The 72,089-nt window shown below is 35.1% G+C and overlaps 1 pseudogene; it reads left to right on the top strand.

The window, feature by feature from the left end:
* Nucleotides 1-23,431: 23,431 nt before the first annotated feature.
* LOC117066026 lies at nt 23,432-50,797 on the top strand (annotated as a pseudogene).
* Nucleotides 50,798-72,089: the final 21,292 nt, after the last annotated feature.

A 72,089-nucleotide genomic window follows, 5' to 3' on the forward strand; every position in this document is an offset into this window, starting at 1 on the left:
AAGAGTTTTAGTTTTAACTTAGGTTATGATTCATTCCAAATTAATGTTTGAATATGTTGTGACAAAGATTGAAGTTTGTTTTTTGTATACATGAATAGGGACTTGTTCCAGCATCATTTGTTGAAAAGAAAGTCCTTTGGAGAGAGGAGATAGGAAAAAATCCAGGTAGGCAGGCAGGCAGGCAGACACTCTCTCTCTCTCTCCTCTCTCTCTCTCTCTCTCTCTCTCTCTCTCTCCTTCTTTCATTTTGTAAAGGATTTATTATCATGTTCATGAGAGATATGTTTTCTTACAGTATCTTTAGTTCATTTAATTATTAGAGTTATGCTAGCTTCATTTTACAAAAATGAGTTGGGAATTATTATTGCTTCTTCTATTTTTGGAAAATGTTTGTGCATGATTGAAATTACTATTTTTGGTTTGTTCTAAATGTCTGAGAAAATTCTTCAGTGAGGCTGTCTGAATCTTGGGTTTTCTCTGGGAAAAGGCTTTTAATTATGAATTTTACATAAAAAATAGATGTTGATCTAAGTATTCTATTTATTGAAAAGTTTTTGAAGAGTGAGATTTTGTTTTCTCCTTTTTGACTTTCAAAATATTTGTTCCTTCAACCTATTTTTTCAGATATCTGAAATATAATTTATCATAATATTCTTGCATATAATTTATCATAATATTTTTAAAGTTTTCATAATCTATAGTAACATACTCTTTTATTCATGAAATTGTTATAATCTGTCTTCTCATTCTTGGTCATCCTATCTAAAAGATTATATATTTTACTGATTTTTTTAATAAAAATGAGCTTTTGGTTTGATTATTCTCTTATTTTCCACTGTTTATTCTTTTATTTTGTACTCCCACCTTTATTATTTCCTTCTGATACTTATTTGGATTTAATTTTCTTTTTGTAGCTACGGAAGGTAGAAACTTAGACCACTAATTTAAATCTTTCTTCTATATATTGGAAAACATCTAAAGCTGCAAGTTCTCACTATGTCTTGCTTTAACTATACTCACACAGTTTGATCTATTGTGCTGTCACTATTTTTTAGTTCAAAATATTTTCTGAGTCAGTGATTTCCTGTTTTAGAAGTGTGTGTGTGTGTGTGTGTGTGTGTGTGAGAGAGAGAGAGAGAGAGAGAGAGACAGAGAGGACAGACAGAAAGTGTGTGTGTGTGTCTTTAAGTTTCAAATATTTGGAGCATTTCCAGATATTTTTGTTGTTTATTTCTAAATCAGATCTCCTGTGACCTGTAAATTTTCTACCTAATTCCAATCATTTTAATTTTTTTCAGACCTGTTCAATTTATTATTTGGATTTTCTATGAGTTTTCCTGATGGGTGTTTAAGAGCTCTTTATTTTGGATGTAGTTTCTCTTCTTTTACTGAATAGATGCAGAGTGTTGCTAAATAATGCTATTAGATTTCTGCACCTGGACATCTTTCTTTTCAATCAAACTGCTCATCTTTAGGGACATGGAACTGTTCAGTGTGCCAATAGCAAAATTCATTTTTAAAAATTTGATCCTGTGTTACTGTGAAAAAAAATTATTGCTTTCTGATTTTATCACAGAGAGCATTTGTATTTTTATAAACTAATAAAATGAACTGAAATTGAACCACCTAAGTCACTTTGCATTAATACAAGTTATCCATTTTTGATCATGTGTAATTCACAGTGGGAGCAAGGTCAAAACTGTCATTTAGCTGTAGTCTTGAACCCCTGTAAGCACCTCATAAATTGTTAGCTAGCACTAGCTTTGGATCATGCTCAGAACATTGAAAGTATTTACACCTGGGCTAGTAAATTTCCTCTGATGCTATTTCCATTTGCTCAATAAGTAATTTTAAATTCTTTTTTTGAAACTTTGAGAAACAATTGTTTATACTGAACAACAGTTGAAAGTCTTTTTTCTTATTTTTTCTTCAATGACTTCAACATTTCTCTTAATCTCTAAACTATTAAAGTTATGAGATTTTCATAACATATTCCTAATGTGGAGATTATCTTAGATAAATATTATCAAGGTCTATCTCTCACTTTTGATACTTTCCATTCAGATTTCCATATTGTTCTCTGCCTCTTAAATTGTATATCTATATACATTGATTTTCAATGAATTTGCTCATTATTTTAGTCAAAGACATCTTCACAAATAACTGTATATACATTCAAGCATGAGAATTTTGTGACAGTACTTTCTTGTGTATCTCTCCAGCAGCTCTTTCTTTAAAAGACATTTTTCCCTCACTGTTAAGAATTTTTTTGGTAACATTTTCACACTTGATTCTAATGTAATCTTTATCCCCTCAAGTTATTCCATGTATCAAAATTTAGTTGATACTATAAACTTAATTTCAACATTAGACATTAAGATACCCATGGTACATAGTAGGTAAATTAACCTGAATGTGACAATAGCTAAATTTAGAACACAGATGTGGCACATATCAAACAGAATTCTCTCTAAAATAGAAATGAAGCTGAACTTTTAATCACTTGGATAAAGGGAAAGACATTTTGATCATGATTCTCATAGGATCAAATAGAATCTATTTGCCACTATTCTGATCCATACTTAAGAGAATATTTTAGGGTAACAACTTCTATGAGTAATACATATTGAATGAATGCAAGCATGAGACAATGACGACCTTCATTCTAAAAGAATATTTTTGGTTATTCTTAGGAAGTAAATTCTCCATTACTTTTCAGACAGCTGCTTGCTGACTGGAATTATGTTAACTCTATAAGACATTTTAAGTTAATATATTTCTCTGGTTAGAAAAATTTTCAGTTTTCAAACAAGAACACAAAAGTTTTCTGCAAAATAACCTTGAAGTCCAAAGAGAACTTAGTACATAAGTGATGATGGTACAAGTGTGGAGATGGACAACCCTATTCATCACTATGACATATAGGTAAGAGCAGAGGTCATGCTATCCTTTTGAAAGGTTTTATTTACATATATTTAATGAGGTTCTCTCTTTTCAAGTAAAGATTGAATGGGTTTTAAGTAGAATAAAGGGAAAAACAAGTTTTTTAAAACTAAGTTTTTCTTATGCACAGTGCAACATATATACAAATTTTAGGATTCTGTAGGTAGTTCCATACTTATTTGCAAATTAAATTATTTATAATTTTTTTTAAATTAATAAATTTTTATTTGTACTAGAACATTTTTAGATATTATACAAATAACTTACTTTCTTTTAAAGCAATATTTTCCTAATGGTGTCTTCTTGTTTCTTTTCTTTCTTTTTTTTTCCCCCCACAAGACAAAGTCTCTCTCTTTTGCTCAGGCTGGAGTGCAATGGCATAATCTCAGCTTGCTAAAACCTCTGCCTCACAGGTTCAGGGATTCTCCTGCCTCAGCCTCCTGCGCAGCTAGAATTACAGGTACACGCTACCACACTTGGCTACTTTTTGTATTTTTACTAGAGATGGGGTTTCACCATGTTGGCCAGGCTGGTCTTGAACTCCTGGCCTCAAGCAATTTGCCTGCCTTGGCATCCTAAAGTGCTGGGATTACAGGAGTGAGCCACCGTGCCTGGTCTTGTTTCTTGAGATAGATACTTTTCTGTAAGATTATTTTTAGTCTTAGATACTCCCATCAGTTATGAGTTCTATTCACTGCAGAGGCCAATGAAACATCAACAGTATAACATCCATTTAAATGACTGAACTGAAAACTTGTTTTATTCTCACCACAATACCTATCTAGCAAAATATCTATATTTTTTTTGCTCCAAATATGTAATATATACTCAATCTAGACTTACATTATTTCTCCAGTGTTCGGAACTTGAAACAATAATAGCACTGTATTTGAAATAGTAATCTCCATTCTCCTCTAAGTAGTGATATATTTAAATCTGATGTTTCATAGTGGTGGCAATGTTATAGGAAAGGGGTCCCAATCCAGATTCCCAAGAGAGGGTTCTTGTCTCCATGAGAGGGCTCTTGAATTTTGTGTGAGAAAGAATTCAGGGTGAGTTCACAGTGCAAAGTGAAAGCAACTTTATTAAGAAAGTAAAGGAATAAAAGAAATGGCTACTCCATAGACAGAGAGGGCCCAGGGGCTGGTGGTTGCACATTTTTATGGTTATTTCTTGATGATATGCTAAACAAGGGGTAGATTATTCATGCCTCCCCTTTTTAGACCACGTAGAGTAGCTTCTTGACATTGCCATGGCATTTGTAAACTGTCACGGCACTGGTGTGATTGTAGCAGTGAGGACAACCAGAGGTCACTCTCATTGCCATCTTGGTTTTCATGGGTTTTGGCTGGTTTCTTTACAGCAACCTGTTTTATCAGCAAGGTCTTTATGACCTTATTTTGTGTTAACATCCTATCTCATCCTGTGACTTAGAATGCTCTAACTGTCTGGGAATGCAGTCTAGTAGGTTTCAGCCTCATTTTACCCAGCTCCTATTTAAGATAGAGTTGCTCTGGTTCACACGCCTCTGACAGCAACAGTACACTTAACTATAGATGACTATTTTGTTCTGTCCAGTGTGTGTTTGTTGTTGTTAAGTTATCATTACCTGTCAATAGTTTAAAATCCAGATATTTAACAGATAATCCACATTTTCTAATTCTCATAATCTTGTGATATCTATTACCTTTGTGTCCACTTTCCTTCTGAATCCACTCAAGCTGAGTATTTGTTTCTCGGTTAGGACATGTGCAGTGTCCTTCACATACTCAGGATATTGCTTCCACTTGTTGATTGACTCCCATGAACATATAAGTTTATGATCTTTGACCTGAAACCTGTCTTTTCTTCATTAAATTCTAGTCCAGCTTCTAGTTGCTCTCGTAAGACTTCCTGACCACATCTATAGCTTGGCAATCATTTCTATTTCTGTCTGCCCACTTCTCTTTTTATTTAAAAGGCTAATTTGGAACCTAGCATTAAACATGATATAGTTTAGCAAAATCTCCCATATCCCCAGTGGATTATACAGGCATTAGGGAAAGGGACCATATTTTGCAACAATCCATATGATTGGCCCTTTAGTATAATGCCCTTAAATACATAATGACTTTTATAAGTGAGTCTTTTATTCTACCCATGCCTTAGTATCTAAGGAGGCACTTAGGAGTTTTCAAACAGAAATTCATATAAAATTTAATTTGTATTACACAGGTCTGGGCGCTTCAGGTATACATTTTTCTCTCCAGCATATTATGGCACTGTTTCAGAAAACTGACAAGAAAACACTTGGTTTAATTTCAGGCAATCATGTTCACGTAATTAGTTTTGGTTCCAATCACTTGAGCTAAATATTTTCAAGTAATTTGCAGGCTGGAGATCCAGGGAAAAAAATGTAGAAAATTGCCACAAGTATCGTTTTTGGTAACAAGAATTTGCCTCTGAGTCAGTCAAGATTCATATATACTATGGAAATGCAGCTCAAAATTCAGAGGGCATGTTATACTCTATGAAAATTTTAGTTTCATTAAGTAGTAAGAGATATAAATCAGGAATGGAAATATGAAACCACACAGAATGTAGGAGTTCAAAGCCCTTAATTAGAATTTAAATTGTGACTCCAAATTCTTCAAATGGAGTTTAGGTGCTTTCTAAACAATAAGAGATTATATGTATGCAAATCAGAGTATATGTGATTGACAGAGTAAAGCATACTTTAGGACAACATTTTAGTTATTCCAAACTACTCAAGAATTACCATAGAATTGTTAGTTAACAATTTGCCTTTTACATTTTCACACAAATACATAGATTTATATTTGTCTACTGTTCTTTCATTATACAGGAGTTAAAATCCTTATGACACTAACAGAAATGACTAAAGATTCTGCTGTATTAGAGCAACAGAGATTAACTCATTTGGCTATCTCCAGTCAATCATGCCAGTATCATATTTCAACTCCCATTTGTGTTGTTCATCTACAACACTATTATTGGAAATAAGATAGAATTTTAATAAAAATGTCTTGACTATAAATCACATTGTCCAGACATTAATTATGCAACTTATTGTTAAATATTAGAGTTGGAAAAGGCTTCATTGCTTATTTAGAAAACTCTTAATAACCTTTTCATCATTCCTCTGGCAATATAATACTATTTTACTCATTTTTAAATTTCGCTGAATTTTACAGAATTAGAGTATCCTTTTCAATCTTTTAGATAAATTCAACTTTAAGACAGCATATATTTTTAAGCATTCATTGGACAATTTTAAAAGAAAAGAAAACTGCAAACAAAGAACCAGAAAGGAATAGAAAAGTCCAAGCTAGAAGAATAAATTTGACCTAACTGTACAGTCACTGGAGATGGTGCTGCCAAATTTGACTAAGTAGATAACTGCTGGGAGTTTAATTCCTACATTGGGAAGAGGAATGTGGCTTTGCTGTGCAAAGCAGAATTGCAAAATCTCTCGGATAGTTGACAAAAATTCTGTCCCTGACCAAACTGCCGTCAAGCTCCCATAAGCCCTCTTCTTGATTAAGCCTCAGCCTTGGCCTGTTAAAAACTGCAGAATATCATTGCAAATAATTTCGTCAACAACCCAATCCCCCCCATGCACACATGCGCTCCCATACACACATACACACACGCACACACACGCACACACAGACACACCGGAGACAAATACACACGTAGTTTCTAACAGCTCTAGGCCACATCCCAGGATGACCTCAGCCCTTCTTAAAATATCTTCTGAAGAAAGCTCAAATCTGCCAAAAGAATTAGCGGTTCTAGTCAGCACTTGCAGATAGGGCCCACATCCATCTCGGTGGGAGGGTAGGAGCTGAATTTGATAAGTACCAATTAGCAAACCCTGGTGGCCTAGTCACACACACAAGCCTCCTTTCTACTTTTTGAAAATGTCCATTTCTCTTTCTCTGCTCTAAGCCTCTGCTATGCCTCCTTCCTATTCCCTCATTCTCTCCTTAAAATCCCCAGTCATCTCTGTACAAATTGAAGTTTTCAGTTCATGATGAACCCAATTCCCTATTGCAATAGGTTATCACTGAATAAAATCTGCTCTCACCACTTTAAGTGTACAGTTTTGTTGTTTGTCTTTGACAAACATGGTTCATACAAGAAACCAAGACGGAGGCACACTGCTCATCCCTTAAAAAAGATGAGATGCCTATTCTTGACTGAGAGGAAAACAAAGGATAATAAACTAGTAATGCAAACTTTTAATGTGACTTACCTAAAATGAATTACTAATCTAAATTTTATGACACACCTGTTGCATCATTTTTATTACCTAGAATTTACTGAACTAGAGAGAAATTAACCATGCACTAGATGAATTAAATTTTTAAAATTGGAAAAAAAATCATGAAAAATAAGACATGAAACAAATATGAAGTAAAAGCAAAAAAAAAAAAAGCAAAAAAGTATATTTAAAAATTAAAGTGAATAAATGAAATATAAAGAAATGTAGGACTCTGTGTAAAAGAAAACTGGAAAAATGTTTCCAAAATTGAAAACAGAACGGAAAAATTAAACCGTTCAGAATGTAGGATTTCAAAGACCTTAGTTAGCCCTTAATAACACAACAATTTTGTATTGTTTTTGTAAGCACTATTTTCCCCTTTTTCTTTCAAAAAGGAATTCTACTTTAAATTTTCAAGTATTCATTATGCCACTACTTAAATACTTCAGATAAATACCCCAACTTCCAAGCATCGGCCTCATTAGTAAAAGGAAAATCCCAGTACATGGCTAATGATGTCGTTCATGGATGGGAATACAGGATAATTTGGTGCAAGGAGATATGATAAAAAAAATTCCATTATTCTAACAGGAAAACAAGTTTATTTTCTTCTACTGAATTCTGTTGTACATGGTTATTCTGCCTATGTATTAGATATATCATATTATATTGTATACTAGCATACATTATATATTAAATATTGGGCTATCATTGAAATTATAAAGTAGGAGATGACAAAGCAAAGAAATGGAAAGAAAGTGGATATTGAAGACATGAACTGAAATTCGTAAAACACCAGTCCCAGAGGCTATACTACCTCTAGTCTTTTTTTACTACAAGCTATGTGATTCAAGTTTTCTATTACCCACAGCCTACATAATCCTAACCTGATCAAACTGAATTATAAAATTCAGCGGATAGCTTAACTACGTTGGGCAAACCTAAAGAGAGCACAGAGATTCTAAGGAATAAAAAAACTACAAGGATGATCAGCACAAGTTAAAATATAGGAACTGGAGAGTAAAAATTTTATCTGCAAGTTTGTAATGAGACAAAACATTGTTACGTATATTTTATACATACATATATGTTATATTACATATACTATACCTTTCTTATACTTATATAATCTCTTATATACACACATGTACACACAAATATGCTATACATTAGCAATGCCAAACAGATTCCTGACAAAATTAGGGGACTAAATGCTTAAGACACAAAATGAAGTAGCACATTTTCACTGGTGGATGCTACAATTTGCATATCCTTTGTAAATTCTCAAAATTCAAATTAAGAATTACACCTTACTTTTCTCAATTCATTTATGCTTCTCTAACCAATGTCCCACAACCCCTCAATAGTATATGCAAAATATTTTATCATTTTCAATAAAATAATTTTTTTCTGAAAGTAGGATTAAATTCCAAATGATTAGAAATTGACTTCATTTATTTAAAATGCTATATAATATTCAATTTTATAAATTTATCTCCATAATTACTGAATTAAAACTGCATTCTCTAACATGGATCCATATGGAAAAAATTAATGTTAAGTGAGGAGAGTTGCATAGGGACAGTACAAAACATTTATACAAATATATATATATATATTTTATGTAATGTCCTTAACTATAGGTGTATATCTGCTATTAAAACAGGTATAATAATTTATACACCAAGTTCAAAAACACCATTGTTCTAGGAGGTGACAAAGTGAAGGAAAGTTGGGGAGGAAAGCACAAAGGTTATCTGTAATGTGTAATTTATTTTACATGTAAATGCATGACTGATTTCAATCTTAACATGGAAAAATTTGGGTAATGGGTACATGGGTATTCAGAACATCATTTTCTGTTATTTTCTCCATCATATAAGTTATCAAAACAAAAATAAATACATAAACACAAGTTATACTTCTATAATTTTGGTAAAGTAAATCCTGAGGACTCATGGCATCCTTGAGTAGTACTAGATAGCAGGATTGCCTGATTGATGTATGCAAATAATTAGATGTGGGGAGAAGTTAGATTGGGAACCTCTGACAAGGTACTTAATAATTCAGGATCTCCAGTTTCTTAATAAAAGCAAGCACTAGTGGTACTTTTTGTTTTGAAAATTCAATGAGACAACACATATAAAGTTCCTGAAATATAGAAGACAATATGCAAAGGCTAATTCTTCTCCAATCAACAAATACTCAGTTTCTTTTACAAATTATTCCAGAGGTCAGGAAGCGTTTCAGTTGCCTTCATGATTAATCGTCTACCTAATCAATTATTTTAAAGATATTCTATGATATCTTGATATTCTGGGCAACCATTTTTAGATATTAAAATTTTCAAAAAGAAAGATTAGCCAGAGTTTGAGAGTAACAGTTTTCAAAATACTTGTTATGCTGTATGGGGCTACATATGGGTTTGAGCAATATTAAATTTTTAAAAATTTTCTTATTTGATTCCTATACCTCTATATCTGCTCATGTTCATTCTAAAAATTTTACCTTCATTCAAATTAGATATGAATTTCTCATATTTCTGTTAGTACTATAAGTTGCACATAACACCCTTAAAAATAGTAAGTAGAAAAAATAAACCAGGCTTCTGAGAACAGGCAGGTTTGTTACAACAGCTTTACCTTTCACAAAATGTTGGAGTTACAAAATTACTCCATGCCAATTATTTTCAATAGCATAAACTGGCTTTGAAAATATTTCACCTTTGAGAGTTTTTCCTTTTTCAGTCTGATATTCTTTGAATGATATTTAATAATATGTTGCCATGGTGGGAGATAAGAGGTAAAGAGTATGGAGAAGTGGGATCCAATATTACATATTAAGGTACTTTCATTCTTATAGGTCAATTTTTATTTACGGTTTGATATGTAACTGTCACACCATACATACTTCAAAAGAGGTAATATTTTGACAAGGCAGGAAATTGCACACCAAAATTTATTTTACCAATACACACACACATAAATACACTCTATCTCCTCCTTTTCTGAATTTAAAAACTGATTACCTAGAGAAGAATGCTTATATTTTAAATATCTCTATTAGATGCCACCTAATGAATGCAAACTTAAATACAGATTGTACACTGTATTGGGGAAATTTAGAACTGTAAATCCACCTCCTAATGTAACACTCATGGTATCTGTATCCCATGGCTTTCTAGTAATTGTAATCTGCTTTGCCCCCTGTGTTAGAGATATAATTATGTTAACAGCTTTCCTACACAGGCACCATACATTGCCATTATGAAGCCAGCTTCATTTAATTAGCATCATGTAGTAAATTAGCAGTTATAAGGACTGCTGGGTACAAGGGGATCTCCATTTTCTCACCATTTACTTAATCCTCAGTCAATGTTAAGATTACTGCTCTCCGAATTTCCATGGCAAAATCACCATCACCCTTCTCAGATGTTATGATTCAGCATTTGTATGGATTTGGAACAAACACTTTTTTCCGGATGCCCAGAAGTTAGGATTACTGAAGCCCTATCCTGCTCTTGATTGGAAAGAAACAGGAATGCAGAGAGATAATGCCCATGTGAATGAATTCTTTATTTCCAGCTGGCAATTTAAAAAAAAAGTGATAAAAAGAGTAGTATTAACTAGGGAGTAAATGAAAAGGCAGAGTGATTCTTTTAGAAGGAAGTTCACAGATTTTATTAGCATTTTAGAGAGAAGAGTTTTTATGCCTAGTGCTGGGTGGCAACCCGTAAAATTACATTATTATTTATCCCATTATTAGGCTTATAGTATGCTGTAAAGATGACAAATAACTTCTGTGTTTGTTTCAAGTATATGCTTAGTAATTCATTATGGCTCAACTTTGTCAGGAATTTTTTTCAGAGTAGCAAAAACCACTAGTTTGAAGCAGAAATTATCGTAATTCTAAAACATCAGACAAAAACTTAAATTTATTTGCCTAGTAATATATTTAAAATCTCATCTCATTGTGGTATTACGATGTAAGTTAATTATGTAACGATATATGAAAAAACTCTATAAATAACTTCCCATTCTTATCTTTGTATTGGAGGTTTGAACTAATAATTCTGGCTCCAGAAATGAACAATGAGCAAAATATTGCTAGATTGTCAAAAACAGCCTAAGAAATTCTGTCGATTTTCCTTTTGGTTCTACAAGTGCCCTGGCAAATAATCTAAGAACACTAAATATTGCACATGCTTAGAAAGCATTTCATTTACGTTGAAGGTAAAAACTACACTCAAGATTTTTACTGCTCATCAAATAAGTGGAAGCAATGAGAACATAGTTTAGACTATTTGTTTGAGTGTTCACTCACTTACTAAACTTAACATATTTGGATCCAGATTATGAGCCACAGGGATTCCTCAGCTCTGAACATCGATCGGCTGCTGTGTTGATCCTAGAGAAAGGATCAACTAGTAGCAGGAGCTGGGCCCAAGAGTGGCTTTCTACTATCATTGGAAGCAGGCCACTCATGTGCAGTGTCTACCTCTCAGAGCGTCCATTTCTCTGTGACCCCTGGCCTACTTGGCTGGCCTGGCCTTCTGTAGTAGTTGGTCCCAGACCCTCATATCTCTCAGGGACACAACCCAATGGTAAGCTGCCACATGTCTTGTTCAAGGAACTCAGGCCTCCTGCTTTGGAGAGTCTCTGTTCCCATGGAGTCAAGAAAGGAGCAGAGGGCCGCTGTGAGCTCACACAAGTATATTAGCTTGCCAGACCTGGTCCTGGAGGCTGCAAGCTGCTGGCAGAGAGGAATGCCAGTTTGCACCCACTTGCTGACATTCCCTGCACCCTGTGGCTTATACTTTGGGTGCTACCATGGCTGTCTTGGAACCAGATGCCCCTGATAACTTATCTGAGAGGACAGATGGCACGATGGATAAGTATGAAGGAATTGACACTGTGTGAAGGACTTGACACTGTGTGAAGCAAATGTTCATCAATAGAAGACAGAAGCCAATGAGAAAATTATTTGACCATGCTTTCTCTGAACAGATCCTTTGGAGACAGAGTTATTCATGGGAAACCATCCTTTCCTAGCCACCCTTCCTCTTCTCAATCTTCCTTCCCTTGGAATTTACTCCTCATCACATATTAGTATGTAAGATGGTAGGCTCAGTTTTCCAGGGAACTAAATGAGCTAACTACCCAACTGAAGAGAATGCATAGGTCTCTTGCCAGCCATCTAGATATCAGAGTTAATACATTAAGCTAATGCCCTTATCTCATTAGAAAATCCTGCAGCACTTTAATCAGATCTATATACTATTATATTACATACAATTTAAAAATGCATCATTCCTTGGTTTTAATGCACATGATATTGGAAAGTAGCAAACTTGAAAGAGGATGAGGGATTTTTACATTGTTATTTGTATCAGAGGACTGTTAAGAGACAACAAGGAAAATAATCATTAAAAAAAGAATAAACGGCCAGGCGCGGTGGTTCATGCCTGTAATCCCAGCACTTTGGGAGGCCAGGGTGAGCAAATCGCTTGAGTTTGAGACCAGTCTGGCAAACATGATGAAACCCCATCTCTACTAAAAATACAAAAATTAGCCAGTCATGGTGGTACATGCCTGTAATCCCAGCTACATGGGAGGTTGAGGCAGTAGAACCACTTGAACCTGGGAGGTGGAGGTTGCAGTGAGCTGAGATTGAGACAGTGCCATTGTACTCCAGCCTGGGCAACAAGAGCAAAACTCCATCTCAAGAAATGAAACAAACAAAAATAATAAACAATTAATGCAGTATCAAGAGCTCTAAACAATTTAATATGTTTTACAGCCCTTACTGCTGTAAAATTCAATACAAAACCTGATGTTATAATAATAATCTGGATTATAAGGAAAAAGCATAAAATTTTTGTTACCATATTCCATTTATAGAGGACAGGAAAGTTCCTTGGAAAATTCTCAATTAAATAATTAAAATAAAAATGCATTTGTGCTTAGATTGAATATTGATGCTTGATTTGTCAGAGCTAGACATTCCAACAAATATGTTCATGTACAACTTTTATTCTCTAAGTTTCCAGGTAACATTTAATTTTATGTTTCTCAAGGAGCCAAATAGTTCCATTTGGCAACCTAAAAATATGTAGAAGAATACTCATTGTAACCAGGAAATACTACGAAGTGAGATGTCACAACTGATTTTTTTTTTCTCTTCTGGCTGTGTGAGAGAGATTAACATTACTTCTTATTTTCCACAAGCCTAGGCTATTTATTAAAAATACATGAGTTGTATATGAGGCAAGAATCATGATAAGCACCTAACAATGAATTTCACTGAGAAGCACACAAAATAGGTCCTAGGATTATCAACTTTAGAGAAAGTGGCAGAACCTGCCTAAAGGCTGTGAGCTGGTAATTGGGGAGCCTGACTGGAGCCCAGACAATGTGGCCACACAGTCTGTGCCCCTGATCATCACATTTACATCTATTCTTGCTAGTGTAAGTTAAAACAAAATGCTTTTGTGTGAAACTGTTATTTTTGGTTTTATTTTTGTTTATGGGAGAAGAACAGTGGTGCATAAATGTAATATCAAGACGTCTCTTTGTGTCGCAGAAGAGATTTGAACCTTAGTTCTCAAAGTTGAAAAAAAAAAAAAAAAAATTGAGGAAAGTGAATATTTTAGAGAAAGAAGAGAATGCTAAGACATGGGTGAGCAGCACTAAGTGGCCAGAATTTTGGTTTTGGAATGAGCTGGTCCCGTGCTTCTAAATGGAGTTCGGGGAGCATTGTGTGCTGAATCCCTTTCTGAGGACTTGATGTTTACTTTTCATACATGTGCCTTACCTTCATTTTTCACAGTGTGCATCTGCATTACGAAAACCATTATATACTTATTCCTATAATTTTTCCATTATCAAGAATGTTCCAATCTTAACATTTTCTTTAAAACATTTATACTTTGTTATATTGCTAGATAATGATAAAGCACTGTCAATTTTGAGATTTTTTTTTGCTTTTATTTGGTTTTTATTATTTTTCTTGAAAACTTTTTTGGTTTAACTCAATTCATAAGAGAGAGTATAATTTTTTAAATTAATTAATTTCCGGCCGGGCGCGGTGGCTCAAGCCTGTAATCCCAGCACTTTGGGAGGCCGAGATGGGTGGATCACGAGGTCAGGAGATCGAGACCATCCTGGCTAACATGGTGAAACCCCGTCTCTACTAAAAAATACAAAAAACTAGCCGGCCGAGATGGCGGGCGCCTGTAGTCCCAGCTACTCGGGAGGCTGAGGCAGGAGAATGGCGTAAACCCGGGAGGCGGAGTTTGCAGTGAGCCGAGATCGCGCCACTGCACTCCAGCCTGGGCGACAGAGCGAGACTCCGTCTCAAAAAAAAAAAAAATAATAAATAAAATAAAATAAAATTAATTAATTAATTTCCTTAATTTCCATCACAGGAAATTTTATTTATTTATTTTTTTATTATTATACTTTAAGTTCTAGGGTACATGTGCATAACGTGCAGGTTTGTTACATATGTATACTTGTGCCATGTTGGTGTGCTGCACCCATCAACTCGTCAGCACCCATCAATTCATCATTTATATCATGTATAACTCCCCAATGCAATCCCTCCCTCCTCCCCCCTCCCCATGATAGGCCCCAGTGTGTGATGATCCCCTTCCCGAGTCCAAGTGATCTCATTGTTCAGTTCCCACCTATGAGTGAGAACATGCGGTGTTTGTTTTTCTCTTCTTGTGATAGTTTGCTAAGAATGATGGTTTCCAGCTGCATCCATGTCCCTACAAAGGACGCAAACTCATCCTTTTTTATGGCTCCATAGTATTCCATGGTGTATATGTGCCACATTTTCTTAATCCAGTCTGTCACAGATGGACATTTGGGTTGATTCCAAGTCTTTTAGATGGAGTATTGCCCTGTCATCCAGGCTGGAGTGCGGTGGCACAATCTCGGCTCACCGCAACCTCCACCTCCCTTGTTCAAGTGATTCTCCTGCCTCAGCCACCCGAGTATCTGGGATTACAGATATAAGCCACCGCGCCTGGCTAATTTTTGTATTTTTAGAAGAGACAGGGTTTCACCATGTTGGCCTAGCTGGTCTCAAACTCCTGACCTCAGGTGATCCACCTGCCTTGGCCTCCCAAAGTGCTGGGATTACAGGTGTGAGTTACCATTCCCGGCCCAGGAAATTTCCTTAATGAGTTTACTTTATATCTTGTAATTTGAACTTGTTCTTACAGTGTGCACTGTTGTTTTCTGTGCATTTTCTCCTCCTGAAACTATCTGCTCTCTCTTCTATTATGGGAAACAAAAATATTATCTTTACATTAGTAAGAGACTGGGAAGGCTTGAGGGCAGTACTCATAGTTATGTCTTGGAGTCCCCAGTCCACTGCCTTGTTTTCACAGAAAAGAAAGGTCTTTTCCATTGCTGAGCTCCCTGATTCTCCTTACCTTGGTCAATCTGACACATTTATCTTAACGTTTCTGCTTGATGCCTGGTTTCTATGAAGCTTATTTTTCCTCTGTAAATACCATTAACGTGCTTGTTCTTATTCAACAAGTCCAAATAACGGAAACAATAAGTATTGATACATTTAAATTTGAATTCTCAATCAATCTGTGTAAATGTTTGCCTGCCATTTGTCATGATCAGTATGCACAGGAACACCAGGGAAAATGAATTCAATCATTACAATTAATATGATACTATTAATCCACTGTCATGTTTGAGCCTGTAGTCTGCTGACTTTAAGAAAGATAATTATCTATAAAACTTATGGCAGAAAAAGAATAGCATATTACTGTTGGATGCATGCTGACCTTCTATCTCAGAGTAAAATAGACTTGTGACTTATTTCTATATCAATTAGCTAGAACTTAGGGGAAACCGCTAGCCAATTAAGATAAAGCAGAAAAATGACCTTAAAGGCTAATCTTTGCTTCAGAGTATAACTCGAAATATTTTTGGTAATGTATAAAACCCTATTTTATGATGTACTTAATTTAGCTTTCAAGGTGAAGTGCGAATGGAAATAACCAACCGGACCATTTAGACATAATGACTTGCTTCTAAACTACCTTTATAAATTGAATCTTTCTGATTAAATAGGACTTTAATGTAAACATGCATTATTATGCTTAATTTTTATTAATTTTAAAGATTCAGTAATATCTCTTAAAGTAAATTACTTGCAAATGGCACAACTGTGTTAACTTCATAGATAAAAGCATATTAACACTTTCTTAACAATCAAGTGTTGAGTTGAATGTTAGACTTAAACTTTTAAGTTCAAACACTATACAATATTAACTAATTAAATACCTATATAAAACTGAATAAATCTCATATCTTTCCCCTTACAAATAATTTTAGAAGTATAAAGTTACTATAGTACAATTTTTCCTTCCATACTTCTAGCTCAATCTAGCAAATGTGGTTGATAATATAGTTTATGAGATTATCTGTATCAGTGTAGGTTTACCTAAATCACAGAAATAAAATTTCAAAAGGTAGATTATTACCAGCTAGAAAAATGATAAAAATTATTAGAAGAGTTTCAGATGTTTCACTTACATAAGTAATCCGTGATATTGTTTATAACATATCGTTTCCATTTTTATTGGAATAATAATAGTATTTGGGATAGAATTTCTAAAATTTCACATATTAATCTTGGAAAGTAACTACTATTTTATTTTCTTGTAGGTAAGAACTGAGTGTTTCAAAATATATCTGAATGACAGAAATATTGAGTTCTGTATTTAAGGCCTAGTTATTTCTACCAATAATCTGTTAACTCTAGAATCTCATCAATATCAGTACTGGTAGGATGCTATTTGGGCAATTTGTCTATTTGTCCCTTCTCTTCTCCTCTCCTTCCCTCCTCTTCTCTCCTGCAATTGTCTCCTCTTTTTCTCTTTAGTTGAGATTGCCTACCTGCTCTTCATCCTAACTCAACTTTTCTGATGACTCAAATATTACCAGTTTGAGGAAGCCTTAAATAGATATGAGTTGTGTTCCCTTGCTTTCAATAGGGTTTCTCTAACTCTGGCATAATAAGCACTACATTTTGCTTAATTATTTACATATGTGCCTGTCCCCATCTCCTCACTAAGAGATCCCCTGGAAAGCAGGGCCAATGTCTCCTTAGCTCTAGTACAATGTGTGAAGAACAGATTTGTAATGAACGCTTATTTTGTAGATAGATAATTGTAATTTTAGGCCCACTTTCCCAACTGTTCAAATAAGTTAATCTTGTTCTCTATGAATACCTTCAAGATGGATTAAATGGGATTTTATAGACTAGAAAATGTATTTTCCCCTTTAGAGGTACCCAGTACAGGTAGGAGGATAATATATTTAGGATATATTTTGGGATTTCTAAAATGCTATAGGAGGAAAGGAAGTTAAATAGAACCAGCACATTATCTTGCTAATCTGAATCAAGGACCCAGAATCCCTACACTTGTCTTACCAACCAGAAAACTGGAAAGTGTCCTCACATATTGCAATCGAGACCAGGAAGTATCCCCAAATTATGTCTACCATCTTGTATAGTCCTTTGGAGTTGCATGAAATGCCACTGAAGTATGCAGGGATGACACCAGAAATTAGATTTAATCTAGGAGTCAAGATATGAAATGATAGACCATTCAGTGATAACCACATCAACAAGAGCAGCAAAACGATGGCAAAATTTATTGATGGCCTTCATCATGACTAAAATTGCTGACAGATATTAGTTATCTCTCAGGATTATAATTCATCTTTCTTAGTAGTTATATAAATCCTGTGTTCAGGTGAAACCCTTGGCAGCTTTACAAAAATATCAAGCTTTACATGGGTAATTTATAAGAAACACTACAGGGCATCTAAATGGTCTTATTTGAAAATGTTGATCAATAAATACTAAAATTCACACTCTAAAGGTAAAATAGTTTTGACCTCCACCATCAATTAAGACTAATGGAACATGAAAGTAGATTTTAAATGGAGTACTAGAAGAAATAACAATGAGCTTCCATTTATCAGTAATTTACTGCCTGCCAATGTACTAAGCACTGAAATTTTAAACATTTATCATTTATACCACTGTATACTCAAAGAAATACTATTATGCAGATTTGATAGAAGACATAATAAGCAAGGTTCAGTAACTTTCACATTGTGACTAAGCAAGGGTTAATTCCAAACCCAACTGTGTCTCCCTGCTTGAAAATGCTTTTCTATTAATTACTAGACTTCTCAACTATTCCTAGTAAAATGCCTTCTCTGCTACTATGCCAGAAGTATTAGCTCTGCACTATAAAAGAAAAAAAACTTTGGGAAAATTAAATTTAATAGACTTTAACTGAGCAAAGAACAATTCACAAATCGTGCAGCCCCCAGAACTATAATAGGATCAGAGTGACTCCGGGACTGCCACATGGTCGGATAACACTTATGAACAGAGAAAGGAAGGTGACATACAGACAGCAAAACCGAGGTGCAGAAACAGCTGGACTCGTTACATCTGAGACTTTGCTTTATTTGAACCTGGTTTCAACAGTTGGCTGCCTGTGGTTGCCTGAAGTTTAGCTGCTGTGGATCTGTCTACAGATCAAGTTAGGTTACAGATTACTACATAAACCTTTAGACCAAACCTAAAATCTGTACACAGGCAGCTTTAGTTGACCAAGGCCATTTAATTTAATGGCACTTTCCACCTCACTGGGAATTTGGCTGTTCATCTAGATGTATTAGTTAGTTGCTTAGAGAGGAAAGGTAATTACAATTTTGTGAGAGGAGAGAAGAATATTCCTGGTCGAAAGAAGATAAGAATGTCTAAAGATGCATTTTCCCCTTTCTTGTGTATTAGGGATCACATTCTTTAATTGAATAGGAAAAAACATCTAGAAATAATAACAGTCACCATTTACTCAGTGCTCAATATGTGCCAATTATTGTGGTATTTTACATATATTATCCATAATTGTTTATAAAACTGCCTCAAAGTAAAAGTTTGTTGTTTTACAAATGAGAAAAATTGGGCTTGGAGAAATTAATGATTTGCCAAAACTCAAAGAGAGCTAATGCTAGTGGTTGTCAGCCATTACATCTAAATGCCTATAAGAATAAAATGCCCATATGCTCTCTGCTCTGGCAAGGTTGAGAAGATTGACAAAATTGAGGGATGAAAGTGTCTTATATAGAGGTGAAAGGAGATGGTATCACTAGCATGAATTCTATAAGAATAAAGGTTCCCACCGCCCCCGATTATAATCATAATTCAACATTTCTATTAAAAAGTAACCCATTTTTAAAATAATGCTCATATACTAATCAATAATTATGCTTATTATTCAGCGATTACATAGAATGTGCTCTTTACCACATAATCTATTCTTTCAAGAACCTTGTTTTTAAGTGAGGTTTGCACTCCTATCTCTGGCAAAAAAGGGCACAGAGACTTAGAAAGGTTAATGATATTGCCAAAAGTACTGCAGTACATTTGTGATTAAAATAGGGATTCATACTCAGAACTGGTTAATCCCTTGCCCTATATTCTTATCTAAGGAAACCATCCCGTTACTATCATCCTTTTGATGCATCCTATTAATAACATTTCATCAGGTGAATGCAAATTACATCCAAAGAAGCATGCTTTCCCCAGAAAAATTGAGATCTTTGAACTAGATGCAGAGTATCTAGCCTTAGCTAACCAGAATTTAGTCCCATTCAGGAGCTGTCACAGACATTAAGACATTGTGACTAAGAATCCTTATCGGTTGGAAATCACTAATAGTTGAGGAGAAATAGTTGAGTGATATTATGATCACCAAGAATATTGCTTATCCCTGCAGCATACACATCAGAGAGATTGGTAATTTTAAACCATCCCTTAGTTCTGACAATAACTTTATGTGCTGTGATATCAGAGTCTCATTTACTCTGATGCTGAACTTGTAAACTGAAGGCTATTATTGTGAAAGGATGGGGCTGGGATAATCAGAAACTTAGCTGTATTCATAAATGAGGTATTGATATCTCAGGGAAAGAAAAATCAAGAATATAGTAACATTGTTGAGAGTCTGTTAGGATTCTTTTGTATGAGAAAATTAAGACAGGATCATAGGATAATTAAGGGAACTCATTTTTGATATGCAAATATAACTCTAAAATGTAGATTGATAAACCAATGTTCACAAGATAGGTCTCTAAAGAAAAATATTGCAAATTTCTGTATTTCTTATCAGTCACTTGGATCATAACGTAGAAGCCACCTTTTTCATATTTGTGGATGACACAGATTTAGGAGGATTATCTAATATATTTCATGACAGTGGCATGGTTCACAAATCTTGATATACTAGAATGATGGACTGAAACCAATAAAGAAGAATTTGACAGAAATAAAAGATTCTCCATTTAGATTAAAAACAAGTTAAATAAACACAGATTCAGAAAGTCCTATCTCAAAAGAAGCTCAGTGAAAATGTTGGTGATAGAGGAAGTTGGTGATAGAAACCAACAATTAAACAAGAATTGTAAAAAACATTAAACTCTAGGTTGTTTTAATGAGAATGTTAACAGTATGCAATAGCTCTATGTCAGGGTTTTTCAAAGCTGGAGTCAAGATCCATTAGTGAGGTTTGAATCATTTTGTGTATCCTAAAGAGAAAAGTGTTTTATTTGTATTCGTTATAACTAAAAAAAAAAATTGAAAAGGATAGAATGGAATAAAAAGAACAAGGGAACATTGTTCATGCAATGGGTATAAAGAAATAATTGTGTATACTTATGTGTATCTGTGTGTGATTATCAGTTCCAAGAAAATAAGTATTTTTTATTATACCAATTACTTCTGAATACCCAATACATAGATGTAGAAAGTTGCATAGCACATGAAGTGTGCTCAATAAATATTATGTACTGAATTAGGATGAAAAATGTATTTTTTTTTTTTTACTGTGGGTTATGTTGAAAAAGTTTAAAAGCCATACATCTCTGTTACTTTACAAAGTAAAGTACACTGGGACACGAGAATAACTGAAAAATTTGGAAGACATGGCAACAATTTGCAGACACTGGAGCTGTCTGTTTTAGAACCATATAATCTTGGAAACTGGAAGTTATGATGCTTAACCCCCAAAATTCCTGGGACCATGATAGATGTCTTCATACCAAAGAAGGGCTTTCAAGTGAAAGAATAAATATTTCTGCAGGTCTAGCACCAGGAGACATACTTTTAAAAAAAGTACTTGCATTCTTAATATTGTAGAAATACACAAACAATAAATTTTTACAAAAAATATCAACAGCAGGAAAATGAACTGCTTTTTAATACTTTCAGTAGTGGATGGTGCCCTGATACTGATTTTGTTTTTAAAACAGAAACATTCCCACATTTGCAATGAGAATAAATACTGCAAGTTCTTTGTAAATCCACTTAATTTTTAATTCAGTTTTCCTCTATGCAAAGATTATTACCATATTAAAAAAATTAATTAGTTGGCTAGTTGGTTTGTTGTTCTAGGAACAGAACTGGTACTGCGAAAGAATGCAGAAAGCAACTGAATTAGAATATATAAGCTGTTAAGGGCATAATATAACCAAAGGACAGAATAATATCTTTCTGAAGGAAGACAGAAAAATAGATACCTATAAATCAGTGTATATTTCGTCAGTTTTTTAAATACATAGGTTTCTAAATGATTTTGGATTATATTAAGATTAGTGTCTAGGGTATTTATTATCTTCTGTTGACCTAATAGATAATTCTTATACTGTATTTTTAAAATACTATTTTTGTAAACACATACAATATTTATTTATAAAATATTATATAAGATAAAATAGATTTCTTGTGTATTTCATGCAATATACATTATTGTAGAGTATTATTAATTTTTGGTAGAAAAGTTTCATATTATTAATTTTTCTTAGTCTTATCTAATCTGTTTTTTCAAATGAAATCTAGAATAATTTTGACAAGTTACAAAAGCAACCTCATTTGTATTTTATTTGAATCTTATACCTGTAATTCATGACAATGAAAAGGTATTCTTAATTGTTCTTCTTTCCATCCATGAATATAGTATATCTCTCTCAGTTAGAAAAAAAATGTGCTCCAGAAAATGCTTGTTTAATAAGTTATTCATATATATTTTTATATGTACTAAAATACAATCTTGTGCATTTAATAGAGCTACATATTAGGAGTCAACAGCTCAAAATAGTTTTAGATAGACTTGATAAGCAAAATAAAGGATTGAACAAATAAAAGACATTCAATTTATAATTTTCCAGAGTTTATACCTGCAGTTTAAAGACAATGAATGGTTAGGCATGCTCGAAATTATTTAACAGGACATGTTACATTGAGAGTTAGAAGTAGCTCAGAAAATGCTCATGACTAATATGCTCAGAAACCTCTGCCTGAAAAGAACAGAAAATATAAAGAACAATAATGCCAATTGTACTATAACTTGACTATATTTGAAATGTACTCAAAATACACTTCATTTAACTTACGACACACAACAGCAATCCCATTACTCATTTTATACACTTGAAATAACATTGTTCTACCAAAAAGACACATGCACTCCTGTGCTTATTGTGGCATTATTCTCAATAGGAAGAACAGGGAATTAACCTAGGTGTTCATCAACAGTGGATTGTTTTAAAAAAATGTGGTACATATACACCAAGGAATACTCCATAGCCATTAAAAAGTCATGTCCTTTGCGGGAACGTGGATGCAGCTAAAGGCCATTCTTGTAAGCAAACCAAAGCAGAAAGAGAAAAGCAAATATTGCATGTTCTTATTTATAAGTGGGAGCTATATCTTGAGTTTACACAGACATAGATGGGAATAATAGGCATGGGAGACTCTGAAAGGGAAGGGACAAAGGCTGAAAAACTTCCTATTGGGTACTATGTTCTCTACCTTGGGTGTGGTATCAACACAAGCCCAAAGCTCAGCACCATGCAATGTACCCTTGTAACAAATCTGCATATGTGCCTTCTGAATCTAAAATAAAAATGGAAATTAAAAAAAAAAAAACTACCAAACACAATACCAATGAAAATACAAAAAGCTAAATATGCAGAAATCTCAGGGACCAAGCTATGAGAAAATGTTTACTGAGCAGGTTCTTTGTGTTAAGCATTGCTTCAAAGACTGGTGTTGCAGGAGAAAATGAGATGGACAGTCTGTTCTCATGAAAATTTGGGGGAGCAGGGAATGTGGAGGACTCTGAGTGTGAGTAAGTAAACTACTAAACTGCTATAAAATAAGCAAAAAGTGGCAAGATAATTTTACATGGTGATAAGCAAAGGGAGAATATAAAATGGGATGGGAATAAGAATAATTTGTTCTGGAGTTGAAACTGTATTTCAGGAAATAGTATTACAGATTGTTTTGTAAGCACAGTCCAGCTTGACTTAAGATGCCTGCAAATAATTAGAGACTATGTTCAGAGAGTAATTGAAGGTGGTGAAAGTGCATACAGAACTGAGTCACAGAATATAAACAGAGCCTCCTCAGTTTGCTATTAAGTAGAGTATGTTCCTCAGTCCCTTTCTTTCTTTAGAGTATTTTCTCTGGGTTGGGGGAGGTGGGGAGGTGGGGAGATGGGGAGGAGGAGGAAAAGAGAAAGATAAAGAGAAAGAGAGAGAGAGAGAAAGAGATAGAGAGAGGAGACAGAAAGAGAGAGAGAGATGGGGGAGACAGAAAGAGGAGAGAGATAGATAGAGGGAGACAGAAAGAGGAGAAGAGAGAGACAGATACAGAGAAAGAAAATAAAGAAATTGAGAATTTTGTGGAATTTAATAATAAATCTATTAAAATGTTGATTTTAAAATGCCTTTTGTCAATTGCCTTATTTGGACTATTTCTTGTTTTAAAAAAAATCAACGTCATAAGCTTCCTTTCATATTATGTTCTGGACACACACTATACTTAGATTCTTTCAAAACAGAATAATACGGAAGCTCTTAGGAAATTTATAAATTAGTAGAAAGGAATGATTGCTAATGTTAGAACAAAGCAAATATCATAGAAAGAGTATCAAGTACAGTATTTTTTTTTTTTTTTTTTTTTTTTTTTTTGAGACGGAGTCTCGCTCTGTCGCCCAGGCTGGAGTGCTGTGGCCGGATCTCGGCTCACTGCAAGCTCCGCCTCCCGGGTTCACGCCATTCTCCTGCCTCAGCCTCCCGAGCAGCTGGGACTACAGGCGCCCACCACCTCGCCCGGCTAGTTTTTTGTATTTTTTAGTAGAGACGGGGTTTCACCGTGTTAGCCAGGATGGTCTCGATCTCCTGACCTCGTGATCCACCCGACTCGGCCTCCCAAAGTGCTGGGATTACAGGCTTGAGCCACCGCGCCCGGCCTCAAGTACAGTATTACATGTACTTAAATGAGCTGTGATAAAGAGAACCTTTGAAGTATTTCATATTCACAAAGAATGAAATATGACTTCTACAATATTTCTGAAATGAATAATACAAGGTTGTTAATGGTTTGAATGTTTGTCCCCTCCAAAACTTATGTTGAAGTTTTGTTGCCAGTGTGGAGGTGCTGGGCTGTGGGGCCTTTGGTAGGTAATAAGGCATGGGTTCTACCCTCATGGGTGAAATGAATGCCTCATAAAAGGGTGAATTTGGCCCTCTTTTGTCTCTTTGCTCTTCTGCCTTCTGCCATGTGATGACACAATTATACTGCCTCACCAGATGCTGTTGCCTTGTTCCTGGAATTCCAAGTCTACAGAACTGGGAGAAAATACGTTTCTGTTTATTAAAAATTACCCAGTCTCAGGTATTCTGTTGTGGCAGCACAAAACAGACTAAGACAATCTTCGAATAGAAAACATACTAAGTATGGACATTTGAAAGATTCATAAAATATCAGTCAAAAATGCTTTACTCATTAATTGTGAACTTGCACATGGGTAAATTACGTTTTCAATGTTTGGAATATGTAGTTAAAATATGGCTTATTCTTTCTTCATATAAATAATTATTAAAAGAGTAATTTATTCACCAAATAGATTTCAAAAATTTTATTGAAAATGTTTGATTAGTGACCTTATAGATTATAGCATCTGTAATTAAGACTGAAGAATAGGAGAGCAAAATATAACAATTCTCCAAGGACTATTATAACATGTTCATAAAAATATTGTAAGATTAAATATTGCATTGATACATTCCTGCTTAGGAGCACTCTTATAAAATGAAATGACAAATCTCTTTCTCCCTGAGGCAGTTTGAAACATAGATTTGATGACTAAACTCATGAAGTGATTAGTGTCCAAAGCATAAGACTTTTAAAACTCTGATATTTGTATAAAAATGATTTATCATTACATTTGTTACCAAAAGTAATGCATAAACATAGATATTCTGGATGCTAATTATGCATCTCAACTTTTATTTAATTACATGTCCTAATTGTACAACTTAATGTATAGTACTTATGCCAATTAAATAGAATATGTGACTGGAACTGTTGGTATATAGTAAAAGATCTTAATCTATTTTAGACAGAAATGAGAAAAAACACATAGTCATTCCACACTTTTCTTAAATAAGGGAAATGAAAATGACATCTTAAAAGGAGATTAAATAATATATTATAAATAAGGGTAATATTTGTCTAGGGAACTGTCTGTATCCAGTGTCTATGGAAATTCTGTTAAAAACCACAAAAATTCACTATATATTTAATCACACACAACATGGAAATTCTGACACTATAATAATAGTAAAGATAATCAGCCACTTGATTTTTTGAGCATATATCATTCAACATAATTGTGAGAGATGAATATACTAATGTCAGCATGGCAGATAGTGGAGACATAAGCTAAGAAAGCCTTATATTTCTGTAGACAGGTAAGTTGGTCAGGTATCAATGTACATGAATGTTCTCAATAGTTAAATCCCTGTGATATATGGGTACCTTAATTTTCATAGAGCACTGAAGAAGTATGGTATTAAAGGAAGCTCCTGAAAGTTAATCTCAAAATAGGTAGGAAACCATTATTGACCACTGTTTAAGTAATTAGGTGAATGACTGTGCAGAACTTTGTAGTGGATAGATTAGGATGATGTGTTGGTTAATACTGAATGTCAACTTGATTGCTTTGAAGGATGCAAAATATTGATCCTGGGTGTGTCTGTGAAGGTGTTGCCTAAGGAGATTAACATTTGAATCAGTGGGCTGAGAAAGATTCATCCTTAATCTAGGTGGGCACCATCTAATCAGCTGCCACCACGGCCAGAACATAAAAGCAGGCAGAAAACCATGAAAAGACTAAACTGCCTTAGGCTCCCAGCCTACGTCTTTCTCCTGTGCTGGATGCTTCTTGCCCTCGAACATTGGATTCCAAGTTCTTCAGCTTTGGGACTTAGACTAGCTTCCTTGCTCCTCAGCTTGCAGGTGGCCTATTGTGGGACCTTGTGATCATGTGAGTTATATTCCTTAACAAACTCCCGTATAGGAGATATCTATCTAATCTATCTCTATCTATCTATCTATCTATCTATCTATCTATCTATCTATCTAATCTATCTATCTATCTTGCAGTGGTATCTTGTGGAAGTGAAAACCAGTTGAGGTATCTCTGAATATGACACAAAGCCAGAGAGTTGATATACTCCTGAGGTAGAATGATAAAGGTATATTCCTGATCTTGCCAGCTGAAGGCAAAATGCTTCTGGTAGGCCTTATGGACAAGAATGGAAAAAAAGGCATTTGCCAAGTCAATGACTGCATACCAGATATCAGGAGATGTGTTAATTTGACTAAGCAGTGAAACCACATCTGGTAGAGCAGTTGCAACTGGAGTCACCACTTGGTTACACTTACGATAATCCACAGTCATTCTCAAAGATCCATCTATCTTCTGAACAGTACAAATAAGAGAGCTGAATGGGGATGTGGTGGGAATCGTGACCCCTGCATCTTTCAAATCCTTGATGATGGCACGAATCTCAGTCCCTCCAGAGATGCAATTTTCTTTTTTATTTACTATTTATCTAGGTAAAGGCAGCTCTAATGGCTTCTATTTGGCCTTTCCCACCATAATAGCCCTCACCCCACCAGTCAGGGAGCCAATGTGGGTGTTTTACCAGCTGCTAAGTATGCCTATGCCAATTATGCATTCTGGTGTTGCGGAAACTGAGGACCGGAGAGACGAATATGAAGAACAGGAGGATTGTTTATTTTAGGTATGCACCAGCTTAGTGGATTCACATCCAAAAAGCTTTGGATGCCACTGCCACTGAGGAAATTACCATAGGATGAGCCTGGGGACCCACTGTAAGTCAGACCTGAGCTAAAATTTCATTAATTGTCTGACCTCCATAAGCCCCTACTTTAACTGGAGGACCACAATGATGTTTTGGCTTCCCTAGAATCAATGTCAGCTCAGAGCCAGTATTTAGTAGTACCAGAAATGTCTAATCATTTCCCTTTCCCCAGTGCACAGTTACCCTGGTAAAAAGCCAGAGGTCTCCTTGGGGAAGGATGGGAGAAAGAGTAACAGCATAAATTGTTGGTATTGTAGTGGGGTCCTTCCTCGAGGGGACCCAGTCTCCCCTTCATTCAACGGGTTCTGGGTCTGTAAACTGGCTCAAATCTGGAACTTGATTGATGGGCTGTGATTCTGTTTTTATAATTCAAATTATGATTTTGTTTATTCGACCTAGAAGTTTTCTGCTTATATAAATTAAGTAGTAATGCAGTAGGCTTCCAATCAATTTCACTTCTAGCAACATCATGATTAATTAGCCAATGTCAGGGCTCTACACAAGTCAGACTATTCTGATTGCTGCTCTGCCTCTGCTGTCCATTCCCATAGCTATGCTCACCTTGCGTTTGATGGTTGAGTGCTGACACTTGGCCCCTGCTACCTCAGGATCCAATTATTCCCATTGTATTTACATTTTGTAGTTGAGTGACTGTGGTTCCCACTGTTAGATCTGACATACAGAGGAATTACAGGGCTCTTCAAAGATGTAGTGCTGCCCTCACAAATCTATTTCACAAGGCATTTTTCAAGGGTATATCTTCCAAACCCTCCCAGCCAAGACGAGTAGTTGTAAAGTGACTAATCCCCACCACCCCAATGTCCCTAAGCCTTGGGATCCCTTCCTCTACATTAAACCAAGGGAGAGCAGGCATTTCCAGCTCACTCACAGTGGGCCACCTTTTAATCCATATTTCAGCTAGCCAAGTAAATAAACTATTATAACCAATTTTAACTCCCCAAGCTGCAATATTAAATGCAGAACCCCTACATAGGGGGTTTAAATCAATAAATTCAGCCTGATCCAACTCTGTTTTTTCCACCATTAAACCACACCCTTAGTATCCATTCCCATGCCTGTTCTCCAGATTTCTGCTTATGTAAACTAGAAAACTCAAGCAGTTTGAGTGTAGTGCACCTCCTCATGGGCCACACTCTCAACCTCACCTCTAGGGGCATGCCCAGACTTTAGTCTAGTTATAGGTCTAGAAGTAAACAGGGGTGTTGGGGGTGACTCCGGAAGTGAATCAACATTATCTTGCCTGGCAACTGCCTCAGGGGAGGCCATCACTGTTGCCTCAGGCAGCGCAGGGTTTATATCCTCAGACAAAGATAGAAAGGCTGATGGCAGCATGGGTTCAGGAGGGAATGTTGCCCCTACTGGGGATGGGGAAACTGTTCCATCTGGCAAAAAAATTTCATCAGAGTTTTCTTTTTTTTTTTTTTTTTTTTAGGCGGAGTCTCGCTCTGTCGCCCAGGCTGGAGTGCAGTGGCCGGATCTCAGCTCACTGCAAGCTCCGCCTCCCGGGTTTACGCCATTCTCCTGCCTCAGCCTCCCGAGTAGCTGGGACTACAGGCGCCCGCCACCTCGCCCGGCTAGTTTTTGTATTTTTAGTAGAGACGGGGTTTCACTGTATTAGCCAGGAGGGTCTCGATCTCCTGACCTCATGATCCGCCCGTCTCGGCCTCCCAAAGTGCTGGGATTACAGGCTTGAGCCACCGCGCCCGGCCCAGAGTTTTCAAACTCAGTGTCCCCAGCTTCATCAGGGTCCTCCCACACATCCCCATTCCACATTTCAGGGTCCCATTCTTTTCCAATCACTGGCCTCACTTTAACAGTAGACATCTGGTGAGGCTGTGCATGCGCCTTCCATTGCAGGGCAGCCACTTGCGTGATAAGAGCTTGTGTCTGATTTTTGACAATTTCAATTCATTCTCTGCAAGAGATAAGACTTTCACTCAGGACAATCTTAGCAGATTTGTGGCTCAGTATCTGCTTCTGAAGCTGGGAGATAGAATGGTAGAATCCCTGAGTACATCCTTTCCTTTCATCACTTTATACAGTGAACTTAGGAGCAAACAACCAACTTCATTATGTTCCTTGATTCTCCACATATAGTCAAAGGTATTATGCATAAAGTCACTAAACTCCTTGCCTCTCACAAGCAGTGAATCAGGAGTGTCAAATGTACTTATTTTTCATAACTCTCTAAACAGTTCATGCCAAGGACTATCAGTGCTCTTCATACTTAGAAGTAGAGTGCTTAGCATTTTTGGGTCACTCCACCGGGAAAAAGTCACAATCTGCTGAGGTGCTTGCTGAAGGCAAAGGGAATACAGAATGGGTAGAAGAAGGTAGTCATCAATACCAGCTATGACCACGTGACCAGCTGCAGAAAGAAGGACTGTAACTGTCACAAGTATTTCCTTCTTTTGTGAAAAACATGTTTGTGCATGTATACACCTGTACTAAGAAAGTATCTTCATTTTGTTTCCTTTTTCCTTTATCATGTGACATAAGATTGATTGACTTAATATCAGTATTTGGTTATTGTTAACTGTATGTAATAGCATTCAGTTTGGGGATTGGTGTGTTTTCCAGTTGTACAAATGATACATTATGTTAGGCATAATTATGACATTATTGCCTTTTTTGAAGATTATGTATGATCTGAGGAGATGTGTATGGGTTCCAGTTGACAGGGCATGGACTTGTGATGGTTAATATTGAGTATCAACTTGATTGGATTGAAGGATGCAAAGTATTGATCCTGGGTGTGTCTATGAGGGTGTTGTCTAAGGAGATTAACATTTGAGTCAGTGGGTTGGGAAAGGCAGACCCATCCTTAATGTGGTGGGCACCATCTAATCAGTTGTCAGTGAAACCAGAATATAAAAGCAGGCAGAAAAACATTAAAAGACTAGACTGGCTTAACTGCCCAGCCTAAATCTATCTCCTGTGCTGGATACTTCCTGCCCTCGAACATCAAACTCCAAGTTCTTAGCTTTGGGACTCAGACTGGTTTCCTTGCTCCTAAGTTTGCTACACACACACACACACACACACACACACACACACACACACACACAGAGAGAGATAATACATGTATATATTATATATAACATATATAATAAACCGGATAATATATATCCTATTGTTTCTCTAGAGAATCCTAATACAGATGACAATTCCTGAATAATCGCTCTCAAATTCACTAAAATGGGGAAATCACCCAGTATGTATTAGCCAATGTGATACGCTATAAATTGCACATACTATAATAATGTATTCTTAGGGGAAACATTCCTAAATCTAACTACCAGTTTATAGAGAATATGAAGTATAGAGATTCATGTTAAACTATGCTATGAAGTTATGAGTCAAATTTAGAGTTTAGAAAGTTCTAGAATATACAATTATGTAACATCAACTATTAAAGGAGGTTTAAGAGACACAGCAACCAATTAAAATATGTGAATCTTGTTTTGGTCCCTATTCCATCAAAAATTGTAAAAAACACATTTGTAAAAGAATTAGAAAGCCTTAGAAGTAATGTATTAAATGATATTATTGGATTATTGTTTTTTTTTAAGGTGTTACTTTGCTTTGGCCATGTTTAAACAAATGTCCTTATCCATCAAGATACACACAGACATATTTATTGGTGATGTGATGTGAAGTATGAGATGTATTTTAAAAAACTAGTAAACAAACAAAAAGGTCCGTGATTTGGATAAGAGGGAGAGATGAAACAGTATTTCAAAATGCTGGTAATTATAATACGTATAGAAGGCAGAAAACTGACCCTCCTTCCCCTGCCAAAGATGTCCAAGCCCTAATGTCACAAAAAGGTAAACATATTTTGTTATATGGCAAGGGTGAATTAAGGTTCCAGATAAAAATTCACAGATCAACTGACCTTGAAATGGGGAGGTTATCCTGGATGACTTCTGTAGGACTAATGTAATCATAAGGGTCTTTTGTATGTGGATGACCAAGGCAGAAGGGAGAGCACCAGGGAGATGGCAGCAGGAAGAGGGCTTGGTCTGACATTTGCTGGCTTTGCAGTTTGAGAAACAGCACAGTAAGCCAAAGAATATACAGAGAGCCTCTAGCAGCTGGGAAGACAAGAAAACAGACTCTCCTCTAGAGCATCCACAATGGGAATGTAGCCGTCATTATAATTTTAGCCCAGTGAGACCAATAAATTTGTGTTGTTCGAACTCACGAAGTTTGTAGTAATTTTTTTACAGCAGCAATAGAAAATAATTTACTAGATTATGGGTGCATGGGTTTTATTCTTCTCCCCACTTTTGTGTATTTTTATTCTCTGTAGTAAAACTTTAAAAATATTAGGGTTCTAAAAAAAGTTTCCCCTTACCAATTTTGGATAAAAGTCCAATTGACTAATAGTCTACAGCTTAATTAAAAGACATAAGACATCTAACTTAAATGATATGAGAGGGTTAGAAAGATGCTCTTCATTTGTAAGCAGATATGCTCTTATGTGATTTAATTATTTGAATAATATGACAGTATTAAAGAAGAAAAAAGTAGGTAGTGTCCTCATGGCAGATTTGTGATGCCACATCTGTGATGGCACGTGTATCAAACGTGTATATTACGATACCATTGTTTTGAAAACCAAATGATGAGATCACCGAAGGATGACCAGGGGAGGTGGTACATCTGTTTTATGCCATATTTGTATTGAACATTCACTGTTAATTTTAGAATATTGGAAGTGAGGCATAGTTAATACCTCGACAAACATCACATTTTAGACTCATTAAAGTCAAAGGTGATAATGTATTATTTTCTTAAAGTGTAGTTTACTATAATAATATTGTATTAAATAGAACTATATTCTCATGGATATCTTAATCTGATATAAAGGGAGTTTGTGCCTTGTTTGGAGGTTTTGACTTTTTTTCTGTCATCTGAAAAATAATGCTTCATGTCTGAAAGGAAAATTTCAACACACACATACACACACACGCACACACACACACACACAAATAGGACTATTTCACAGTTAAAAGAAAATATAGCTTAATGAAATTTTCACATTTCTTTTAAGTAGTAATAGTAAAAGGTGATATAGAAGTAAACTATTTCTAGTGTTTGGCCTGTATATGTGATGTATCTACAATACGGTGGCAGTATGTGAGAGACCACAGATCAAAGGGCAAATGCCCCTCTCTTTATTTCATACAATTTACAAGGAGTATAATATTTCTTTTACCTTAATAATCCCACTTTAGTTATTATGTAAGAGAGGAAAAGATGGAAGAGAAGGAGATAATATTAAATTTAATCATAAAAACTTGATATGGTGTTAATGGTGAAAATAGGTGCATTTTTCATCAATATTGTGGACTATTGTGAGACTTTGTATTTTCTTTTAAAGTGTAAATTATATAATGGTCAATAATTAGTTTGAGTAGGTAGACAATTATCTCACCTCTGAGGTAAAGAACCAACTTGAGTTACCTCGCAACAGGGCTTTTACAGCGTATATACTGTGACTCTAGCAACAAGTATAAGTGATGATATTGCCATTATTTCTAACATTCTTTGTAATTAAGGTTTAAGGGTGGAGATAAATATGTGAGTAGCTAACTCAGAAGGAATATTCAAGGCTTGCTTTTATGTCTGCACTAATCCTGTCCTGTAATTATCTTTTCCAGGGAATTGCTGGGGAATTGAATTACTTTGCTTCTGAAATTAACCCTGAAGGGCTACACAATTCTTGGGCAACACTGGCTTATAGCTTATTAGCGTAGAAACAGACACCCACGGAAAGAAACTTCAATTTCCAAATAAAATGCTGATGAATGAAGCAATAAAATGGTAAGAAAGGCTACTTCCTTTCCATGGGGAAACACTCAGGGCTGAGTATGCTGAAGTTTTATGCTAATATAAAATTGGTTCCAGCAAAGTATCCAGTTTTATAACCTAACAAATTGGTGCCAACTTATTTAAGCAGTCTAATACTAGAAAAAAGTAAGTGAAACTGTTCAAGGAACATCTGCTTAGAAGAAAAGTCTGGAATCATTAAAAATGCATTCAACATAAGATAATTAGTAGGAATGATAACAGCACTGATGCCCTCAGTGATCGGATTTTAACACAAGTAGCAATAAACAGTGACTGTTGTGGATAAAGCTCGCCCTTCTTGTGCTAGGTAGGTGAATATTTTTATCATCTGTTATTGAATGACACAAGCAAGAGGAGATCTCCATACGCTAATTCAAAATCAAGAAAAACATTCAATCATGTCACATATGCAGTAAGAGGAGAAATCAAAGAGATAGAGAAAAGAGAAATTTAGACCAAATTTGACATTAGTTCCCTATCACTGACTTTCAATGCAGAATACAGATTTTTGCTTCAAGTAATGCTAGTCTGAATGAGCCTATAGAAAGGAGCATGGGTAAACATACTGTGAATGTCTGGACACAGGCGATTATAGTAGCTGTACCTGATTCTTTTTTTCTGAATTTGGTCATCTTTCAAGAAAGACAAAAAAAAAAAAAAAAAAGAAAATTCCCCCACAAACATAGCACCTTTATTATGATCATCTCTGTTAATGTCACAATTATGATTTTGTGAGTAAATTTGAAATGAATTATTTAAAATTATACTCAACTAGTTAATTTCAGAAGACTAGAAAGTCTCATTAAATTAATAGAGGGCAAAGGATGAGAAAATATTTTCAAAACATATCAATGTGTCACTATGAGTAATCCAATTTAGAAAATTTCATATATAGACTGTATATGGTAGCGGTCAAAATGATTCTAACAAAGTAAGCAATAATTTTTCTCAAAAAATATTAGACACATACACATAAATGAGTTGTCATCTTCAATTTCATAATTGTCTGCATATAATAAAGTACTATTTTATTTTGATATTCACAATGCAGTGTTTCTTTGACTGTTGAAGGTACGTTTGATTCATATTAATAATCAAAAGTTTTTGGCATCAGATCTACATTCATGTCTAAAAGAAAGAAACAAACTGCTTCTTCAGTGTTGGTTCAAGAGGGAAAGGAAAAGGATCCTCTCTTATTTGTCTTTTAAACCACAGAGAAATTAGAAAAATATTTCACAAAGTAAAAACTCATTAACTTCTTGATGCATTTTATAAATTGAGTATTCAGTGGATGGGTAACATTCTTTTGCCCAAACAAAATAGCTTTATATTAAAAGTAAATGACTGACTTTCCTGTATTCACTGAAAAAAAAGAATACAGCTGTGTAAGGAGTACCTAATGCATAATGACTACAGTGGTTTAAGGAGTACAATGCATAAATGTAGAAACAGTTATTAAAACAAATCAGATTTGTATTTATCATCTACTTTTTTCTATCACCATATTTCTCTCTTCACTGCTATATTTATGTATCACTTTGTATGTACAGAAAATTTCACTCTTCTTATAATTAAAGTAAACTCATTTCAACACTGCGTTTTCAGTTAACAATGCACGTTGTACACTTTAGCATATTTTTTTCTATATGTCTAATTTTTTTACTATTTTTCAGTCTGTGTATGCCAATACATAATAATGAGGACTAGGATGTTCTAAGTTTTCATAAACTATACTAAGTAACTTTTTTACAATGTATCTATATATGATTATTGCTTTAATAAGAATTCTTTGAAATTTTCTTACATTTTAAAATTCTTGGAAATGTGTCATTCAAAAATTATAAATATGTTAAGCCTTTTAAAGGCATGTAGCTAACATTCTTTTGAAGTTCTACCCAACTATACTTTGATCAGATTTGCAGAGAAGGAAGGGATTTTGAGGTAGATACAAGCCTTTTAGAAATAAGTAAATATTCATCTAAGCCATCAAAATGGAGATGCCTCAGAAGGAAAGTTCAGATTAGACATTAAAATGTTGATGTTCATAGCATATTGTTCATAACTGAAGTTATTAGGGCAAATAATATCATCTAAGTAGAGAGATTAGCCTAAAGGAAAAAGATAATTTGGGGTAAAGCTTTAAGGAATTCTATCTTTTATGGCCATTTATGAACCAGTACAGGAGGAAGAGTCTATAGGGAGACAGAGGAGGATGACCCATTGGAATAGGAGGAAAATCAGGAAATTGCAGTATCACAGAAATCAAAAAAACTCAACGAATGGTAAACATAGCAGCGAATATTTACTCAAATTGTAGAAGTCATTATATGTTAGGTTGGTGCCAAAATAATTTTGGTTTTTACTATTCCTTTCAATGGCAAAAATGACAATTATTTTGACACCAACCCAATTCCTGGAAAAATAGTATAAAAGAGATGACCATGAGAGTTGTGATTCAGTGGACAAAATAAGGAAATAGCATTCTGAGATAAAGTGATATACAAAAATGTATTGTGTCATTAAAATTGTCACTGGGCTATACATTTATATAAGGTTGTTTATGTTGAATAATTTTTGATAATTCTAGGAATATATAGAATGAAAAACATTCATTGGATTTGGTGATATGATGTTGATTGATTTATGAGAACATTTCCAGTAAAGTGTTGGGATTTAGGTTTGATACGAGGGTGGTTGTAGAATTAAAGAGAATAAATGGGATATATATGTATATATATCTTATTCTAAAAAATTGGGTGTGAAGAGAAAAGAATGGAAAACAAAATCATTTGTTGGTCTTAAGTTCCCAATAAGATTATAAAAGATCTAGTAAGGATAACAAATAAAGTAATCATTGCAATTGAGATTTAGAATTAGTGCAGAAGGTAGTCCTTGTAGATAGTGAGATGACGGACTTGAGAATTGGTTATCCATTCTTGTAGAAAAGGAAATTATGGATGGGTAATGTAGAACGTGGGATACAGACTGCAGGAAAGTGTCAAGTCTGGAGTGAGTGAGTGTGTGTATGTGTGTGTGTGTACGGTTGGAGAGGATTGTTGGGGTGGTGGTGGTACTGCAAGAGATTAAAAATGACAATTTGGGCAAATAATAAAAAATACTTCAGGCAGATATACTTATTTTTAGTGGTAGTAATATTTTCTGCTAAGTCATTTGCTTTATGCTAGATTTAGTTTTTCTGAAAACAACAGTGTATAATATTCTATTTTCTCCATAAATCAAAAGAATTGCACAGAGATAATACCCATGGGGAACATATATTATAAAGCAGACAATGGTTAAAGGTGATCTCGGATACATCATTCATAAGTAGTGGATATACTTTATTAAATTGAATATTGGACAAGTCTAGAGTTAAGAGTAAACAGTTGGAAATATGATGTTTCTAAATAAATATTCCTATTTAACTTTAATATTGATTTGAAAAGCATTATAATCACCAATAATTTTATATTTAAAAATGCAGAGTGTTACCTTTTTAAACTCAAAATCATGCTCATTATGGTTCAGGTATCAGGCAATATTCAGTTTCTGTCATCACTACAATTTGACAGCAAAGAGACTACAGAGGCAGATGTAAATCTCTTCATTCTATTATTAGATACATCATAGAATTTTATTATAATGTAAATAAATATTGTCATTTCTGATTTTTAAAAAAATCATTTTCTCCCTAAGTTGACATTAATGATTTTTAAGTTAAAAAACATTCTATTTTATATGATGAATTTTTCAAGAAATGCCAGAGTATACAAAAATTATACACATTCACCTTCCACCAACTAGCTTAAGATATACAGCACCTAAAACATTGAAAGTCTTTTAGTACACCCTATCTCATTTCCTTTCCTCTTCATTCTTCCCTGCACAAAGGAAATTATCATTAAATCTATCATTTCTATACATATTTTTAAATTTTTAAAACACATGTACGTATCTATAAACATTTATAATTTTGTATTATAGGTTTTAAAATAAGATTGTAAAAGGTACAAAACAATTATAATTGTTTTGAACAATTTATTATTTCTGTTAACTTGATTGCATTCATCTTTGTTGATAGCTAACTTCATAATTTTTATTAATTATTACATTTGATTATACTATTACATCACATTTCCATCAAAACTTTTTCTGGCATTGGACTTTTTGGTTTTCTCCCATTTCTTTCAGTCTTGTAAACAATGTTGCCATAATATTGCTATGCATGTCTACTTCCGCACATAAGCAGATCTTTCTTTTGGGCATATACCTAGGAAAAGAATTGCTATGTTGTAGAGGAAGTACATCTGTCTTTATTGAATACATCACTTGTTATATTTGGGATACTTACCTATTAATATATGAACACTGAAAGTTTTTATGTTCTTATGTTTGTGCAAATATCTTCTCATAGTTTCTTGGTAATTTTTTCTTCCTTATTCGCTATTTATAGAAACACAGAAACATGGTCATATTTATCAGGTTTTATTCTCCTTCTTTTTACTTAGGAGTGTGGTTTTTAAAATCTTTCCTAAAACAAGATTTAGGGTGTTTACATTCATGACATAGAAAACCTCTCTTTCTCCTGCTTCTTTCTTCTTCTTGTTTTTCTGTAATGCCTATCCATAAAATTTTATATTGTTCTTCAAAAATATTTTGCATATGTAATTTAGATATTCATAAAAATTTAATATTTCCACTTCTTTTCTAAATGCTATTTTTCTTCTATTATATTGCCTCTATTTTTGCTTCTGATTGACCAATAATTTATTTGCATAACAACGATACAGTTTGTTACACATTGACCTAATGGATTCCAATAATTTGTCTATAGTCTAATTATTTTCTAAAAATATCTGTAAATAATTAGAGGTTTCTTTTCTATTTCTTATTATTTTTATTCCTTTTTCTTGTCCTTTTGCACTAGATATGTCCTCAAATAAAATGTTTAAAAATAGTAATGAAAACATCCGACCATGTCTTTTCACTCCTGATTTTAAAAGAACACTTTAATCAGGTCGTGACTGTTTGTTGATGGATTTTTGGACGATACATGCAATTAAATTTGGAAAACTCACAATTTTTCCAAATTTTGGAACAGTTTCTTTTGTTTTATAAAAATTAAAATTCCTAATTTGCTAACAGTTTCTTTTGTTTTATAAAAATTAAAATCATGTGGTGAATTCTCTAATTACACTATTTTAGTTTGAACCACAAGTTATTCTACTATTTTTCATGTTTGCTTTTGAAAATATTTTTCCCAGTCATCTTGTTATACATTTTTAACTTAATGGAATTTTGATAGCAAAATGTGGTCTGCAAAACAAGTCCTTCATAATCCCTGAGTCTTGTTTTAACTTTTAGTATGTGGCCAATTTTATTTATTTATTTGATACTAGTGAGCTTGATGCCTAATTTATCAATATCTTATTGAATTATATCTATTTTTTCTTTATGTATTTTGAAACTACATTAGTTATATATATATCAAAAAATCAAGAGATTCAAAGATCATACGCTAATAACATTTATAACGAGTGCCCCAAATTGTGTATGTTATTATAATGTGATGGTTCTACCTAAAATTACACTGTGTCTAGTTTTAATCTGGCTATATCACATCTTCATCACGATTTAATTAGCATAATTTTGTCTATTTAGTTTCAATAAGTCTTCGCCATTATGGTTTATGTTTACAAATAGCAAAATGCTGGTTTCTTTTTAATTCTATGATTTTTGCCTTTTAACTAGCAACTGTAAACTATTTGCATTTATCACAATTATGAATCCTTTTAATGTATTATCAAAACTTTATTTTGGGCTAAACACAGTGGCTCATACCTGTAATCCCAGCATTTTGGGAGGCTGAGGCAGGTGGATCTCTTGAGCTCAAGAGTTCAAGACCAGCCAGGGCAAAATGGAGAATCCCTCTCTCTACAAATATACTAAAAATTAGCTGGGTGTGGTGGCACACTTCTGTAGTCCCACCTACTTGGGAAGCTGAGGTGGAAGGATCCCTTGAGCCAGAGGGAGACACTGTAGTGAGCTGAGATGGCACCATGCACTCTAGCCTGGGCAACAAGGCGAGACCCTGTCTCCAACCAAAAGGAAAAGGAAAAAAGAACTATATTTTGTAGCATCCTGTGACCCTGTTATTGTTCTTAATATGTTCTTAATATCCTTTACTGCCTTCTTTGGGTTTAATGTTTTTGTATTCTTTTTTCTCTCTTCTAATGGTATTTAAACTATGTAATCAAATTTTTTTAAAATTGTAGGTATTTATGCTTAACACACTTACATTTTATATATGTGTGCATGTTTATGTGTGTATCTATCTATACATCTAAATTCACCAGTAGTTCTATTAATCTCAAAAAGTATGGGAGGCCCTTGGACATGGGAATTTTTTTTTTTTTTTGAGATGGAGACTTACTCTGTCACCCAGACTGGAGTGCAGTGGCAGGATCTCGGCTCACTGCAACCTCTGCCTCCAGGGTTCAAGCGATTCTCCTGCCTCAGCCTCCCAAGTAGCTGGGATTACAGGTGTGCACCATTACACCCAGCTAATTTTTGTACTTTTAGCAGAGACGAGGGTTCACCATATTGGCCAGGCTGGTCTCGAACTCCTGACCTCAAATGATCCGTCCACCTCGGCCTCCCAAAGTGCTGGGATTACAGGCATAAGCCACCATGCCCAGCGTGAACAGTGGAATTTCTAGGAACTGTTTCTTTCTTACATGTTTTCTCTAATACTTTACTTACATTTTACATACCATTCCCAACATTTTTAGGATATTGTTTACATTCTATATTATTTTTAGATTGAATTCATATTTACCAATACCTTTCCTCACCATTCCATTTTATATTTTAATTCTTCTTTTATTTTAGTTTACATTTCTTATGAAGTAAATACTTTGAACGTTTATTTAGTAAGGGTTAATTAACTTTTCAATCGGTGTCTAAATTACTACCATTTAACATTTTATTCCTAAAAGAATATTAAATGGGTATAAAATTCTGGATGGGCAGTTGTAGTTTCTCTGCATTTTTAAAAATTTTTCCGCTATTCTTGTTGTTGTCTATTTTTGTTATCGATAGTCTTCTGCCAATCTAATCATCACACATTTCTGCTTAAACTACCTTTCCGTTATGGCTAATTTAAAATCTTGTTTTTGTCTTTGGTACTTCTTTGAGGTTTTATTTCCATTCATATAAATGTTTGTCAGGTATTCATTGTACTTTTTTATATATTATATATCATTATCTTCTACCAGTTCTGGAAAATTATTACTCTCTTTAAATACTCTTTTCATTTTTTTGTCCATTTTTCTGAAACTACTATTAGTATTCTTTTCTTAAAAAAAAAAAAAAAAACTTTTAGGTTTGGGCTACATGTGAAGGTTTGTTATATAAGTAAACTTGTGTCACAGGTGTTTCTTGTATAGATTATTTCATCACTCAGGTATTAATTCCAGTACCCAATAGTTATCTTTTCTGCTCCTCTCCCTCCTCCCACCTTCCACCCTGAAATAGGTACCAGTGCCTGTTGTTTCTTTCTTTCTGTTCTTAAGTTCTCATCATTTAGCTCCCACTTATAAGTGAGAATATGCGGCATTTGGTTTTCTGTTCCTGCATTAGTTTGCTAAGGATAAAAGCTCCAACTCCATCCATATTTCTGCAAATGACATGATCTCATTCTTCTTTATGGATGCATTGTATTTCATAGTGTATATGTACCACATTTTTTTATCCAGTCTCCCATTGATGGACATATCGGTCAATTCCATGTTTTTGCTATTGTGAATAGTGTTGCAATGAACATACCTGTGCATGTGTCTTTATGGTAGAATGGTTTGTATTTCTCTGGGTAAATATCCAGTAATGGGATTGCTGGGTTGAATGGAGTTCTGCTTTTAGCTCTTTGAGGAATTGCCATACTGCTTTCCTCAATGGTTAGGCTAATTTACACTCCTACCAACAGTGAATTAAGTGTTCCCTTTTCTCTACAACCTCACCAGCATCTGTTATTTTTTAACTTTCAAATAATAGCCTTTCAAACTGGTGTAAGATGATATCTCATTGTGGTTTTGACTTGCATTTCTGTAATGATCAGTGACACTCAGCTTTTTTTTTTTCATATGCTTATTGGCTGTATGTGTGTCTTCTTTTGAAAAGTGTCTGTTCATGTCCTTTGCTCACACTTTAATGTTTTTTTCCTTGTAAATTTCTTACAGATGCTGGATATTAGACCTTTGTCAGATGCATAGTTTGCAAAATTTTCTCTCATTCTGCAGGTTTTCTGTTTACTGTGTTGATAGTTTCTTTTGAAATGCAGAGGCTTTTAAGTTTAATTAGATCCCATTTGTCAATTTTTGCTTTTGTTGTGCTTGTTTTTGGGGTCTTGTCATAAAATCTTCGCCCATTTCTATGTCCAGGATGGTATTGCCTAGGTTGTCTTCCAGGATTTTTATAGTTTAGGGATTTATATTTAAGTTTTTAATCCATCTTCAATTTATTTTTGTGTATGGTATAAGGAAGAGGTCCATCTTCAATTTTCTGTATATGACTAGTGAGTTATAGCAGCACCACTTATTGAATAGGGAGTCTTTTCCCCATTGCTTTTGTCAGTTTTGTGAAAGACCAGATGGTGGCAGGTGTGTGGCCTTATTTCTGGGCCCTCTGTTCTGTTTCATTGCTCTGGGTGCCTGTTTTTGTTTTTGTGCTAGTATCACGCTGTTTTCATTACTGTAGCCCTGTAGGATAGGTTGAAGTCAGATAATGTAATGCCTCCCTGTTTTTTTTTTTTTTTTTTTTTTTTCCTCTTTTTGCTTAGGATTGCCTTGGCTATTTGTTTTGTTTGTTTGTTTGTTTGTTTGTTTTTGGTTTTTGTTTTGATTCCATGAGTTTTTAAATAGTGTTTTTTCATCGTTCTGTGAAAAATGGCATTGTTAATTTTATAGAAATAGCACTGAATCTGTACATTGCTTTGGGGAGTATGACCATTTTAATGATATTGATTCTTCCTATCAATGAGCATGGGATGTTTTCCATCTGTTTCTGTCTTCTCTGATTTCTTTGAGGATTGTTTTGTAATTCTCATTGCAGAGATCTTTCACCTCCATAGTTAGCTGTATTCCTAGGTAGTTTATACTTTTTGTGACAATTGTGAATGGGATTGCCTTTTTGGTTTGGATTTTTTTTTTTTTTTTTTTTTTTTTGAGGCGGAGTCTCGCTCTGTCGCCCAGGCTGGAGTGCAGTGGCCGGATCTCAGCTCACTGCAAGCTCCGCCTCCCGGGTTTACGCCATTCTCCTGCCTCAGCCTCCCGAGTAGCTGGGACTACAGGCGCCCGCCACATTGCCCGGCTAGTTTTTGTATTTTTAGTAGAGACGGGTTTTCACCGTGTTAGCCAGGATGGTCTCGATCTCCTGACCTCGTGATCCGCCCGTCTCGGCCTCCCAAAGTGCTGGGATTACAGGCTTGAGCCACCGTGCCCGGCCTGGTTTGGATCTTGACTTGGCTGTTGTTGGTGTAGAGGAATGTCAGTGAGTTTTGTGCATTGATTTTGTATCCTGAAATTTTGCTGAAGTTTTTTATCAGCTGACAGAGCTTTTGGTCCAAGACTATGAGGTTTTCTAATTATGTCATCTACAAACAGAGTTACTTTGACTTTCTCTCTTCCTATTTGGATGCCATTTCTTCCTTTTATCTGCCTATATTCAATGATTTTTAATTTCATTTTTCAAAATTTTCAAATTTCTTCTATCTGTGCCAATCTGATGCATGTTTGAGTTTACTAATGTTTCCATTATCTCTACCTAAGCTATTTAATCTATCCATTGCATGTATGATTTGCATAATACTGTTTATAATTTCCAGAGGTTCTTTTTTATAATCTAAATAATATGCCTATTTGTTCTGGGGGGCTTATTTCTCATCTTTTCTTCCTTTTTACATTTTTATTTTTATCTTTATTCCAATACTTTTTTGATATATATTTTATATTCTATATCCAAAGATTCCATTTTCCAAAGATTCTGGGTGTGTAAGCTTCTCATTTTCCTTTGTTGTAGCATATTTACTTTTGTCTGAATTTATTTTGTACTGTGTATCAATATTTGATATGCTTTATATGTAGGAATTTTACTGCTAAGTTGCCTTTATTCCTGCTTGACATCCCAAGTATCTTCAAAGTATAAAATTAGACAAACTCATGAAAAAGCAGATCTTTGGTTGTAATTGCATGGGTATATATTCTCCATCTGGAGCTCACAATAGGCATACTTTTTTTTTTCTTATGATATCCCTCTTCTGGCATTATTCTGGCATTTCAGTTTCAGTTCTGATTTTTGACTTCTTTATGGAATCCTCACGCCCTATCCCTACTAAGCCCTCAATTTCTATATCCATATAATCATCAAGATCAAAATTCTAGAATACATACATTAGTTCAAATTCCAAATTTAGATACAAGTTCACTTTCAACTAACCAGTTTAATTTTTAGTTTCTTCATTTTTGATCCCTGGAGATTTCTGTTACTCTCTTGTGAGCTCATTCAGGCAATTAAGAGGATATTTGTAATGCTTTTATTTGGCATTTATAAGTGTCTTTTACATGAGACTATTTGCATTATTCATTCCATCATACAGTTGAATAATATCTTTCTGTGTGTGTATGCATGTTGTAATGGAACATTTTTTCTGATTAAAAGAGCTAGCATGAATTTAACTTATAGAAAGAAAATTACCACAGCTTATGTATACTAACGTGTTATTTGCTCTAAGTGTATATAGGAAATGGATTACATGTGCTACATGAAGGACACACTTTTTCTCAATTGAGGCTTTGCAAAAGGTTTACAGTATAATGACTTCTTCCTTTAGATATAGTTATTCCACAAGAAATTTACAAATTGCAGTGGCTTAAACAAGTACAAAAGACAAATTGACTTAAATGTCACTTTGGATTTTATTTATAGTATTTTAAAGATAAATTGTTTCTTCATTTAGGAATGAATCATTCATGGATTTCTAAGGAAGTCTTTGTTTGGTTGGTAGACACTGATTATCTGTGGAACAACACCTATAAAACTAATACAAAGAAAAGAGTACCAGTAATTTGGGCTCCAGGAATAATAGTATTTTTAAAAGTCTTTTATGGATAGTATAGAAAAGAGTATTTGAACACCTGTGCAATGTCTAAACTCATTTAAAAGAATTAGAACATAACCTAAGTGATAGAAAAAAATGGTACAGATTAATATCTTACAATGACTGCACAGAAATTTTCCAAGTGCTCCTTTACTTGTCTTCCATTTTCTTTTACTTTATTTCCATTTTCTTTTAAATCACTAATCACCTAATTTCCAAAAGCCATGGTCAATACTGAAGTCATTTACTAGCCTGATAGTCTGAGTATCATATGCCACATTATATAACTATATATGCCAATATAATCAATCTTAATGAAACCCAATTAAATTGTCTGTGCTGTGGCTATTCAGGTATCTTGTCTCTTTATTATAGAAGTCATTTGTTAAGCCTTTTATAAATTTGAACTAAGCCAAGGAAGAGTTAGCTAATAGATGTTTTATTGAGAACCTGGGAAAACAAGCCAACTAATTTTTTTCTCTATACTCTTAATTTTGTTTTGATTTTTTGTTCTATACTGTGTTACATAAAATGGGAGTTAGATTGATTTTTACTATTCTGAGAAGTATTACAGGCACACAAGAATAAATAAAATATATGTGTAGCTTAGTTAAGTATTGATAAAAATCCATTTAACTGTCATCTTTTTAAAAAGGAGAACATTTCTAGTGTCCTTAAATCTTCTGTGTGTCCCTCTCCCAAATATTACTTTCTGCAGAACTAATCACTCTCATCTCTATGATATTTCCCTTATATTATTTATTTTAATATGCATTCACCATTTCAAAACACTGCTTTGGTTTGTTTGGTTTTAACTCATACTATGCATAATTATGTACCTTGCTTCTTGTGTTATACATTGTAAGGTAATTTCATATTGCTGAATACCACTATTTGTTTTTATAATCTACATTTTTATGTTGCCTGACTATAACAAAATTTACTCATCCTAAGCTTGGTGAACATAACCAGTTTTAGACTATTTTGAAAGAAAAAAAACTGCCAAGAATACATCTGTACATGTATTCTGGTACATATGAACAAATACTATTCTGGATTACATATACATAAAATTGAAATGATGCATTACAGAATATAAATAACTTAAAATGTTTACATAATGTCCTCAAATGTACTAGTTTCTGCATATTTTATCTACATTTTCACCTGCAATTGGCAGTTTCTGATTTGTTTCAATGTTAATCTGGTAGTTTTTAAATAAAATCTAATTGAGTTTTAATTTGCATTTCTTGGATTACTAAATGAGTGGATATATTTTTCACATGTGTTTGAGAGATTTTGGTTTCCTCTTTTCTATAATTTTTTTTAAAAAAAAAAACTTTATAAAGGATATTTGATTAATGCAAAGCTAAAATTTTCTTTCAAATGTAATTATAATTTGCTGGGTTTTAGCTATATAATTTGTAGTTAAGGCTTCTTTAAGAAGCTCAGAGCATTTTAAAAGGTTTAGTAAATTTAATATAGTACTAAAGAAGTAAATTATAATACCTAGGTGAGTAAAACTAGTTGATCTCAGAGAGCATGTTAATAAACTGGAACTGATAGTCCATCAACTTAATAAAATATTAATGATTTTGAATAACAGGCTTATGTAAGTGTATTTAAAATAGTTTGTGAAGTTTTCATAGAAAACCTGCATTTTAAAATGATTTGAATTGGCTAGTAAAAGCATATCATTGAACACTAGCCATGAAGTATCTCCTTTGAAGTAGTTAGAAATGGTATGCTTAGGAAAAAAAAATTCCAAGATTCCTATCATGCTACCCAATATGTTTAATAAGATGAGGTGACCACAGATAATCAGGGGTAAAGTGATAATAAAATATTAGTGGAGAATATACATTAACATTTTAATACATCCGGTGAGTAGGAGAGGCGTTCAAGGGGTAGTCTATCTGTAAGTAACAAAGATAAGGAGATAGATGTGTTCTTCTTTAAAGATGACTAAGATCTGTACTGTCAAAAAGAAAAAAATAAAAATTAAAAAAACACCCTCAAAATGGATAAATATGATGGATGGATAAAGACAAAGGGAGATTTTGGTGCAGGAAAAGCATTTATTGAATACTTTCTTCAAGCAAACACTAAGCTTGATACTCATGGCATATGCATGACTCCTAGTTTTTAAATTATTTAAAATTGGAGAAATATTGGTGTTAGGTCAATTTTTATCTATTGTATATGGCCTGATAATACCATAAGTGACATATTATCTCTAATGTAATACCTTAGAACTGGAAGTTTCTTTTTCTTTTCTTCCTTTCTGCCTCCGTCCCTCCCACCTGATTCCTCCTTCCTTCCCTTCTTCCTTTTTTTCCTTCCTTCCCTGGCTTGCTTGTAATTAGTTTTGTTATAATCTACCAGGTGTGGGTGGTAGGGGACATTTTCTAACGCATCTCACATAAACTCAAATTTTGGGTTATTCTTTGGAGTAAAACAGTCTCTTCACTGTTTCCAAGGTTATTCCTGAGTTGCAGAAATTCTCTTTCCATGTTTACTCCCTGTATTCCTCATTCAATCTTGCCACAACTAGACAAACAGAAAGCACAAGGGTACCCTTTCTTGCATCTAGAGGTAGAAACCTTGGCAGCACACAGTAACTGCTCCAGGTCTGTCATATAGATGCAATTAATTGTCTAAATATCAATTTTTCATTCTTAAAACAATTGTTTTAAACATTTCCTTATGTGCATTCAATCCATATGAAATAAATTTTCTGGCAAATATTTAATTAGTTTTATTCAAAATATCTGATTAAAGTAGCAAATGCTGTGGGGCTAGAATTATATGACTTTTATCTTTTTTTTTAATGGCATTGTTGAAATGATGTTAGCAAGGTGGCAGAACAGGAGATCAACTGCTTATATTACTGCACGACAACAATAATTCTGCATTCTTCCGCAGACCAAAGTCTCTTTGTGGAAGCTTTAGTATTTAGGCTGCAGGTTGTGAAACCCTCATGGAGTCCAAGACCTAAGGGGGTAATTTTGAGAGTGAGGACCCACACCCAGGTGATAGATTCATTAACTGTGTTTCTGGATTCAAACCTGGAAACACCGCCATTTCCTGAAGGGCTTGATTAGAGTCTAGTTTGGCCTTGAGCCTGCTACCAAATGTTACCAAGGAGTCCAAAAGTAGTCACAATAGTTCCTCAGCAGAAAGCCTCATGTGTTCATCAATATTGGTCTTGGCAGTTGACTTGAAAATTATTTTTGTAACTAGGCTCTAGCCCTACTCTGCAGCAGTCTCAGCTTAATATTGCTTATATAAGGACCCATCTGTGCAACTGGGACAGGTTTGCTAGCCTCTGTCCCACAGCAGATCCTGAAGGGGCCTAGTCTCAGCTCCACAGCCCCCTTGCTAGTCAGAGAGCTATCACAAAAGCACAGGGAACTTCTGGGAGACATGCCTATCTGTGCCAATTGGACAGGCGTGGTAACCTTCATTAACCTTCATCCCACCCTAAAGGAGACCTGTCTCAGCTCCAGCATCCCTTTGCTGCAACTCCAGAGTTACCTTGCAGGCACAGGAAACTCCTGGGAGACACCTCAGGACAGTATTCAAAACAGAAGTTTTGGAAAAGGACCTGTCAGTTCCAGCCTCTTTCATCTGTGATGTTGGAGCAATTCTGCTCGTACAGGGAACTGCTGGGTGTCTCACTAGCAGTTGCCATTGAGTTAGCTTGCCAACATGAATCCCATGGCAGATTCTGACTTATCTTTGAAGCTTTGTTTCAGTCCCCTGAAGCTGTGGTCTGGAAGCAGTTCTACCCAGCCAGTGTCCTGTTAGGATATGAACCTATCTGAGTCCCTGTGGCAGTCTTGCCAAGCTATGTCCCTCAGTCATTCATTAGACACCCCTGGATCTTGGCACTGGCCCTCTTGTCTGAGAACTAAGACCAGTTTGGCCTTCTAGAGACCTCAAAAAAAAGCACATTCGCTAGTACTCCTTCAGGCTGACACCTTGACTTCAGTAACACTGTGGATATTGAAACAGCCCTATAAATTGCCTGCATCCTCTCTCAACTACAGACTAAGAGCAGGCCTGTCTACCCAGGGACTGACTGGGAGACATGCCTATTCCCTGAAGACATGCCTGAAAAATCTCAGTTTCAGTTGTGGACCTGAAACAACCCTGTGTCTCAGTTGTAGCTCATCTCAGCCATGGACTGGAGTAGTATGGACAACTCAGGAATTCAACTAATTACCCAAGGGAAACCCTCCCAGAGACTCATAAAAAGCCAATATACCCATAGGCATACCTGGTAACAGGCCTAATGTCTGAACTCTGAAGAGGACACTCATCCTAGGGTAAGCCCCAAAGACCAAGATCCTGAAGACAGTATAGCCCACCCAGCAACAAGGTAGAACCCACACTCACTAGGCCCCTAGGAATAGGCCAACAAACTGTGGTCTCCACTGTGGACTCAGCATCAGCCACAATATCTGGATTTAACCCTGTTCACTTACAATCCCAGAGTCAATTTCATCAGCCCAGAGACCTTACAGGGAAGTACTTTAACTCATTGAAACTAGTCTATAGGTCTCTAAGAGAAGTTTGCTTCTTCAAATACATAGATATTTATGCAAGGCTACATGGATAACAAAGATTAAGGCAAACATGACACCACCAAAGAAAACTAATAAAGCTTTAATAATTGACCTCAAGGAAATGGACTTATACAGATTGCCTGAAAAAGAATTCAAAATAATTATCTTCAGCTCAAAGAGATACAAGAAAATGCAGAGAGACAACTAAATGAAATTAGGAAAACAATGCATGATCACAATGAGAGGTTTAATAAATAGAAGCACTTTCTCTCCTAGCTCCCAGGATCTGAGCCCAGTTCCCATCTCCACTGTTCCATCTCCTCCACTCCAGGAGCTCCTTGGTGACTCTATCATAGTCCCTGTTATCCCATGACCTGAAGGTACTGAGAGATCCATAGGGAGGACGGCAGAATAACTGGAGGCCAGGAAGTGAGAGTGTTAATGTTCAGGGATGTGGCCATAGAATTCTCCTCAGAAGAGTGGGAATGCCTGGACTCTGTTCAGCAACATTTGTATAGGGATGTGATGTTAGAGAACTGGTCACCTTGGGTCTTGCTATCTTTAAGCCAGACTTGATTACCTACCTGTCTGGAACAAAGAAAAGAGCCCTGAAATTTGAAGAGACAGGAGACAATAGCCAAACACCCAGCTGGCTCTTTTCATTTTACTCCAGAGATATTGCCAGAGCATGACATAAAAGATTCATTTTAAAAGGTAATTCTGAGAAAATACAGAAGCTGTGACCTTAGTAATTTACATTTAAAGAAAGACTACTGAAGCGTGGGTAATTGCAAGGGGGCAGAAAAGCAGTTATAATGGCCTTTACTGATGTTTGTCAACTATGCATAGAAAAACCTGTCAATGTAATAAATGTGGCAAAGCTTTTAAGTTGTGCTCAATCTTCACTGAACATAAATTTTTTAGCAGAGAAATGCTACAAATGTGAAGAATATGGCAAAGACTGTAGGTTGTTCTCAGATTTTACTAGACAAAAGAGAATTCATACTGCAGAGAGATACTACAAATGTGAAGAATGTGGCAAAGCCTTTAAAAAGTTCTCAAACCTTACTAAACATAAGAGTTCATACTGGAGAGAAACTCTACAAATGTGAAAAATGTGACAAAACTTTTACCTGCTCCTCAACCCTTCTTAAACACTACAGAAATCATACTGGAGACAGACCCTACAAATGTGAAGAATGTGGCAAAGCCTTTAAGTGCTTCTCAGACCTTACTATTCATAAGAGAATTCATACTGGAGAGAAACCCTAAAAATGTGAAGAATGTAACAAAGCCTGTAGGTGGTTCTCAGACCTTGCTAAACATAAGATAATTCATACTGGAGATAAACTCTACGAATGTAATGAATGTGGAAAAGCTTTTAAGTGGTTCTCAGTCCTTAGTAAACATAAGAAAATTCATACTGTAGAGAAACCCTACATCAGTGAAGAATGTGGCAAAGCCTTTACCCACCCCTCAACCTTTATTAACCACAAGAAAATTCATATGGAAAAGAGACCTTACAAATGTGAAGAATGTGGCAACCTTTAAGTGCTTCTCAGACCTGACTAATCATGAGAGAATTCACACTGGAGAGAAACCCTGCAAATGTGGAGAATGTGGCAAAACATTGAGCTGGTTCTCACGTCTCATTAGACATAAGCAAATTCATACTAGAGAGAAGCAACATTAAATAGGATAGTTGTGTAGAGCTTTTAATACAATGCCTGCCTCTGGTAAGTACTCAATAAATGGAAGCTGCATATGTTGTTCTATGTCTATGAAAGCTGCTCTTCAGCTTGGCGGTGTGGACTGTGGTCAGTCTCCAGCTTGTATATTATTTCTCTGACATCTGCTTCTCCTTTATTTGAAGTCATTCTGTCCAACAGACTAGCAGTTTTCCAAGTGTGGACACCAAGCCAGCATCCCAGCATCACCTGAGAACTTGTTAGAAATGCAGATGACTGAGATTCATTCCAGATTTACTGACTCAGGAATCCTGGGGGGGAGATCAGACCTGTTTTAACAAGGCCTCCAGAGTCTTCTGATATGCATTCAAGTTTGGGGACCACTGAAATAGACTACCACTCACCAAACCACTACCTGAGTCAGGCTTCCTTGATTGATTTTAAGACAGGCTGAAGGCAGCATGGAATATTATTGCATTAAGATAAATATCAACAACCCAGAATTGTTACACGGTTCTATGACTTATTTGTCATAAGATATTAAGTAGTTCAGTTCATTTTTCTGAGCTTCAGTTTCCTGCTCAGTCAAATGGGAGTCTATCCTGTTCTGCTGCTATTCTGCTGCTCTTCTGCTGTGGTGTAGTGAGCCTCCAAAACAAAAATAATAAAAAGTACCTTATGAAAACATATTTCAAAAGGGAAAAAAGAATGATAATTGCTATTGAACTTAAAATCCGGATTTGTAAAGTCATGTTTTCTTTTACATAAACAGTGAAAGAGATTAAAATTCAATACACTTTGGGTAGTTTACCTGCAGGTTTTCCCCTTTTACCCTTTAAAACACATGCAAAAGGCCCTGTCAATCTCCTGTACCTTTGCTCTTGACCTTATCATTTTACTCTCAACACAGCTCACACCTTTTGAAGTGAAAAGAAGAACAATAAACAAGACAAGGGAAAGAAAGGGAAATGAAGCCAGTTTAGCAGTCAGCCACTAAGATGTAGCAGCAGCTAGCTTCTTTAGGTCCCAGCCTAAAATATTGAAAAACAAACAAACAAACAAACAAAAACCACTGTTCTGCTGACTGAAGATGGTACTGTTGTAATAGATTTTCTTGATTATAAGAAAATTTAAGTTTTGTAAATTTTTATTATAAATTCAATGCCTCTAATTTCTGTCCTGCCCTGCCTATACTGTCTTATAGAGTTGTTGAGATCTTTAAATGAGATGAATTATATCTGATAGGATTCTTTGGAACTCAAATAACAGAAAACATAAGCAATACTGGCTTAAGAAAGAAAGAGAGAAGGGAGCAGTTGAAAAGAGGAATAAGAAGAAGAGGAAGAGGAGGAAGAGGGAGGGAGAAAGAAAAAGGGGAAAGGAAAGGGGAAGGAAGGAAGGAAGATAATATACTGTCTTGTTTAGTATCAGCAAGTCAGGTCTCTCCATATACAGACACAAGGCATCATTAGGTCATAGACTCTTTACTTTAGTGTTGGCTTCTTTCCAAATTAGTATTGCCTCTTACAGTTGAACCATCTCAGCAGATTCTGTCAATTTGGGGCCACACACTTCTAGGTGCAGATCCAGGGGGAAAATTTGAGAGTCTTCACTCTGGTATTTCCACCTGAAGGCTCACAGCATGCCACTGGCTCAGAAAAGGTCATGTGTCCACTGCTGAGCCAATCATTGTGTTAGAATGGCTCTGATTGACTTACACCCACAGGAGAGACACAAAACTGAGAATGGGAAAGCAGCGGGTTCCCAGACAGAGAGGGGAGTGAGTAGTGCTTGATGAGCAGGCAAAGCACAGATGTCTATTCTCTTTACTTGCAAGTGCTAGAGTTAACAGGACTCTGAAATTTAGTGACATATTTAACTCTAGACACTCTTATCCACCCCTCATTAAATAAAATTTTGCAAGTCTACCATGCCTCTCCAGTTGACTGCCCCTACCATGCACTGAGAGTGCCTTCTCTTATGAGCCATGGAATGCTGCAGGGATTATCTGGGTGGCTGCTATGTCTCAGCATGAAAAAGTATGAAAATAGCTGATCCTCATTCTTGCTCTGCCACCTATTCAGTGTACAAACTTGTATTAAGTTTCTTAACCTCTCTGTGTCTTATTTTCCAAACATGAGATTAGTGCCTGCCCCACAGGGATACTGGGATAACTGAAAAAGGTTAATATGTAAAATGGTTAGTTCTGGCTTCTAATTGTACTCACCAAGTTCCCTTCTCTAGGGTAAAAAAGGGGCATCTGACATAGAAGTAGCACTGTGAGAAATACAGTTTACAGATCTCAGGTAACTCAGCATACTGCTCTGGCAAGACATCTGTATAAATAATGGCAGAAGCCTTAGATCAGGGAAGAAACTCAAGAGGTGGTCCCAGAAGTTCCAGTCTTTAGACAGGCGTTGCAAAGTTAAACCCATCTTATAGGTGACTCACAAAGAGGTGGTGTGAGTTCCTAAAGTTTGCAAAATTAATTCCATTAATTGATATTTACTTATAGAGCATCTGCTATGTGTCAGGTGCCACGCCAGATACTTGGGGATGCAATAATGAGTGAGACAGATTTTGTGTCTCTCTTAAGTATAGTATGATGAGGAAGGCAGAACTAAAGTAAATGATATAGGCATGGGCAAAGACTTCTCGACTAAAACACCAAAAACAGTGGCAATAAAAGCCAAAACTGACAAATGGGATCTAATTAAACTAAAGAGCTTCTGCACAGCAAAAGAAACTATCATCAGAGTGAACAGGCAATTGACAGACTGGGAGAAAATTTTTGCAATCTATTCTTCTGACAAAGGGCTAATATCCAGAATCTACAAGGAACTTAATTAAATTTACAAACAAACAAACAAACAAAAACCCACAAACAACCCCATCGAAAAGTAAGCAAAGGATATGAACAAACGCTTCTCAAAAGAAGACATTTATGTGGCCAAAAAACATGAAAAAAGAATCTCATCATCACTGACCATTAGAGAAATGCAAATCAAAACCCAGAATGAGATACCATATCACAATAGTTAGAATGACGATCATTAAAATGTCAGGAAACAACAGATGCTGGAGAGGATGTGGAGAAATAGAAACACTTTTACATTGTTGGTGGGAGTATAAATTAGTTCAACCACTGTGGAAGACAATGTGGTGATTCCTCAAGGATCTAGAACTAGAAATACCATTTGATCCAGTCATCCCATTAATGGGTATATACTCAAAGGATTATAAATCATTCTACTATAAAGATACATGCATACATATGTTTATTGCGGCACTCTTCACAAAAGCAAAGACTTGGACCCAACCCAAATGCCCATCAACAACAGCCTGGATAAAGAAAATGTGGCACCTATACATCATTGAATACCATGCAGCCATAAAAAAAGGATGAGTTCATGTCCTTTGCAGGGACTTGGATGAAGCTGGAAACCATCATTCTCAGCAAACTAACATGGGAACAGAAAACCAAACACCACATATTCTCACTCATAAGTGGGAGTTGAACAATGAGAACACATGGACACAGGGAGGGGAATATCACACACTGGGGCTTGTTGGGGGTTGGAGGGCTAGGGGACTGATAGCATTAGGAGAAATACCTAATGTAGATGATAGGTTGATGGGTGCAGCAAACCACCATGGCACGTGTATACCTATGTAACAAACCTGCACGTTCTGCACATGTTTCCAAGAACTTAGTATAGTTAAAAAAAAAAAAAAAAGGGAAAAAGAAATAGAAGCAATAAAAAACAAATCCTAGAGCTGAATAATATGACGTAACTAAAAATTTTAATAGAAACTACAGAAACTTCCAATAACAGACTCAATTATGTAGAAGAAAAATCAGTAAACTCAAAGACAGGTCATTTGAAATTAGCAAATTATAGGGACAAAAAAAGAGTAAAAGAGCACAAGGAGTCTATCAGATACCATTAAATATACATTTATGGCAGTACTTGAAGGAGAAGAAAGAGAAGGGACAAAAAGTCAAAAATCTTATTCAAAGAAATACTTTGTGAAAACTTCCCAAATCTTTTTCTGTTTTGTTTTGTTTTGTTTTTGAGACAGAGTCTTGCTCTGTCACCCAGGCTGGAGTGCGGTGGTGAGATCTTGACTGGCTGCAACCTCCTGATTCTGGGTTAGAGCAATTCTCCCACCTCAGCCTCCCGAGTAGCTGGGATTACAGGTATGTGCCACCATGCCCAGCTAATTTTTGTATTTTTAGTAGAGAAGGAGTTTTGCCACATTGATCAGGTTGGTATCGAACTCCTGGCCTCAAGTGACCTATCTGCCTTGGCCTACCAAAGTGATGGGATTACAGGCGTGAGCCACCGTGCCTGGCTCCAAATCTTTAAAACAAAATTTTATTCAATTTTATTTTAAGTTCCAGGATACATGTGCAGGTTGTGCAGGTTTGTTACATAGTTAAATATGTGCCATGGTGGTTTGCTGGAAGCCATTATCCTCAGCAAACTTCCCAAATCTTGGGAGGCATAGGGATACACAGATTCAGGAACGTCATGGGATGCCAAGCAAAATCAGTTCAAAAAAGAATACTATGAGACACAATGTAATCAAATTGTTGACAGCCAAAGGGAAAGAGAATCTGGAAAGTGGCAAGAGAGAAGTAACTCATTACATATAAAGTATCTACCATAAGGTTATCAGTAGACCTCTCAACAAAATGCTTGGAAGATAGGAGGGAGTGGAATGGCATATTCAAAGTGCTTAAAGAAAAAGAGAATCACCAATCAACCATACTATATGGTGAAAAACTGCCCATCAGCAGTAAAGAAAAGATGAAAATATTACAAGACAAACAAGTTAAAGACGTTCATTGTGAGACCAACATTACAAGAAATGCTAAAGAAATTTCTTAAAGTTGAAACAAATGGATGATGAGTAACAATAGAAAAATATTTGAAAGTGTAAAACTCACTGATAGAGGTAAACATGTAGTCAAATTCAGGATATTCTACTACTTTAAAAGTAGAGTATAAATCACTGTTAACCCAATAGAAGAGTTTAAAAAGGTGTATTAAAAATAACTAAAGAGTTATATAGAAGAAATAAGACCTAGTGTTTGATAAATAAGTTGGGTGGCAATAGTTAATATTAATCTGCTGAACACTTCAAAATAGCTAGAAGGAAACAATTCAGATGTTCTTAGCATAAAGAAAATATAAATATTTAAGGTTATGAATATCCCAAATACCCTGATTGGACTATATGAATATATCAAATTATCACATGCACTTTCAAGTTATGTACATCTATTATGTACCAATAAAATAATAAAAAGGAAAATTATAGCTATAAATAATTGGTTAATCCTACATGATATAAATAGGTGTAAAGTATGACATCAATAGCATAAAATGTGTTGAATGAAAAGTAGAATTGTAGAGTTTTTGTAGGTGACTGAAGTTAAGGTACTGTAAGCTTAAATTAGGACATTAATGCTATAAGATGTTCACAACTAAAAGAAATAGAGAACCAGAAGCAAACCAATCCCAAAGCTAGCGGCAGACAAGACATAACCAAAATCAGAGCTGAACTGAAGGAGATAGAAACACACAGAAAAATTACAAAAATTAACAAACCAAGGAGCTGGTTTTTTGATAAAATTAATATAATAGACCACCAGCTATACTAATAAAGAAGAAAAGAGAGAAGATTCAAATAAACATAATCAGAAATGATAAGGGGGTATTACCACAGTCCCCAAAGAAATAAAAACACCATGAGAGATTATAAATGCCTCTATACATATAAACTAGACATTTTAGAAGAAATTGATAACGTCCTGGAGATATACACCCTCCCAACACTGAACTAGGAAGAAATTGAATCCCTGAACAGATAAAAAATGAGTTCTGAGATTGAGGCAGTAATAAATAGCCCACCACCCCCCCCAAAAAAAAAAAAAAAACAGCCAGGACCAGATAGATTAACAGCTGAATTTTACCAGATGTACAAAGAAGAGCTGATACCATTCCTACTGAAATTATTCCAAAAAATTGACAAGGACTCATCTCTAACTCATTCTATGAGGCCAGCATCATCCTGATACCAAAACCTGGCAGTGGTACGACAAAACAAGAAAACTTCAGGCCAATATCCTTGATGAACATCAATGCAAAAGTCCTCAACAAAATATAGGCAAACCAAATCCAGCAGCACATCAAAAAGCTTACTCACGATCAAGGAGGCTCCATCCTGGGATGCAAGGTTGGTTCAACATATGCAAATCAGTAAATGTGATTTATTACATAAACAGAATTAGAGACAAAACCACACAATTATCTCAATAGATGCAGAAAAGGCTTTCAATAAAACTCAATATCCCTTCATCTTAAACACTCTCAATAAACTAGGTATTGAAGGAACATACCCCCAAATTAATAAGAGCCATATATGACAAACCCAGCATCTATAAGAAACTTAAACTTACAAAAAGAAACAACCTCATTAAAAAGTAGGCAAGAGACATGAACAGATGCTTTTCAAAAGAGAATATATATGCAGCCAACAAGCATATGAAAAACAGCTGGAAGCATTCCCCTGGAAAACTGCCTCAAGACAAGGATGGTCTCTCTCACCACCCCTGTTCCATATCATACTGGAAATTCTGGTCAGGACAATCAGGCAAGAGAAAGATATAATAAGAATTCAAATAGGAAGAGAGGAAGTCAAACTATCCCTGTCTGCAGATGACATGATTCTATATCTAAAAAACCCATCATCTCGGCTTATCCTAAAAGTTTCTTAAGCTGATAAGCAACTTCAGTGAAATGTCAGGATACAAAATTAATGTGCAAAAATTGCTAGCAGTCCTATACACCAACAACAGTCAAGCCAAGGGCCAAATCACAAACAAATACAGTCACAACAAATATATCTAGGAATACAGCTAATTATGGAGGTAAAAGATCTCTAAAAAATTACAAACCACGGCTCAGAGAAATCAGAGATGACACAAGCAAATGGAAAAATATTTCATGCTCATAGATAGGAAGAATAAATATAGTTAAAATGGACACACTGCCCAGATCAAAACCACAATGAGAAACAATCTCACACCATTAAGAATGAGATACAATGTCATGCCAGTTAGGATGGGTATTATTAAAAAGTAAAAATAAATAAATAAATAAAAGATGCTGGTGAGGTTGTGGAGAAAAGGGAACACTTATGACTGTTGGTGGAAGCAAATTCATTCAACCATTGTGGAAGACAGTGTGGCGATTCCTTAAAGACCTAAAGACAGAAATAGCATTAGACCCAGCAATCCCATTACTGGGTATACACCCAATATCCTGGCCAACATGGTGAAACCCCATTTCTACTAAAATACAAAAAATCAGCCTGACATGGTGGTGAGCACCTGTAGTCCCAGCTATGCGGGAGGTTGAGGGAGGGGAATCGCTTGAACCCAGGAGGCAGAGATTGGAGTGAGATTGCGCCACTGCACTCCAGCCTGGTGACAGAGTGAGACTCCATGTCAAAACAAACAGAAAAAAAAGAATATAAATCTTTCTATTTTAAAGACACATGTACACATATGTTCACTGCAGCACTATTTATGATAGTAAAGATATGGAATCAACCTAAATGCCCATTAATGATACACTAGATAAAGAAAATGTGGAATATATACACCACAGAATGCTATGCATCCTTAAATAAATAAATAAAAATAAAATAAACACAATTTTATATGTATGCACCCAACAGTGGAACATTTAAATATACAATACAAATACGAATAAACCTGAAGGGAGAGATAGATTGTAACACAATAACATAGGGAATATAATACTTCACTTTCAACAATAGACAGGTCATTCGCACAAAAAATCAATAGGGGAATGATGATTTGAGTGTGAACAACACTTCAGACCAAATGGACCTAAGAGACATATATATATAACACATTTCATCCAACAGAGGCAAAGTATACATGTTTCTGGAGCATACACAGGACACTCTACAGAATAGACTGTATTAGGCCACTAAACACAAGTCTTAAAATATTTAAAAATATTGAAATCATATCAAGTATCTCTCCTGACCACAATAGAATAACACTAAATATCAGTAACAGAAGATTTTTGGAAAATCACATATACATGAAAATTACATAGCATGCTCCTGAACAACCAACTAATAAAGAAATTCAGAAGAAAACATAAAAAGTATCTTGAGATAAATGAAAATGGAAACACTACATCCAAAACTTATGCAGCAAGTGTCATGCTAAGAGGAAAGTTTATAGCAATAAATACCTGCATCAAAAAGGAAGAAAAACCTCAAAAAAAAAAAAAAAAACCCTTAATGTTACACTTCAAGGAACTAGAAAAAGAAGGATAAAAAACCCAAAATTAGTAGAAAGAAGGAAATAATAAAGATCACAGAAGAAATAATCGAATTAGAGAATAGTAAGACAATAGAAAAGATTAATACGATGAATAGTTGGTTCTTTCAAAAGATAAATAGAATTGGCAAACCTCCAGTAACACAAACTGAGAAAAAAAAGAGGACTCAAATAAATACAATCAGAAACTAAAGAGGAGATATTATAACAGATACCACAGAAACACAATGGATGATAAGAGGTTACTATGAACCAATATATGCCAATAATTTGGAAAACCTCGAAGGGTGGATAAACTTATAGAAGCAACCAACCAACCAAGGCTGAATCAAGAAGAAATACAAAATCTGAACATGTCAGTAGAGAAAGATGATGATAATGAAATCTGCAATAAAAAATTCTGCTATAAAAGGAAAGCCCAGAACCAGAGAGCTTCACAGTAGAATTCTACCAAACATTAAAAAAAAAAAAAAAGAACTAATACTAATTTTGTCTCAAAAGCTTCCAAAAAATAAAAGTGAAGGGAATATTCCAAAAATTTTCTTGCAAGACCAGTATTACATGATACTGAAGCAAGACAAGGACACCACAATAAATGAAAATTACAGGACAACATCCCTAATGAATATACATGCAATAATCCCTAACCAAACACTAGCAAACTGAATTCAACAGCACATGAAAAGAGTCATTCATCATGATCAAGTGGGTTTTATCCACGGGATGCAAAGTGGATTGCACATGTGAAAATCAATAAATATAATACACCATATTAACCAACTGAAGAATAAAACCCATATGATCATCTCAATAGATGCAGAAAACAAATCTGACAAATTTCAACATTCTTTTAAAATAAAAACTGTCAATCAATTAGGTATAAAAGGAAGGCACCTCAACACAATAAAAGGCCATATCTGAAAAGCCCACAGGTAACATACTCAACTGTGAAAAGTTGGAAGTTTCTCCTCTATGATCAGGCACAAAATGAGGATGCCTGTTCTAACCAGATCTATTCAGTATAGTACTGCAAGACTATTTTATTTATTTGGTCAGAAATAAAAGACGTCCATATCAAAAAGGAAAAGGTAAAATGGTCTCTGTTTTCCGATGACCTGACCTTATATATAGAAAAACCTAAAGAATTCACTAGAAGAAGTTAGATCTGATAAATGAAGTCAATAAAGTTTCAGGGTACAATATCCAACAGCATTTTTTACACAAGCAGTGAACTTTCTGAAAAAGAAAATAAATTTATTCTGTTCACAGTAGCATAAAAATATACTTGAGTAAATTGAACTAAGGAAGCAAAAGATATATATAAAGAAAACTAAAACATTGATGAAAAAATTATAGATGACACAAATAAATGGAGAGGCTTAACTGATTCATGGTTCTGCAGGCCATACAGAAAGCAGAGTGGCACCTGCTTCTGGGGAGGAATCAGGAAGCTTCCAATCATGGAAGAAGGCAAAGAAGGAGCAGGCACATCACATGGTGAAAGCAGGAGCAAGAGAGAGAGAGCAAGGTGCCACACTTTCAGGCAGCCAGATCTCGCAAGAAGTTACTCACTATTGTGAGGACAGCACTAAGGAGATGATGCTAAACCATTCACGAGAAATCCACCCCCATGATCTAGTCAGTTCCCACCACACCCCACCTCCAACATTGACGATTACATTTCAACATGGGATTTGGGTGGAAGGGAGGCGGATCAAAACTATATCACCATATGATTCATTAATCCCACTCCTGGGTATATATCCAAAGACATTAAAATCAGCATGCCAAAGAGATATGAACATTCTCATGTTCATTGCAATATTATTCATAATAGCCAATATATGGAAGCAATCTAGGTATTCATGAATAGTTAAATATATAACAAAAATGTGTTTTATATAGATACACATTGGAATACTATTCAGCCTTAAAAGGGGGATTCCTGTTATTGGGACAACATGGATGAGCATGAAAGACATTATGCTAAGTGAATAAGCCAGGCACAAAAAGACAAATACTTCACTATCTCATATGTGGACTCTAAAAAGTACAACTCCTGGAAGTAGAATGTAGAATGATGGCTACCAGAGACTGGGGGAGGGAGGGGGATGAGAAAAGGGGAGATGTTGATAAAAGGGTACAAAGTTTAAGGTACACAGGAGGAATAAGCTTTAGTAATCTATTGCACAGAATGGTGACTATCATAAATAATAACGCATTATGTACTTCCAAATTGCCAAAGGAGCAGATTTTAAGTGTTTTCACAACCAAAAAAGGTAAGTTATGTGACGTCATGGATTTGTTAATTAACCTGAATCGATCATTCTGCATTGTAAACATGTAGCAAAACATCACATTATACTCCATATATACACATATATACACACATATATATTGCTATATAATTAGTATTTTCCAATTACAAATGAAATTTAAACAACTTTTTTTTTTTTTTTTTTTTTTTAAAAAGACTGAGTCTTGCTGTGTGGCCCAGCCTGGAGTGCGGTGGCGCAATCTCAGCTCACTGCAGGCTCCGCCCCCCCCCGGGTTCATGCCATTCTCCTGCCTCAGCCTTCCGAGTAGCTAGGACTACAGGCATCTGCCACCTCGCCTGGCTAACTTTTTGTACTTTTAGTAGAGATGGGGTTTCACTGTGTTAGCCAGGGTGGTCTCCATCTCCTGACCTCATGATCCGCCCACCTCGGCCTCCCAAAGTGCTGGGATTACAGGCGTGAGCCACCATGCCCGGCCTAAACAACTTTTAAAACTAGAGTAATGCTAGTACTAAAAACAATTAACACCATAACTGTACAAGCAACGTTATGATCTGTTAGCCAACAACTCTCAAGTCTCAGTAACTTATAACAACAAAACAAAGGCTTTAAATTGTTATTTTTTTGTTATTTGCTATGAAAAAACAGATCTTTGTCAACAAAGCAACTCTATCTACTGGAACTTCAGAGTTACTGGAGGGCCTAGCTTGATGGGGCAAATACTATTTGGAATAATGTTGGTCACTTTTCCAGAGGAAAAATAAAGCTCTAGAGATTTGCACAAGCAATTAAGTATTTGGCCTAGAAATATCACAACAAATTTATATACATAATTTGCTTATTAGAGTGCCTCACTTGACCCCACATAATAAAAAAGAGTGAGAAAATGCATACAATGATGTGTCTGAAAGGTCAAGAGCCAGAAACACTCTGAGCAACACTAAAGTTTTCCTATTTTAATTGCTGCATTTTTAGTTTACTTCATGTGACACAGATAACATCTTTAGTGATGGTTAAACTTTCCAGTTATGTTCCTTCATTTGTCAAAATTGTATAAGCAGTTGAACTTTTCCAGTTAATTTTTCTTATTACTTGATCAATGATTTTTAATAACTTTTAAAAATCAATTTGAGATTTTTAATTCAGTATCAATACAAATAATAACCACCATCACTCACAATAATAGGGGTATCTCTTTAAATGGCACAGCAGCAACACAAAAATTAGATGTAATTGCTTCAAACGTTAATTTTTAAAACAATATTCATTGGATGATCACATATTTTTACTAGCCACATTATTAATGTTTATATTTTAAACACAGTTCACTGATTTTATTCCAATTAAGTGTATTTCCATCCTATCTATACAAAATTTTTATGCGTGATAAATTTAAATATTACTAATATAAATTTATTCACCATTTTGAAATACAACGGAGTCACATGTATTCCTGTTAGAACTCAATTGAACCTCTGGAAATAAAGAACCATAATAAGTAGTGAGAGGTGATGATTCAGCATTTTTCTCAATGAGCATGTGCCTCTGAGAGTAAATTCAATGGAATCTTAAGTAATAAGTCCATATTTTGATGCCTTTGGAAAGAGAGCAGATATTCTCCAAAGAGTTTCCAGATCATTTAGAAAGAAATGAATCACATTGTTTGTGCAAGTGGTTGGAAGATGGAAACTTCCTTTATACCATTTGAAAATTACATTGAAGGATTATATTTATTAGGAAAGATACCATGGAGAAACATTATGAAGGATTTACAAGAACTCTCTACGATGTTGTATACATAAGACAATATGTTCCATATTTTATGGGTAGTTTAATGTACTGTCAAGAGAAACTTTGACAAAATGTTCCCCTTGCCATTTGATTACAACTTAACTCATGAGGTATAAATCCACTGTACAAAATATTTTATAGCATAAAATGCATGTGGAAGTTCTATTAATAATCAATACATAATTTATCAGGAATAGACATAAGACTATTTTGCCTGTTTTCACAATTGCAGTGTGATATTGATTATCTCTTCTTATGAAATTGTGAATACACTTTCAAAAAATAGACTTGTTTTAGGTTTCCAGAATATTTGCAGAGATGGTACAGAAAGTTTCTGAATAACTTTCATCTAGTTAACCTCTTACATTGCCATGGTGCACTTGTCAAAACTAAGAAATCAATGTTGGTAACGTTGCCATTAACCAAACTCTGCACTTCACGTGAACTTTCCTAATTGTTTTTTCTGTTCCAGGATCCCATCCAGGATACCTCATTACATTAATTATCATATGCACTACCTTCCTCTTACAAAGTTTCTCAGTGTAAGAAATATGTGAAAATCATCAAAGTATATGATGACTTTCACATATTTCAGGAGTGCTGGCCAGGTATTTTATAGAATATCAGTTTGGGTTTGTCTGATTTTTTATTTCCATCTTTAGATTGGGGCTTTGGGGCTTTGGGGATAAATAATACAAAGATAAGTACCATTCTTATCACATAATATCAAAGATAAACACAAGTGAAATGATTTTCACTGATGATGTTAGTCTTTACCATGAAGTTGAGGTCATGTTTGGCATATTCCTCTGCTGTAAAGTCACATCTCTCCCTACATTTCCCGCCTTTCCATACTTTACACTTTTGAAGACTAATAAGAACTTTAAAATATTTTTCCTTCAGAAATTTTGGAAAAAGCCCATGATATTCTAACCATTTAAAAGCATGGAATAAAGCAATAAAGGTATAAATATTAAGGTAAAATTTATATCCAATGGCAGACTGTTGTTTCCTTAGCCTGGAAAAGAACATATAGAGCCAATTTGTAAATCTTCCAATGGAAGGGTGTCTTTGCTTTATTAAGTGCCCATTATTGGTGTTAAGGTTTAGATTGTTATGCTTAATGAAGCTTAATTACACTCAAGGGACATTTAAAATTTAGATGAAAGTATTCTGAAAACATTCAATGGAAACTGTTGAGGAAGAGATGAAAAAAAATTATTACACAGAGGAACCAAAACAGTGAAAAGTAAACGAGGGTTTTAAAAGAACAGAAATCATCTAAAGATTAAAAAAAAATGGAGATATTTTAATATATGAAATAAAGGAAAAATATTTTATTAGTGAAGTGTGCTCAAACAAATAAATATAATCCAGCTAAAAATCACCATTATTTGATACTTATAGCTTTTTATAATCCCTTCATCCCAGGTGATCAGAAAATTTTTAACTGACTTATTAAGCAAAGACTGATGGGTGTGCCAGTATGAAGACAGACAAATCAGTTAAGTAACCACAGAAATTGATACAATTTCTTTCATGGGATAATAACATTTTTCAATTCATCTATTTCTTTTCTGATTAATTAGGAGAATATTTTGAGTGGGTTCTGGCAGATTTATTGCTAATTAGTTTGGCTCAAACTTGGTGCCTATTACAGGATATGGTGACAGCTCTTATGTGGGGTTATATTTATTAGGAGAATAAAATCACTGCACTAGGTCCCTGCTTAAAATAAAGATTTTAAAGCAAGTTTTCTTTCATCTTATTGCATATCCTTCTTAGATAGGTATGACAATTTGAACTGGAAAATGTAAAAGCCTATAAGCTTGTTATACTTTGCATGAAGTATTCAAATTTTTTTTACTTTTCTCATAGAAATTAAAGCAGCTGTGCATTTGTTTTTACCAAGTATGCTCTATTACAAGCATTATACATTAGCCTATGCTTTTGTATAATAAGTGACGGCACTGTCCTATGAGTTATGGCAATATTTTAGTATTTGTAGTGAAATCAAGAGTAGGAGCTATTTTATTTAAAAATAATAACCATAAAATATTTCCAAAAACATTTTTGAAAGAAAATGGCCATGGTCTCAGATCAGATCAGAGTCTGTTTGCCCTACTCCTCTAATAGCCTGGTCTCCTTGCTATCATCTTCCCAATCAATCAATGCCAATCAATCTCCCAGTCCTAACAAATTTACTGTTTTAAATCCCTTATGGAATCATACCGCTCTTGAATTAAAAAAAAAAAAAAAAAAAAAAAAGTCAGTGCATTTTGTCTGCTGAAGAATAAAACTGAAAGCTCTTAGTACATTATACAATGTTGGAGAGTCTGGAACTCAAGTTTCCTTAGTTGAAAATTAGGCTTTGGGTATGTAATTGTGTTTGCAGTGCCCTTATTTTCTCATGTTAATTGTGTTTTCATTGGTGTCGTCTCTACTTGCAGTATCTACCTGCTTGCTCCTCATTCTTTGAGAATCTAGGTTAAGAATTTAGGTTTCTTCTCTGTAATCCCAGATATCCCAAGAGGATCTCTTTGCCTCCTCATTTAGCACCCTGCTTCTTTCTGATTAATGTGGTCCCTGTGGCTTTGGCACTGCTTGTTTGGTCTTGCATCTTTTATTCCACAACATATAAGGAATTTTGTATTTTGTATTCCTCATCTGAAGTGCATAACACAGTCCCTAGCAAAGAGTAAACCACTCAATAAATATTTATAGAGGAAAAAGAAGGTGTATAGTGATTTCAATTGAAGGAGGGAAAATAAATGACACTAGGAAATACCTAATTGCACCTTGATTTGCAGTGTAAGTTTTTTCCTCAATTGTGTAATATGACAGCCATTGATACATCATATCTCTCTAAATTTTATTTTGGAAGGCATAATATTGCAAGAGAAAATTGATTTGCTTTTAGCGACCACTAGAGCCGGTGCCAGAGAAAAGGCAAGTAGGCAAGGTAAAAAGGAAACTTTATTACGTAGCCAATGCAAAGAAAGAGGAAGCGAGGTTCACTGGTCTCCGGCGGGGGAGGTCGAGGAAGTCGCTCCGGCGTTCTCCGATTAGGTTCCTGGGTCCCGCCTATGAGGAGGGGCCTAGGAAGTTCGTGCCACGCACCTCCCGGGAGGGGCTTTTCTGGGAGTGGGAGGGCAATAGGCGGGACATGGGCGTGTCCGTGGGGCGTTCCGTAGGTGGGGCCAGGTAAATCTCAGTCTCTTGGATTGAGTCACCTGGCGCATGCCCGGTTGATCTGCACCTTCCTGGGTGCCGGCTACGCGCGGGAAAAGTCGGTGATGAAGAACCCGGAAGTGCGCCATCTTAGTCACCTTTGTTCTTTGTTTCCCTCTCCTTCCCTCCAGACAAAAATGTCTTTGGCTGTGGATCTGTTTATTTCCTCTTTTCTTCATTTTGGAGGAGTCAATTAATAGCTAGTAACTAACTGCCTAAGAACTGGTGTTACAAGATCACCTAACACAATACTATGCCTCTGAGTACTAGAAAATTTAAATAAAGTAAAGGAATCAACATTTTATACCTATCTTAAATTTTGGATTTCTAAATAATATTTCCTGAAATTTCTTCCTGGAACCATCAAATCTAGCTTTGAGCTGCTAGATTTTGAGCTGCCACTTTTTTTTCTTCTTGTCATTGTCATTCTGGCATGTTTTTGGAATTCAGCCTATTTTCCAAAGGCAAACTCTAGAGCCTCAGGGTGTATGGGTTTGAGATAAGGATCATCTGTTATTTGAAGAAACTATGTTCTGGAGAATTCTGATTCCACTCAATCCTATCCAATCTATGACGGCCCCACCACACCCACAGAGAACAACTAACTCTTTGGGAGTTAGAGGAACATTTAGTGTCTCAACTTTGATGGACAGATGACTTCACAAATGTAAATATGCAGAAAAAGCAAGAGAGAGAAAGAGAGAGAGAGAGACTAAGACTTGTCTTGGAAAGAATTGTAGCTTTGATCATAGGCAAATAGAGCTCACCAGAAGCAAGCGGACAAAACATACAGTTCGCTCAGGGAGCCCTGCACTCTATGGTCTAAACAGAAAGACTTAATGCATACCTAAAATGCTGAGTACTCAACTTTCCACAAGAGAAAGACTGACTGAGGTGGGCTTAGTCTTCAGTCGTGTGTTTTGATATGGCACAAGAGGAAAATGGAGAAGCGAGGAACTCCTAGAGAGCAATACAAAGGGCCATATAATACACTGAACTTTGGGACTACCTTCAGAGAGCAGAAAAGGGAAGGGTTGATCAAGGAATATTCCCTATCTCCCAAATTTAGGATTGCTATACAACAAAAACTGTTTCTTTTTTTTTTTGTCTCCACTTCTGCTACCTAAAGGGAATATTTATGTGATTATGTGGTTCTTACTTTACCATTGCACAGTGTATGTTGCGGGTGTGTGTGCAGACAACTTGGCTTTTTCAGACTTAGATGAATCACAAAGATTAAAAGAGGTGCCAATGCAAGTCTATATCAAGATCCTAGACATAGAGTCTGATGCTACAGAAGAGTGAGAAGTGAATATTTGTGGCCAATGGCCTTGCCTATGATTGATTATAACATTGTTTTCACTGCTGCTCCTTTTGTATGAGGATTATATAACTATGCCCATCGCCATGTGAGGTGCAATGCCTCCTGAAGGGAGGAGTTTATTTCCTCACCTCATTGAATTCTGGTTTTTCAATGTCACTTGCTCTGGTCAATGGAATGTGTGCAGAATATTGTATACACCTGAGAAGATGCTTTTAAGAGCTACGGTATGGTTAGCACTTCTCTACGTTCCCTTCCGCCATGAGTACAGTCTTGAGCCTCAGAAAACTCCCCCGAAATGAAGGCCTCAGAAGCAAGTTTTTCTCTGACTTTTCTTCTGACATGTGTCTCCAGTCTGATCTCCCACAAGGCTAGCCATTGAAACTAGAATCTCTTTTCCCCCAAGGTGAGTCATAGAAACCAGAACTCCTTTTCTGCAAAGCCAGCCATAAACCCTAAAAACATTACTCTCGCTTTCCTTCTGCCTTTCTGTGTGAAAATTGGCCATAAAGAAATTATCTGACCTATCTTATTTGACTGTAGGTTATATGACCCCCATAAGAGAGAAGGTCCTGCCCCATACTCAGAAGGAAAAACTTCATGCTCAGAGAAGCCAAGAAGAATCTGAATGGACAGGCTCCTCCTGGGTTTTCTCACTCAGCCTATTAGCATTAGAACATATTTTTTTGTCCAATCATATCTCTACATGGTTGTATATATTTTGTTAAACCTAAGGATAAAAATGGACAATGTTCCCTATATCTTTGGGTCTTCATTCTGAAGGCTGTCATGCATATACATTAAATAAATGTGTGTGTCTTTCCTCCAATTAATCCGCTTTTGCAAATTGATTTTTCAGCACGTCTTCACAGGGCCTATGGGAGCTTTCCTCCTTGGCTCCCACCACAGCATAGTACTAGGACATTGCCAATTTGCTGGAATGAAAAGCACCCACAGAAGACAACTAAGGTATAGTGGGGCCACAGCTAAGTTGCAGCTGCTACAGCTTTAATATCACATGAACAATAAATGAACCATTGTTGTTTCAATCCACGAAGATTTGAGGCTATTGCCAGAGTTTATCCTAATGGCAGCTAACTAATAACCACCTGAGGGGCATCTTTCTCATGAATTTACTTATAGCACCTGGCATGGTGCCTGCTACAAAGTTGCTACAAAATAAATACTTAATAGATGCAAGAGTGAAGAAATGAAGATGTCTAGTCATGCAGCATCAAACATCTCATTTGCAAAAATCCCCATTATATATTTATTTTGTCTCTGATAACTACATGAGTCCTCAGGTAACTTGAGGAACTAAATCATTTAAAGAACTAGCATTTCCTTTGGTGAAAAATGAATATTGATAAAATAAGAATGCATTTGAAATGGAAGAGAAATCATATCGATGCAAAATTCCAATATCACACTTAGCTTCTATAAATCAATAAGGTAAAGGTTAATGATTTCATAGAAAATATGAGCAAGAGGAAGTTCTAATGGCTCTGAAATGAATGCTGCATGAAAATGCAAATAAAAACAAGTTATCACTTTAAAAATATTACTAAGTTTAACATGTTTAACATATGTAACACATTGTGACAACCACTGTACTGACTATCATAAGAACTGAGAGAACTTTTCAAAATTATAGCTTAGCAATGTCCACCCAATTTTTAAAAAACCACTTAGCTTTTAACCCCAAAATTTGAACTCTAACATTTTATCACACAAATATACTTATATATAAGCAAAATGGTGTAAAGATATTCAATACAAAATTATTTGTAATAGTAGAATAGAAATAATCTAAATGTCAACAGGGAAACTAATGACATAACCATATGGACATTATAAAACACTTTTATGTATAATCATCTGAAAATGTACCCAGATATATTTGTATGTGACAAAGGAAGGTGCAAAAGAATGTAAACTGTGCTGTTATATGAATCATATTAAAAGAAATGTTTACATAAACATAGGATGTATAGTTAGTATGACTATGTGGTTCAGTTTGCCCAGGGTATTTCTTCTTTTTCACCCGTTCTCCTGGCATAATTACTACTTGCATACCTTTTCACTCTCAAATGTGTCTTAGCTTGGTTGATAATTTATCAGGGTATCATATATATACCTTATATTTACATATATCATATGTATACCTTATATTTCTATTTAAGTGTCCCTACAATATTTCTTGAAGTATGCACAAGAAAGATAATGGTGGTCTCCATGATGGCTATGCTTTGGGGTGGGGAAAGAACACTTAATTTACACTATATATTTTCATGAAATGTGATTTATACACTATGTGTATGAATTGCCAATTCAAAGTCAGTATAAAAAATTTAAAACTAAACCACCTACTCAAACTTCTATCAGTAAATTTTTTATAGAATGTGGTTATTGTGAAATACAGGAATGATTAAAGTAACAATGCAAAATCACACTGTGTGATGTGAATGGAACCATCATTAGAGAATTTTTAAGGATACAATGATCTGGAATTGCATTCTGACGCCACAATGCTAAATTGTGGCCCCAAGCAGAGTATAATTTTCTCACTGACCTCTTGATGTTTTGCAAAAATAAGAGAGTGAGATAATTATGATGACTTCCAGTAATTCAATAGGTTCCTAATTTGTCAATAAATCTTATATATTTCTAGTTCTCACCAGGATATAATATTCATTTAAACACCATGGTAAAACTCAGAGGACTTTTTCTTCAAAATTCAATCTTCTTTTTTTTCCTTCAGGCCAGAAGTCTATCATAAAATCAAATGTTGTGGGGGCAAGTTTCATTAATTATTTGTTAGAATACAAGCTTCTGGTATGGAAGCAGATTTTCCTGACTTGTTCACTGTGACACCCTATTAGCTAAGATAGGCATATTGTGGTATATTGTGAGTGTTCAATAATTATGTCAAATAAATGACTGAATGAATTAATGAAGAAAAGATTAGACAGGTATTCTCATACTCCAGTATTGTATATTTTATAAATATAACAAGGTTAACTTAGAATATATATGCCTGACAAAATATATATTTATTTGATCATAGCTGTGTTTTCCTACAACTAAGTTCTACAAAAGCTGATATCTTGATTTTTATTCACTGCTGTGCTTCCTGTTTTAATTCATAGTAGACACTCAACAATTCTGGGGTTTTTTTTGAATTATTTATAACTAAGTGAGCAAAAGATATCTCAGAAATAAAGTCAGATAAAAGCAAAATCAGGTATTCTCTGTGATACATATTCTCTGTGATAATGAAAACTAGATGGAGATTTAAAATAAGAAGATTGGACAAGTTTCTCCTAATAAGTCTACAAATTTAAAAATATTTAACTATGTCATATATTTGGTAAGAGGCCCATGACTCAATATTTTGCTGATAGTACTTTGAACTCCTGCTGCTTTATTATATCCATAAGGAATGGTTCTGGCAGGCTTCAGCTTCTTTTGTACTTTTATACTTCCTTTGGCAATCTAAACAGTATAACTCTCTTCATGTCCTTTGTGTTAGGCAAAGTTATTGACTGAGATCCTTATACAGATGTGCGAGTCTGCAAAAGTCAATATCTAACAAGTATCTCCTGTCCCCTGCCTGCTGCCTCGTGAACATACAAAGACTTTTATTTGGTTGGACAGTGAAACTCCTATTTGTGCACAATGTATGTAATCATTCTATTTGTTTGTCTCACGGTCTTTTGGTTAAATAGATCTATCTTATTTATCTTAAATCCCTGAGAGTCCACATCTCTATGCTACGATTTAATGCAAGAGGTAAGTTCAACATTTTATTTTCAAACTATTTACCATAATCCTAAACTTGGTAGAGGTTGTGACTTTATAACTGATTTTTACTTTTTTCTAAACAGTGTCTCCTGGAAGAAAGTAATTTTCCACAATGCTTTTCGGTGGTATTTATATGTTAGTAAAGACTTGATTTATTTATAGAAATAAAATGATGCAGAAATTATATATAGGAATGTTTACGGGGACTCAATTTCACTGTATTGGCAGTTATACAAATACTATTTCTCAGTGTTCCACTGTGAGAATGCACAAAAGGAAGAGTGACTCAAAGAGCCAGAAACCAACTTGAATAATGAGAGTCCAAGTGCTCGTCCAGCCTTCCGTGCCAGTGCTTCTGAAAGAGCCTTGGTGAGTGGACAGATGGTAGTCATGATTGGGTAAAAATTAACCCAATAAAATTTTCCTATTATTTTTAAAGCCTTAGAAGACCTATTTAATTGAAATATTCATTTAAAAATTTT

The sequence above is a fragment of the Trachypithecus francoisi genome, unplaced genomic scaffold (genome assembly GCF_009764315.1).
Source record: "Trachypithecus francoisi isolate TF-2019V2 unplaced genomic scaffold, Tfra_2.0 Lachesis_group2, whole genome shotgun sequence".
NCBI lineage: Eukaryota > Metazoa > Chordata > Mammalia > Primates > Cercopithecidae > Trachypithecus > Trachypithecus francoisi.